This window comes from Saccostrea cucullata, unplaced genomic scaffold (genome assembly GCF_032062105.1).
Source record: "Saccostrea cucullata isolate Sc308-1 unplaced genomic scaffold, CSIRO_AGI_Scuc_v1 ctg5424, whole genome shotgun sequence".
Classification (NCBI taxonomy): Eukaryota; Metazoa; Mollusca; class Bivalvia; order Ostreida; family Ostreidae; genus Saccostrea; species Saccostrea cuccullata.
This window is the reverse complement of record NW_026940860.1, coordinates 22080-94168: the sequence shown is the minus strand read 5'-3', so window position 1 is coordinate 94168 and position 72089 is coordinate 22080. Positions and strand designations below refer to the sequence as shown.

At 32.4% G+C, this 72089-nt stretch overlaps 5 protein-coding genes across 5 annotated transcripts; all 5 read left to right on the top strand.

Moving 5' to 3' along the window:
* Positions 1 to 7635: 7635 nt before the first annotated feature.
* Positions 7636 to 15711, top strand: LOC134256473 (uncharacterized). The gene is made up of 5 exons (XM_062739114.1): positions 7636 to 7878; positions 9275 to 9331; positions 9442 to 9618; positions 10003 to 10150; positions 15599 to 15711. Exons 1-5 carry the CDS (start codon positions 7636 to 7638, stop codon positions 15658 to 15660), a joined length of 687 nt encoding a protein of 228 aa, XP_062595098.1. The 3' UTR covers positions 15661 to 15711.
* Positions 15712 to 22600: 6889 nt separating this feature from the next.
* Positions 22601 to 25113, top strand: LOC134256472 (uncharacterized). The gene is made up of 4 exons (XM_062739113.1): positions 22601 to 22618; positions 23618 to 23842; positions 24142 to 24289; positions 24969 to 25113. The coding sequence occupies exons 1-4, from the start codon at positions 22616 to 22618 to the stop codon at positions 25034 to 25036; spliced, it is 444 nt and encodes a 147-aa protein (XP_062595097.1). The 5' UTR covers positions 22601 to 22615; the 3' UTR covers positions 25037 to 25113.
* An 8051-nt stretch (positions 25114 to 33164) lies between these two features.
* On the top strand, positions 33165 to 35784 carry LOC134256471 (uncharacterized). The gene is made up of 5 exons (XM_062739112.1): positions 33165 to 33286; positions 33861 to 34058; positions 34939 to 35043; positions 35187 to 35334; positions 35647 to 35784. Exons 1-5 carry the CDS (start codon positions 33284 to 33286, stop codon positions 35706 to 35708), a joined length of 516 nt encoding a protein of 171 aa, XP_062595096.1. The 5' UTR covers positions 33165 to 33283; the 3' UTR covers positions 35709 to 35784.
* Positions 35785 to 37753: 1969 nt separating this feature from the next.
* LOC134256474 (carboxylesterase 5A-like) lies at positions 37754 to 39977 on the top strand. Its single transcript, XM_062739115.1, has 2 exons — positions 37754 to 39366; positions 39568 to 39977. The coding sequence occupies exons 1-2, from the start codon at positions 37823 to 37825 to the stop codon at positions 39761 to 39763; spliced, it is 1740 nt and encodes a 579-aa protein (XP_062595099.1). The 5' UTR covers positions 37754 to 37822; the 3' UTR covers positions 39764 to 39977.
* Positions 39978 to 39984: 7 nt separating this feature from the next.
* On the top strand, positions 39985 to 42750 carry LOC134256470 (uncharacterized). Its single transcript, XM_062739110.1, has 5 exons — positions 39985 to 40044; positions 40674 to 40871; positions 41821 to 41925; positions 42085 to 42232; positions 42606 to 42750. Exons 1-5 carry the CDS (start codon positions 39985 to 39987, stop codon positions 42665 to 42667), a joined length of 573 nt encoding a protein of 190 aa, XP_062595094.1. The 3' UTR covers positions 42668 to 42750.
* The last annotated feature ends 29339 nt before the right edge of the window (positions 42751 to 72089 follow it).

Genomic DNA, 72089 nt, shown 5'->3' with positions numbered 1-72089 from the left:
CGACATTGGTCTCAGCTGTTCATTGCCAATCACATGACCTAGACAATTCAAACTGGGATAGGTAAATGAGCACTTACTTGATTTAGCGGTTAGACCTGCACTACGTAGACGCTGAAAAAGTTCGTCAAGTACTTTGATATGATGTTCAAATGTCTCTGTAAAAACAATTATGTCGTCAATAAAATTGTCAACATTTTCCATGTCACTCAAAACTTTCCGCATCAATCGTGAAAAAGTAGCTGGCGCTGTGACTAAGCCAAAGGGCATAACACAAAATTGAAATAACCCTTTACTTGTTCTAAAAGCTGTCTTTGGTTTACATGCTTCTGTCAGTTTTATTTGCCAGTACCCCTTTGATAAGTCAATTTTTGAGAAATATTTGTGTCCTGCAAATTTTGCAAACATTTCATCGGCATCTGGTATTGGTTCAGAGTCAAAAATTGTCTGTCTGTTAAGTAGCGTAAAGTCAATACAAAACCGATTGGTACCATCCTTCTTTGGAACAATAACTATTGGTGAACAAAAAGGAGACTCTGACGGTTCAATCATTTTTAATCTTAACATGTCACTCACCTCTTTGTTGACTGTTTCTTCCAAAGAAAAGGGAACTGAACGTGATTTGACGTGTATTGGCTTATCACTTACCATGCGGATGTCATGTTCTAAAATAGTAGTACTTCCTGGTTGGTCTTGTAGAACGTCATCATACTTGGCTATGATACTCATCAACTTTTTCCTCTCCTCAGTTGATAGCGAACCGTTGATATCTACTGCTGTACCTTGACCAGCATCTAGTGTCGGATAGTCGTCTAACTGTCTCCCACACGATCCACAAATGTAGCATTTACTGTACCAAATACACTTTCATCAGTCACAACAAGAACATTGTTACCTTGTGCTCTTTCAACATATTTCTTCAGAAGATTTATATGAAAGGTCTTTACCTTGCCATTCATTTTTAGCTGGTAATCTACACGGTTTACCTTCTTGACAATGTCAAAAGGGCCTTTCCATTGAAGAAGTCACTTGTTGTGGTCTGTAGGCATTAAAATAAGCGCTTTGTCACCTACCTTTAGAGATCTATTTCTAGCTCTTTAGTCGTAGTACTTCTTGTACCTGGTAGCAGATTTTTCAAGGTTTTCTCTGGCAAGCTGGGCCATGGACTGCAATCTCTCTTTCAGATCTAAAACATACTGATAGGTTGTTTTCACGTTTGGATCTTCTATTTCCTTGGTACAAAGTTCTTTCAAAATAGCCATTGGACCTCGTACTAATCTTCCATAAACTAATTCAAAGGGAGAAAACCCCAAACTTTCCTGTGGTAACTCTCTATAAGCAAAGAGTACTGCATTTAAATACTTATCCCAGTCCTTGGGCTTCTCTACACAAAGTCGTTTCAAGATTTGCTTTAAAGTTCCATTAAAGCGTTCGACTAACCCATTACAGGAAGGGTGATAAGGTGTGGTTGTCCACTGCTTCATAGAAATGAGTCGACTTACCTCCTTCATAAGAGACGACGTGAATTGAGTAATAATAATAATAATAATAATAATGCTTTATTTAAAGAAGGTAACCCGATTAGTACAAAGTACTATTCTTCCCCGGGGCCTTCTACAATTCAAACGATATACATAAAATTGTACAATCAAACATATATACACAGTACATGAACAATGATAAGCTCATTTTATACCTTCATAATCGGATGTAATGTTCAAATTAAACTAATGGAAATATAGGACAATAGATAAGTCAATATACAAAGTTTAAAAGACGTAGTAATAACAAGGACATCTATAATAATGAAAATTACAGACGTTGGCTGATTATAACTTTTTCCAAATTCTTTCTAAAAACAGGCAAAGATGGTGATAATTTAACATGTAATGGTAGATTATTCCATTTATTGAAAAGAGTTTGTAAATAGGATTGTTCGATGCTTTGGTAATCGAAGATTATAATTCAATTCTGAACGCAATGAGTAGGAATCGGAACTGTGAAAAATAAAAAGATCCTGGATATATTCTGGGCTCATACCACAAAAAGTTTTATACAATAAAATACATTTATAAAACGTAACTAACTCAAAAACATTTAACCATCCTAGTTTTTCAAACAAAGGCTTAGATGGATGGTCAGGTGCTGCATCAAGAATAATTCTAGCAGCACGTTTTTGAAGTTTATGAATTCTCTCAATGTTAGATTTGGATGTATTACCCCAGACTGTAAGACAATAGTTTATTGAAGGCAAAATGTATGCATTATAGAAGAGTTTTCTTGTACTTAATGGAAGAAATTTCTTAATTTTACGGAGCGTAAATAACTTGTATCTTAATGATTTACAAACTGTATCAACATGACAATTATACTGAAGAGATTGATCTATCTGAATACCTAGGAGTTTTTCAACTTCAACGTTTTCCAAGTTTTTGCCAGAAATTTTTGCATAAAGTACTGGGTTATTTAATCGTGATCTCTTTTGTTGGGTACACATAAGCATACATTTTGATTTGTCTGTGTTCAGTATCATCTGATTCTGTATACACCAGTTTTCAATTTCACATAAATCAGAATTTAAATGTGTTTCAATAGTATGTACATTGCTGTTAGGTAAATGCAGAGTTGCATCGTCTGCGAACATATCAATATTAGAGTAATTTACACATAAAGGAAGATCATTTATATACAATAAAAATAGGAGTGGACCTAAAATGGATCCCTGTGGTACCCCTGCTGTGATGGGTAAGATATCGGAAGAACATGCGCCAATTTTAACACTTTGGGTCCTTTCGTTTAAATAAGACCGAAACCACTTAATTGCAAGTGAATCAAAATTATAATGGCGTAATTTCTCTATTAAGATATCATGACTGACTAAATCAAACGCCTTACTAAAATCTAGAAAAGCTATGCCATGTCCGTTAACATTTCTCTTGGTATACCTACCCTGGAGAAAATTTCCATCAACGCTTCTGCAACTCTTTCTGTCTCTATACTTGGCAGAGCTATAGCTTCTGGATAACGGCTTGAATAATCTACTAGAGTAAGTATGTACCTGTTACCCTTTTCCGTGATTGGAGATAACGGACCCACTATGTCAACTGCAACTCGCTGGAATGGCACATCAATTAATGGCATACGTTCTAAAGGCACTCTGCTCACCCTACCTTTTTGAAGAGTACGCTGGCATATATCACAGGACTGACAAAACCGTCGGATGTCACTCCTGAGTCCTGGCCAGAAAAACTCTGAGTTAACCCTGGTTATTGTCCGCTGAATACCTAGATGTCCTGCTAATAAAGAATCAAGCGCTAACTTCATGACTAATGAGCGAAATTTCTCTGGAACTACAAGCTGAGAAAATACCTTATTGACGCTGTCATCATTCGCTACAAATTCTCTATAAAGCAATCCATTCTTTTTATACCATTTTACCTTACCGTTTTTCTTCTGGTGAACAGTATTATGTTCTGCAAAACCCCTTATCTTGGAAACTGTTGGATCCTCCTCTTGTGCAGCCTTGATGCAATGTGGTTCTATTACGTCTGTGATTATGTCGGGTACCTTTAGAGGTGGATAAGGCTTCTCTCTGTTCCGCTTCTGCTGTCTAGTCTCTACTGTGTTGACTTGCCAATTCTTGTCTACTTTGTCTGGAAGTCTTGCATCTGGAACACTTCCTATTATCAAATCATACACTGGATTTTCCATACACCATACCTTGTGATAACCACTCAAATAGGGAGTATCAATGAATACTTCCGCAACAGGAACTGTAATTTCAGATCCGTCAGCTAAGACACACACCTGCTGCTTACCATCTATAAGATCTTCCTCACTTACCTTAGATTTCCGGACAACAATTCCACTGCAACCAGTATCCCTCAAAACCGTCACAGGATTCCCGTTAATATAGCCCGTAGAAATAGGCAGGGAAAAGTAGTTTGCAGATTTCGTGCAAGCAGAAGTAAGTGTAGACAGCGACATCTTCACCATCGAATCTACTATAGAATCTGAAGGTAACGTACTTACAAAACAAACTGGTTTTCCATCTTTCTGTGCAGCGGATGATTCTCCTTCGGTTTGTACTTCAGATACACTACCAACAACCGTTTTAGCTTTACATTCTGAAGCAATATGCCCTACTCTGTTACACTTAAAGCATCTTCTATCTGATCTGGGTACGAACTTACCAGTATTTGTTGTTTTACTATGTACATTGTCTCTGTTCTGAGTACTGTTGCATGTTTTCTTGACTGGTTCTAGTTTCTTCTGTAACAAACCCTTACCTTTATCTACTGCCTGGACGGAGCTCAAGTTTCTAGCATCTTTGTATTGGTCTGCAAGATCTGCCATTTTCTTAAGACTCTCTGGAATGCGCTCTTTCAGAAATAAACGTAGACCTTGACTACAAATATGTAAAAACTGGTCACGCAACATGAGATCGTACAAACCCTGAAATGTTTTTGGTGCTTTTGCCATTTCTATCCATCTATCAAAATAGCTACTAAGGCGAACTGCAAATTGAGCAAAAGTTTCTAATTGTTCAGGTCGACAAGATCTAAACTTTTTCTTGAACCCGTCATCCGACAGTTTAAATCGTCTAAGTAGAGCTTTTTTCAAATTCTTATAGTCTAAGGCCTCACTTTTGGGCATTAACGAGTAAACATCTAGAGCTTTACCCCGTAAAAGTGCGCTTAAATTAACAGCCCAATTCTCTTCACCCCATTTTTGTGCTTCTGCATACCTTTCGAACCGGAGAAGGAAACTGTCCATCTCATCGTGAAGTTCATTAAATACAGGAAGCTTTGGAGCTTTAGGTGTAACTCGACCTTGACTGTGATCAGATTGCACATCTTTGCTAGTATTTACTAACTGTGTTTCAAACTCTTTCTCAACTTTCATCTGCTCAATCTCATACCAATATCTCTCCTTCTCTAACTCTAATTACACTAGTACTTTCTCTTTCTCTGCCTCACAATCCAGTCTTTTCTTTTCTAATGCTCTCTCCGCATTTCTCTCGTCTCTCTGAATAGCTTGTTGTTCCCTAATGAAAGTTGTTAACTGCTCATCTTTCAACCCTTATGACTCTCCATACTCTTTTAATTCTTTTAGAAAGTCCATTTTCTTATATTGATTTGAAAATGAGTTATATGACAGAAACCTCACATCACATTGGATACAATAGATAGCTGCTTTTGAACTTACTATACAATACCCATGGCAAACACTTTGGTTGCTTACATGGTCCAACTTACTGCGACATTGACGACTTTTGAAAACACTTCTCAGAGGTCTCAAACATCCAGAACCGGACAATTCTTCTACAAAACACGTAAAATGATCACACAACAGAAACAAAATTACGAAAGCCGGATAGGCTCATTTCTGAAAAGATAAAAAAATATATAACTCGTTATAACGAGTTAATTTTCTCGTTATAACGACTTAGTTATCTCGATATAACGACTTAGTATCTCGTTATAACGAGTTAATTATCTCGTTATAACGAGTTAATTATGTCGTTATAACGACTTAGTTTTATCTCGTTATTACGAGTTAGTATCTCGTTATAACGAATTAATGATCTCGTTATAACGAGTTAATGATCTCGTTATAACAAGTTAGTTATCTCGTTATAACGAGTTAATGATCTCGTTATAACGACTTAGTTATCTCGTTATAACGAATTAATGATCTCGTTATAACGAATTAATGATCTCGTTATAACGACTTAGTTATCTCGTTATAACGACTTAGTTATCTCGTTATAACGAGTTAATTATCTCGTTATAACGAGTTAGTTATGTCGTTATAACGAATTAATTATCTCGTTATAACGAGTTAATGATCTCGTTATAACGAGCTAATTTTCTCGTTATAACGAGTTAGATATATCGTCATAACGAATTAATTATTTCGTTATAACGAGTTAATGATCTCGTTATAACGACTTAGTTATCTCGTTATAACGAGTTAGTTATCTCGTTATAACGAATTAGTTTTCTCGTTATAACGAGTTAATTATCTCGTTATAACGAAATAATAAGTTGCCCTTTTATTTCCAAATTAATAGCAATATAGGAATTAAAAATGGCTGTAGTTTTAATGCTATTGAAGTTTATTTGATAATTATCAGTCGTACTTAACTTTAAAATTGATAAAGAGATGCAAATATAATTTGCAATATGGTTTTAATAATATTAATCCTGTTCGAACTACAAGTATCTTGCCGTCAATAATCACAATTTGATAAAAATAGCAATCTTTTAATCGAACGCATTTTCACATTTATACGTGAACGTCTCTAAGTACACACTATTAAAAATATATGGCCAAATGTGCTTGCTTCAAAGTTTTGCAATTTAAGTATAACAACTTTCTCCGATAAAACACACTATTTTTTTATATATGTTTAACTTTTGGATGACCTTATAGCTTCCATAATCAATGTCTAATTTCTTAATTAATGCATTATAATGGCAAGCTAAGGCAGGCGTTAGTTACGCAACATATCTTATATACACTTACAGTGTGATATATATTATTTTTAGAGTCAGAAATGTTTTGAAGAAGGGGGGTATGGAGACATCAGCAATTAGGTCTTGGGCCCGCGTAAATTTCGGGGGCTACTGTCCACTCATAACACAATATCACGAGGCATTCATAAGGTTCCGTATATACGTACACGTATTTGTCTTTGTTTTGTTTTTTTTTTTTTTTTTGAGTAAAACAATACAAATCAACTGCAACATTTATAATTAAACGAACTACAATTATAGACACAACCCCTCGAAAAAAACAAAACAAAACTAGTTTGCTGTTTTTCAATGAAATATTTATCATACACACTTTAAACAAACTTGATCGACTCGATTTTATATGCGATACTTCCTATTACTTACATATATCAACTTTAGAGTTTTTAACTCGTTATAACGAGAAAATTAACTCGTTATAACGAGAAAAATTAACTCGTTATAACGAGATAATTAACTCGTTATAACGAGTTAATTTTCTCGTTATAACGAGATAATTAACTCGTTATAACGAGATAACTAAGTCGTTATAACGAGATAACTAACTCGTTATAACGAGATAACTAACTCATTATAACGAGATAACTAACTCGTTATAACGAGATAACTAAGTCGTTATAACGAGATAACTAACTCATTATAACGAGATAATTAACTCGTTATAACGAGAAAATTAACTCGTTATAACGAGATAATTAACTCGTTATAACGAGTTAATTTTTTTTATCTTCTCAGAAATGAGCCTATCCGGCTTTCGTACAAAATAACAAATGCAAAAAAAAAAAAAAAACTTGTAGGTAACATAAATGTCCAAAAATTTTTGTAACACTGCTATTGGTAGAAATTGAAAACAAAAATTGATTTCTTTTTACAATGATTAGATGTGAGAATGGATCGACTATCCCTCTGTTATCCCACTTCTGACACCATTTTGTCAAATAATGACCTTGCGTAGAGAATAGTGATCCAAACTCCTCTTTGATAAATAACAGAAAATCTTTTCTACATTTAAACTTTACATTTAATTAACAAAATATTATACAACAAAATAGACTGCTTTGGTGTGTGGTCGTCCGTGTCCCCCGAAAGTCGGTAGTCTATGGTTCCAAACGGTGTTTGGGATACACTACTGTCTCTTGCCGCTAAGGAGGCTCAGACACCCCTCTCCAGTGCGAAGAGATTACACTCCCCCTCTCCAGTGCCGAGGAGGTTACACGTCCGTCTTGCGTTCAAGATTATGAGATGTAACTGGTACGGGCCGCCATCTCTACACAACTTTACAGGAATAATCTATGAGACCTCAGAGAAGCAGGACCATACCATAAATTCTAATAAGGATTTGGTTGAAATATCTTCAGTAGTCTGCCATGTGTATTAGACAAATCAATTCGATGTTAGAAGTTTTTGAAAACGTCCTTCTATATGGACTGCCGTGTCCAAACTGAAGCACAGGCTTACCAATATTTTAAAGGTCCAGTGATTTGAGGTATAAAACGGGGTTAAATAAACCCAGTGAAAAATGGAGGCTCCCCACAGGTGAATACAAATTACTTGCGTGTTCGATTAGAAGATTTTAATGTGACAGTTATTTTATTTAAAAGTATATTTTTCAAAATATTTATTTTTATTTGTTTATATTAGAGTTTTTTTGTAATATTGCTACGCTTCTTGTTCTATAAAATGAGCATGAATTTATTACTTTTGAAACATTGTTATTCGTGTGGGTCAATTGGTCGTAGGAAAGCAAAAATTTTGTTGATTAATGGGAAAGTTATTTCGTTGGAAACGTGTATATACAAAAGATAACAAATATGTTGACGAAAAAAAATTGACCGGGATTTTGTTCGTTGATAAAGGTGACCCAGGGAAACCACGAACACAGGTTTTCTACGAACATTGATGATTCCATAGCAATATAATGTACACTGTTTTTTTTTTTTTGTATATGATTAATTTAATTTCAAAAACATACTATCGGTTTATGAATTACTCTGTGATTAATTTTCACAGGTTAATTCATACATTGACAAGGGTGTTTATTTCACCATAGCACCAGATCCCATGCACTTTTGATGTTTACAGAGGTCTGTGTTTGTTCTTCTCATAATGCTAAATCATTTCACTGGATTTGAGCATGATTGTTTTCTTCATATTTGATTCATTTTTAATCTTCTTTTTTTGCTAATTCCAAGTTGTGGTATATATAACTAATCAAAATGTAAAAATATGACGGTGTCACCTTACTTTATTGGATCAAGGTTAAGGTATGATAAGCTGACTATACATTGGGTTAAAGGTTTTCCATGATAAATTAAGTCTAAAGTTCAAAGTTTTTAATGTGTATTGAAAATGAGAAACGTATTATCGCCGTAATTGCCAATTTTATAGAAAACAGAAAACGAACTCCTTACAGACAAAAAAAAGTATTTAGATGAAACCCATTTTATACCAGAATTTGATTATATATCTCTTGCATATTTTTTTCCCTTTTTTTTAATATTAAGAATTATTCCGGTATACCTAATTAACTAAATGAAAAGGTCTCTGAACCTTTTAAAATTATTTATATAAATATTTATGCCATCTTAAATTTCAAAGAATATGCATCGTGACATTTGCTGATTTTATCCCAAATGTTGCTTTTAACACATTTTATTGAATAAAAGGAGCTAACTAGCTGCATTGTAATCATTAACATGCAGCATCTTCAAGAACATGATAGGTTATTTTAATGTTAGAGTATAAATAAGAAGAACAAACATGTTGTCCTAAGTTTTAGAGAAAAATCAAGTATGGTAAGGATAATGAATACTATTTTCGATATAAGTTCATGTATAAAATTGTTTTATTCCAATTTGTTAACTTTTTACTCATCTAGATAATTTATTGTTCTTTTTTTTTTTAGTTTCGAAACTTCTTAATTTTTTCTTTGGTGATTTTTCTGATATCTGGTGAAGTATGCGCTTGGGGAAGGTTTAGAAAAGCATTTGACAAAGTCAAGAAACGTGCTGAAAAAGCAAGGGAAATTTTTGACTCAATACAACAAATTTTGGATATTATTGGAAAAAGATCGGTAGATAAGGTAAGCTGAGCAACCGTTCTTTATGAAGTGTATAGTAAGAATATCTCTCCAGAATCTAACAAAATCAAAGTTATATCGGAGAGAAAGTTTTACCTTTGTCATTTGTGAAAAAGCGAGACATAAAGAATTTAACGAATACTCTGGTAACAACAATACCTCCTACTGGTGTCAGCGGCTTTAATCTACCAGGTTGTCAATACAAATAATATTTTACTCAATTATTTCTGAGTTTCTTTTCATCGCTAACTTCATTTTTATTCCTTATACCATTATATAGATATTCTGAGTATATAGCTCTTGTAAAAATTTCAGAAGTTGCTGCATCATTTTCAACTGACAGTTAACTTTTTGTTATTTTCATTTTAATCACTTTACGTTTTTCAGGATATGAGCCGGTTTGATATCTGCAATTTTTCTTCTTTGGATCTAAATATTGATGATACTGTAAGTGAGAGTGAAATCTCAACTCTGATAGAAATGACAGGCAAAACTGAATTAGCCTCCTACTTCCAACAACTTGACATTAACAAAGGTAAAGCCAGATAACTCTTGTTGCGTTTTCTCAATATAATTTTACGTCCTCGAATATCAAAATGTATATGAACCAAAGTTATTCTTCGGGAATAACGCTCGCTTCGTGATCGGCAGTTCATACGTTCAGATCACAGCTGCAAGACCCAAGTTGATAAAAAGCTAACAACTGTTATTTCGCCAAGCAAATGGCGCTTTGAAGTGAAAGTCGCGGGTCCTTCGGATGAGAACTTAATAACGAAGAGGGATCTTTATCCTGCCAAAACTACCGTGATGTGCACTTCATTTTGATGTATCTTTTAGAAAACACTTGCTGTAGCCTTCAAATCGACATTTGGATATAGCGAAAAATGTATTAGCAGTTAAAAATAGTTACTTCATGTGTTTTTTCGATATATCTGAATGAATTTGAAATAGACGACATCATAGAGTAGACCGTGTCTACTTCATATTTGAGTGTTACAATGCAGTGGAGTAATTAGGACCAACTAACAACAAACTTAGGTCCTCAACTTTTCCAGCTTTCCTTATTTATGCTATTATCTGCCTTTACTGCTTATTTTTTTCAACTTATCGATTCTCAAAAAGTGTGCCACAATACCGTCAATTGTAAACCGATGTATACTACTGAGAAATGTTATAAGGATTTCAACCTCATGTTTAGTCGGAATTTCGTAAACTTTATGATCGTCATTATGACACTTTAAGCAAATATCATTGGATTGTAATTTTGCTGACCTAGGGCTCCTAACATAAAGCTTGCTAAGTTTTTTACTTAAGTAGGGTCGTTAGTACGATTTAGGCGTAATCTTAGGACCTATCTAAGTTCTGCTTAGGGATGTCTTAAACCGTAACATAAAGCAAACTAAGCTAGATCCTGGCTAAGTCAAACTTATGTTAAAAATATTTCATATGAGTCAACTTATGGTTTTTGATTTTATATAGATTTATTGCTAAAAGTGATTCAGTTAGGGTTTTAATTAATTACTTATTAAAGATGACGTCCTTACCTATCGGTTTAAGTTATGTTAGATTTGATTTCGTATTAAAATTATAATTAGGTCTTTCCACCTTTCTGTGGAAAGACCTATTGATATTCTTCTGTTTATTATTATTTTTATTATTTTTCCGCCGGACGAATTTTTGTTTCAAGATCTTTTGAAAACATTTATAGTTTATAAGAATGTACTTTGTAAGAGATATTTGCAAAAAACCCTGCGTATATGAACTATGAACTCTTTCAAAGTTATTGCCCCTTTCACAAGAAATGCTTGTTATCGCTACTCCTTCGAAACCGTAAACCGTAGAAATATGAAACCTTCACTAAAGTCTTCGACTAATTGAGAGGACTCTGGAATCTATTCATTGCGAAAGTATTCGGTGACCCCTTCAATGAGTTATTGCCCCTGAAACTTTTTTAATTTTAGAAATAATTAAAAATTTTTAAAAAGAGAAGTGATAGAGACATGGGACCAACTGCATAAGATTCATTGACCTTTGATCATGAAATTAATGCAAAGGTCAAAGGTGAAGGTCATTTCAAATTTGAGAAATTAAGCTCTTTTTATATCTTTTTTGTCTTTTAACATAACAAACTGTCTAAGCATCATTAATATGTGCTCTTAAAACTGTTTTAAAGATTTAATTCATATTCCGTAAGATTGACCCTATAAAAAGTTATCGCCCTTTGTGCGAAAAACCTTGTTATCGCTACTCCTTCAAAGCCATAAACTGTAGAAATATGAAACCTTCACTAAAGTCTTCGACTAATTGAGAGGACTCTGGAATCTATTCATTGCGAAAGTATTCAGTGACCCCTTCAATGAGTTATTGCCCCTGAAACTTTTTTAATTTTAGAAATAATTAAACATTTTCAAAACGAGAAGTGATAGAAACATGGGACCAACTGCATAAGATTCATTGACCTTTGATCATGAAATTAATGCAAAGGTCAAAGATCAAGGTCATTCCAAATTTGAGAAATTAAGCCCTTTTATATCTCTTTTGTCTTTAAACATTTACTAACTGTCTTTGCATCAATAATATGTACTCTTAAAACTATTTTAAAAATTTCATTTTTGTTCCTTAAGATTAACCCTCTTAAAAGTTATTGCCCCTTGTGCGAAAAACCTTGTAATCGCTACTCCTCAGAAACTGTAGACTGTAGAGACACTAAACCTTCACTAATGTCTTTAAGATCTTGAGGCATAACTTCACTGTATAAGTGCGAAAGGATCTGATGACCCCTTATACGAGTTATTGCCCTTTAACGTCTTTGTACTTACTATTAAACCTTATAACTTAAAAACTATAAGTCGTAGAAGCACGGGGTTAACTGCATTGTGACCCTTGACCTTTGACCTTGAATATTTTCTCAAGGTCAAAGATCAAGGTCATTCAATTTTTTAAAAAATTCTTATTTTTTCTATGATTTAAGACAATTTTGGTTTCTTTTTCATGGAATTTGATTTTAAGAAGACAGATATAAAACAAATTTGAAATTCAAGAAGGTGGAAAGACCTCTTATTGTTCTGTGAACAATAAGTCTCCTAGTTATGTTATAAATTATTCGGAATGTTTGAAAACAAATACCGCACGGTCAGAAAGTGGCGATTTGTGGTTCATTGTAAATGTTCACGACAATTGTTTTATCACCTGAGATGTTTTCAGTTTACCTTTTGTAACTCTTGTTTTGTCAAATGTTCACTTACCCTGTTATTATCGCAGACAAGAAAAGATAATCGTGGTTTTATAATATACTCATTTGCAATTTAATCAGAGATACAAAAAAAGAATCGGTTATTTTCTCGTAAATGTATGTCTCCACTTAACAGCATTTTCTCTTTCTCTAGAACTGTAGTTAACCCTGTCTAAATCGTTCTACATTTATTCTACAGATACTGTACTTTTTTTTTTATAAATGTTTTAGTCATCATCATCTTTCTTTTCTTTTTTTAACAAATAATTTCAACTCATATTTTCAAATTGAACATACCGATCCATGGTTTATTACTGTGTTCAATTCATTTCTATAACCAAGGTCCCACTAATTTCAGACGTATCCCTAAAATTAAATTTTGTATATGTATTTACATGTATGCTGTGTTGGAAGTGATATTGGAATCAGTGATCACCCCCCCCCCCCCAAACGAAAAAATAAAATAAAATTCTTAAATCAGCGTCCCATAGAGATAATTATTTTCTTTAATGCATAAGATGTATAGAGGAATGTTTTAACATCGAAAATCAACATCAAATAAGTCTAAATATATGTACAAGAAAGTTAAGATATACTTAAGTCACCTCTACCGGCCGCCTAAGTTTTGCTAAAATTACCAAATCTTAGTACGCTTCTAGTTACGGTCTTAAGTTTTAGACTGTACTTAAGTCCTACTTAAGCACGGCCTTAGACTTAAGTAGCCTTTACATGTATGTTACGACCCCCAGATCACAATAATTGATAGGCCTATGTTTTACGAGGACTGTTCAATAAATAATGTCCTGAACTATATGACATACATTACAGATATCATATGACATTAAACTTGACTTTCTCTCATTATTGAATCTTTAATGAATTTATAACAGTTCATGTGACCACTTTTCATCACATAGTTTCATCGTGAGAAGCTTGGAAACAAGGGCTTTTCGAGACACTGCATTATAAATGAATGGTAAAGAATCAGTAAACTAGAGTGAAAATAAAAGCTTCGTTAAAGCTGCCGTAAAACTTGTTAAAAATCCCAAAGAAATATTTACTGAAATATGTTACATTTACAGCAACCAATGCCTGTTTTATAGACAAAAGAGCAAGGTGGATTTCACTGATAAAAAATTATATAATAGGTATCAAAAATGGGTACCCTCCTTGCCAACAGAAATTATAACAACCTATGCACTGTTCGCCAAATTTCAACAAATAATATTTGATGATGTATGATTGACTTTAAGACACATAGCAAATTTAATAGACATCACATCGGGGGTAAACTACACTGTATTTAAGAAACGTTTGACGGTAAAAAAGCTTAGTACTCAAAGGTCACCCTATGTTTTGAAAAATGATTGAAAATGACGGAGTGTTTACGAAAGTATATAAACAATTATTTTGAAATATCAGTAATTGTAGTTATCCACGTTTGTTTTATTTTCAAACAGATATTGAAACATGAATCTATTGCTTAAACCCCTAAAAACAAAATTTACCATTAGATGTACTTGATAAAAACGGCGAATGTCTGACAAGTGCACAGGTATGCAAGAGCACAAAGACAGATTTATATGTAATTTTCTTAAACATTAGTGGTATTGTTGTTCAAAATCGTTTTCGGAGAGACAGTTTAATTTCTGGAGGAGTCTAGAAAGCACTTTTTTGGCCAAAAAATCAAAAGGTTTATTAGAGGAAGGACCCATAATCAGGAATCCACTACATTAAATTTCTTCAAGACAGCGTCCAAACCCGCATGCCCTGAAGAGTAAAGGGGTTTTCGGGATAAACAGAAAGTTAATATTTTTTCACATTAACAATATTCGCCAGATCTTTGACCTTTTGACTTGTTTCTATTTCCAAACTTGGACAAAACACCTTTTAGAAGGAAAAAGCAAGTTCGGGAAATCATTGGATCTGCCATTTTCCAGTATACTAAGGGTCATACCCAAAAACGAGATCTACAAACGATCAGAAATTGGATAAAAAATGTTACGGACATGTACTTTACTTAAAAGAGATTAATTAGTAAAATCATGAAGAATAAATCATTGAAAAACGTATTTTGCTTCTTTCTGAACACCGAGGACATTATTTATTGAACAGCCCTCGTAATACTGAATTTGACTATGGAAATTTCGATTTACGTGATCAATACGAAAGGCTAATGGACGGCAGATGTGACAGGTCAACCCAGGATACTTATTCCATCTAGGTACCTAAGCCCACCTCTGGATTTCCAGGAGCCTTTATTTTATTTCATCTTAACATATTTATATTGTTTTTGAGGGTTTTTTTTTTGGGGGGGGGCGATTACTGGTCTTTTTTTCACCCTTTTCATCCATGTTCTTTGAATGAACAAAAAAAAAAATAAAACTTTTTTTTAAAGAAGATCCAAAAAAAAAGAGAAAAAAGAAAAAAGAAAATTTAACAAGCAAACTATATTTACACTTAATTGTATAGGAAATATTCCGTTACTCCAAACATGTCAAGAAGCACACGGCGGAATGCTTACTACTCCATGACACCTGATTCCTCTTCTGATGTTTTTGGAGGTCCATGTTGACTCTCCTCCATTTTTTTTGTTCCAATGTACAATACCAAGTATAGTTTCATAAAGTAGGAAAGGCAAGAAAGTTCATATCCTATCAAATTATATGGAAGAATATTATTTATGTGAAATCAATATCTACTCAAATATTACTATCTTCTTGTTACCATTTATTTTTATTTAAATTTCAGATAACAAAGTCACAGAGAGGGAATATCAAGACTCTGATATTATAACAAATATTTGTCCTTAACGTTTGTTTTTATTATCATTTTATTGAAATTCCTTTGGATTTTCTAGCCTTTTTTTTATATAATAAATTATTGTATTTATTACTTGTTGTTTTATACATGATATTGTAAATATTTTTTTATGTTTGTGTTTTGTTTTGAATTGTTTTCGTGGTCAAACATGATTTTTTGTCAGATGCCAAGTAAAATTTGATTCATTTAAATAAAGGATTGGAAGCTTTAAGTATAAGGCTGTACAGTATTTGAAAAATAGGGAACAATCCTTCAATTTCAGAAGTATACAAATATCAAGTTCCCTTAAGTATTTAATCAAATTGAATGTTTGGTAGAAAATAAAGTAAGTAACAGTGTTTTAGAACATAATTTTGAAGGAAAAAAAATCCAAAATTAATAAATTTTACATTCGTTCCTCATTTTTTTTTTCTTTTTACAAAATTGCTCCCTTTATTATATCTATTATAGTTAACAGAAACAGTCAATATTATCTTAAAATAATTTTAATTTACATAATTTTAATCCACTCCCTCTGCCTTTTGGATATATTATGTCGCTAGATTTCTTTAATAAATCTTTGGATTATTAAATATTATTTTATAAAACATTTTACATAATAGATTTATATACAAAATTATCATATTTCGCCACGGCTTCATTCGAAGTAGACTAAATAACGACTTCAATAAAGTACACCAAAACTGAAACTGAAACTTTTTCAGACATGCCCTTATTCAAAAGTTGTTAACCTAATATTCTAAATATGATTTAATTTCCATGATTAAAAGCCCTTCAAATTTTCAGAAACATTGTAGAAAACCCAGACAGGGGATTTTCCGGTCCATGAAACTTAAAAAAATAATTAAGGACTTATGAAAGAATTTGAAAAGTTCATATCTTCCCAGCCCACATTTTTAGACATAGAATAATAATAAGCGATTACCTGCAAACAGTAAAATACCTACATTAAATATACAAAATTAACATGCTATCTTCGTGTCTGTATGAAAAGTGCATACTACGCTAAGTAATTATTATTTTTTTCCCCTTTAAAACACGAATTGATGACAGAACGTTTGAGCTACAATTTTTTTTGTACTACTAGTATAAATTTGCTGATTCCCCAATCAGGTTGCCACATCTTACAATGAAATATTGATACTGAATGAGTAAGCAATATGACCTCAAACAAAACATAGCAAAAATACGGAACTCTTATTGACACAACTGCTTACTTGGTTTTGACCTTAACATCATTTTAATTTCATATGCTAATTGTGGTTACAGACCACAGATTAAATAATTTGTAAACATTACCTTACCCTTTACATAGTTACTGTAATGACGTTTCTGTTTGACATATTTTTCAGGAGTTTTTATTGTTATCATTTATTAAGTATCATTATTATTCCTTACTGGAAAGGAAATTTTTCGTATGCTAGTACTTAAAATTGCCATATATATGTTTTTGTGATTGGATATGTAAAAATTACAAAATGGCAGCAATCTTCACATTGCTGAAAAAATATATGCTTTTTTCGGTTGGTCACTTCTATCTATGTATATACTAGTTTCTTCTATATTTGACTAAAGTAATTTCATTATCCCAATTCCTCAATGGGGATATTTCAGACATCAACCTTTTTTTGTCATTTATCTTCAATAGATTAATTATTTTCCTTTTAAAAAGTTGGCAGATCATTTTAAAAAGATAAAAGATAAAGCAATTGAACAGTCTCCTAAAATCCTTCAAATAAAAGAAGTCTTCACATTCACATTCAGGGAAAATATTTGGTTTCCAGTTGGAGAAGTATATAACGACACCATATATCCCGGTGACCTTGAAATATCAGGTACCACAGAGTCTGATTCATCTGTTTCAATCCTTTCATACTTTGATCTTTTATTGGAAAAAGACCTTTATGGTAACCTTAAAACCGAGTTTAATGGTAAACGTGATAAGTTAAATTTTCAATCATCAACTTCCCTTCCGTATGAGGTAATATACCCTTATCATCTGCATATAATGTTTATATGTCTTAGTAGACTCGAAACACAAGAACATGCTCTACGTACCATCAACATTTTCTAAAACGGGGTTACTGACAAACAAGATGATGGCACAAGAAAATTAACAAATATTTTGACGTTTTTCTTACTTATTTTTAGGTTATTATTTACATACTAAATCATGGCCATTGTCGACAGATTTTTCCGTTATTTCCTGATCATGACAAGGCGGTTGTGACTGGTTGGCAGGGGGTGCTCACTTCTCAATGGCACCTGCTTCCACTTCTGATTATTTTTAGAGGTTCGAATTTGCTCTGCTCTTGATTTGTATTGTTTGAATGAACTTTTGAGTTTGAATACTGTTTGTTATCTCAATATATTTCATCTCATTAGGTATTTTTCTTCGCCCAAATATTTAAATATTAAAATACTAAAAGTAATAATATTGAAATTATTTTTATCCAGATCAGTACTGTTATTAAAATACATTTTAAAAAAAATTCTGTTTATAGCTGAAAATGAAACATTTCCTTTCATCAAATGAAACATGGCAATAACGAACAGTACTCATGCTAATACCAATCAGCAGAATAAAAATATACCTTTATCGCACAGTGTATTCCTGTAAGGATTATACACCATTAATAATTTAGAAAGATATGAAGTTAAAAGCCAATTTAAAAACAATTTCATTTTTTTAACACTGTTTGTTTTTTATCATTATTTAGAGCCAGAATTATGAAAGTTAGTTTTGTTTTGCAATAACACTAATATTTCCATTTTCAAGTACTAGTAATAAGATTTCTTTTATAAGCAAATCAGAAATACAAACTGGCCAATTTGTTATTCTATGTTTATTATATGTATAGTAAATTTGCTCATCAAGACATATTAACAGATATTTTTATTCTTTTCAGCCTTTTATAATCAACAATATAAAGTATGGATTGAACTACCCATAGGAAAAAAGAATCATCTACTAGTGGCTACATTTAAATTCCGATTAAATAAAGGAATACTTAAGAACGTTGGATCCTGATATTTTAAGTCTTCAACTTTTTTTGTCAAGTATATTTTTAATTTCTACATACATAGCTTAATTAAAATTCAAATCAAAAAATGGGGGTCAATATGCTTCTTTTGGCGCTATAGTACATTTAATTTTACCTTTTTGCACTGCATTTTGTGTCTTAGTTAAAAATTACATCTTCAACGTTTTCCCTACAATATTTTATCTAACTCAAGCATGAAACAAAACGAATTCTAAGTCTATTTAAAAAAACACTTTAAAGTTGTGACAAAGAAAAAGTTTCAAATTGCTTTGCCTAATCAATTATTTGACCTTTCGGCACTAATAAAATGTGAATTTTCTGGCATTGAAAAATTAATAAGCAAGAAAAGTATTTTAAAGCCTAAAACTTTATCTGAATTTAAGCAAATATGTCAAGGTTATCTTCAATATTTAGAAAAGAACATCAAAAGTGGGGGTATATGATGTAAATTTTCAGATATTACTAAAAAAGGGTCAATTTTACGTGAAAATTGGTTCATCCCCCCACCCCCGGATTTTCAGAATATATTTACTATATTTATTACACTCCGTTGAAATAATTCATAAGAAATAATTAAATAGATATTTCAGAACCAGCATAACACATTTCACTGCAAAAAACAGCTTTGTTTGCAACCAGCATGGGAAAATAGGAATCTAAAATTAACAGTATTGTTATAGTTCAAAAAGGGAAAAAACTGATCATTTTCTTCTAAAAAACCTTCCGCCACAAAATATAGTTCCTAGATTAATTCTACTTGAATGGAATTTAATCGCGGTTTTTTCATTGAATATAGTTTAATTTGCATTGTAGAATCCAGATTAATGTAAGAACTTAAAAGTGATGCAGATTTTTATAAATAAAGGACAGGACCAGAGTCCGCTCAAAAGTTCAAATAAAGGATTAAGGAAACCTGAAGTCAACATTATAAGATCAACTTTATAAAATCTTAGTGGTTATTGTTACAAACTTAGGCCCTGTTGTATCGAAATCCATTTTTTATGAAAATTTTAACCACCTCCCCCAAACATTATCATACGAGTACACTATTTTCAAAATATGTATCTGAAGATGATAATATTCCCTTGGGAGGTTTCGTATGGAATTTTTTTTCTTCATCGTATTTTTATTTGTTTAAATGCTCTTTTAGTTTTACGTATTGGTAGAAAATTGTCATTTTGATAAGATAGAAATTACTTGTACCAGAAGAATTAAAAAAAGATTTTTTTCTACTGCCCGACCCCCTTCAATTTGAAAAAGATATTGGGACGTGGGCACAATTTCAATTGAATTTTTTATACCAATTTTAATGTTTACAATTCCTAACTAAGGCATCAGGTAATGATTAGCAAAAAAATTGAACATCATAGGTTGATAAACAAACGAAATACAGGAGTTAAAGTTCTTCATAATGTAACCAAGGCCCTGTAAACAAGACTTGTGCCGTGTTTTTGTTTATGTATAGAAAATATCATATTTATAACAAAATGAAATTCAGCAAATCAATAAATACTTAGAATTAAATTCTTTATTGGAATTATCTGCTTTGAACGAACATATGTAGTATATAAAACTACGTAAACAAAAACATGACATGGACCCTGTTTACATAACCAAGTTTGGAGCTCTAAATCTGTCTTGTATCTCGACAACTGGAGTTCAAATTTTTGATGATCATTAGAAACTTTAGTTAAATATTTATAAAAATGGAAAAATAAATTTGAAATTTTTAGCTGAAGCTGTGCCCATGTACCTTTAAGATTCTTTTAATACTGAGGATAGGACTGCGTCTATAAAATAAAACAAGAGGCCCAGGGGCCATATCGCTTACCTGAGCAAATCGGCTAGGAAAAAAGCACAAATCAGACCAGAACTGAAAAGTTTACTGAAGGGAGGGGGCTTGAATTTTAATACTTCTTGAGTATGCCTTCATATTAATACAGTATCTTGATAAAAAGATTTTAAAAATATTTTCTTCCTATATATAACTTCATAATAATTTGAATTTGATTCCCCATTGTTTCCCTCCCTACCCCAAAGGGCCATGATTTGAATAAATTTAAATCTTCAATACATGAGGATGTTTACATGTCAATATGACTAAACAAAGCTTTTCTGTTCTTGGAATTTTCCCTTTATTTTTCTATGTAAAACTTTAATCCATCATTGTGGCCCCATCCTACCCTTGGGGGTTATGATTTGAACAAATTTAATTCTACACTACCCGAAAATGCTTCCATATAAATACTAGTATCACAAATCATGGCTTTGCTATTTTGAGAAGAAATTTTTTTAGATATATTTTTAAGTAAAACTTGGATCCCTCATTGTGGCCTTATCCTATCCCTAAGGGTTATGATTTGAACAAACTTGAATCTACACTACCTGAGGATGATTCCATAAAAATATCACTAATCATCGCTTTGAAATACTTAAGAAGACAATTTTAAAAGATTTCCCTATATACTTCTATGTAAAACTTTGATTGGCCATTGTGGCCCCACCCTATCCCCAGGGATGACATAAGTTGAACAAACTTGAATCTACACTACCTGATGATGATTTCACATGAGTTTCATTTTTCCTGGCCCAGTGGTTCTTGAGAAGAAGATTTTTAAAGATTTTTCCTATATAATTCTATGTAAAACTTTGATCGGCCATTGTGGCCCCACCCTACCCCCCAGGGATCATGAGTTGAACAAACTTGAATCTACACTACCTGAGGATGATTCCACATGACTTTCATCTTTCTTGGCCCAGTGGTTCTTGGAAAGAGGATTTTTAAAGATTTTCCCTAGATACTCCTTTGTAAAAGTTCGATTGGCCATTGTGGCCCCACCCTACCCCCGGGGTCATGAGTTGAACAAACTTGAATCTACACTACCTGAGGATGATTCCACAAGAGTTTCATCTTTCTTGGCCCAGTGGTTCTTGAGAAGAAGATTTTAAAAGATTTTCCCTATATACTTCTATGAAAACTTTGATCGGCCATTGTGGCCCCACCCTACCCCCGGGGGTCATGATTTGAACAAACTTGAATCTACACTACCTGAGGATGCTTTCACATGAGTTTCATTTTTCTTGGCCCAGTGGTTTTTGAGAAGAAATTTTTTTTTAAATGCTATTAATTTTTCCCTAATTCATAATTATCTCCCCTTTGAAGAGAGCATGGCCCTTCATTTGAACAAACTTGAATTCCCTTCACCTAAGGATATTTTGTGGCAAGTTTGGTTGAAATTGGCCTAGTGGTTCCTGAGAAGAAGACGAAAATGAGAAAAGTTTACAACGACAGACAACGGACAAATTTTGATCAAAAAAGCTCACTTGAGCCTTCGGCTCAGGTGAGCTAAAAATATATATTTAAAAGAAATAAATAAATGTTTCGAAGACACATCTTTAATTTTCTTTCGCTTAATCCATAAAAGGTAGAAACATTTGGTTTTGTTGTTGTTGTTGTTTCTGTCAACAAGAAAAAAATAAGCACAATAAAATCAAAAATGGTGATGCATTGCTAATATCTTCTACCAAAACTTCTTTGTAGAATGTATATTAAACAGTACTTATTTTAACACATTCATCTACAGGTTGGTGTTTTTAAAGTCTTCTAATTAATTAAACAGTTTAAATAATTTTCAACTAAGTTAAAACGTCTTTAAATATACTTCATAAATCAAGCGCAATGTTGACGTGTTTAGTCTATTAAATTTGAATTCGGTTGTGGTTTTCAGAGGCCTCAAAGAGAGGGAGCAGTCACTTATTACGTAATTATTGACAAGAGCAGTTTCCAGAAATTACTGGGATAAACCTATCTCTACATATAAAAGAGACAGTCGCATCAGTCCCCATTATTCAACAGCTGTAGAGGAGAAAACGTCTATTATTTTAATATATATTTTTTATAATGGTTTGTATATTTATCATACAGCATTCATTCATAATTTTTATATGCTTTTTTACCCTAGACTTAGTGCCGACTATAATTATTTTTCTACAAGTTCAAAACTTTCACTGCAATTTATATTTTTCATTATTCAGTTTCGTTCTTTCACTGTTTTTTTTCTTCATTATTTAATTTTGTCATATCCTCGTTTTCTCAATGGGTTTTTTTTCATTACCGTATAAGTGGAAATTTTAGCGAGATGCAAATTTAGCGATTTGTCCTTAAAAACTGGTAATTTATTTTTAGTGAGATGTTATGTTAGTGATTTTAAAATGCACATTTAAGAAGCTATTGCGATTAATTTTTAGCGATATTCAATCTTAGCGATCTCGACACCCTCGCTAATAATGCCAAAAATAAATCCTCGCTAAAAATTCTACTTATACGGTATTCAGTTTTGACATATCCTCGTTTCTCACTGTTTTTTTCATTATTTAGTTTTGACATATCCTCGTTTTCTCCCTGGTGTTCTTTTTTTCATTATTTAGTTTCGTCATATCCTCGTTTTCTCAATGGTTTTTTTTTTTCATTATTTAATTTTGACATATCCTCGTTTTTTCCCTGGTGTTTTTTTTTTCATTATTTAGTTTTGTCATATCCTCGTTTTCTCCCTGGTGTTTTTTTTTCTTCATTATTTAGTTTTGACATATCCTCGTTTTCTCACTGGTTTTTTTTCATTATTTAGTTTTGACATATCCTTGTTTTCTCCCTGGTGTTTTTTTCATTATTTAGTTTCGACATATCCTCGTTTTCTCCCTGGTGTTTTTTTTTCATTATTTAGTTTTGACATATCCTCGTTTTCTCGCTGTTTTTTTTCCATCATTTAGTTTTGACATATCTTCGTTTTCTCCCTGGTGTTTTTTTTTTTCATTATTTAGTTATATCCTCGTTTTCTCACTGGTGTTTTTTATTATTATTATTATTTATTGTTTTCTCACTATTGTTTTTTTTTTCATTATTTAGTTTCGACATATCCTCATTTTCTCCCTGGTGTTTTTACTACTGACTGATGAGTCGGATGCTTGGAGAAGAAGAGTTTTCAGAAGAATTGGTAGAAGAATTGGTAGAGCAGTTAGAAAAGTCGTAAAAGGCGCTGGAAAAGCAGCAGTGGCTATTGCTAAGGCCAAAGCAGTTATTGGCACAGTAAAGACAGTCGCGGCCGCGGTTGGGAAAAGATCCGTTGATAATGTAAGGATATTATATTGTTTGTTTTTTTAATTTAATTGTTTTTGTATTCTTCGAAGACTTCTTGTCTTGATTATGCCATTAAAAAACCTTGAAATATATTTGAAATATGTACCATATCACAATTAATATAACATAAATTAGAAGCAAAAGTGTTGCATATTTGAGTAAAGTAATATTCATTTTTGTCCATGCATGTGTGTTTTAAACGACACACACAAGTTATTTGTCTAGTAACCTGTATTTTGATTTATTTTTACAGCGTATCATCATTAAATCATTTCATTCTTCATAAATTTCAGAATGTTTTCACCATAAATGTCTGCAATTTTTCGTCTTTTGATCTGAATGATAACAACGTCATCACCGAAGACGAAGTCGACACTCTCATAGAAATGACAGGCGCTGTGGATTTAGACCAGTTCTTCGAATTAATTGATATCAATAAAGGTAATGTATAATTTTTGCAAAATTCAAATTTCAAATATCAAATACGGTTGCATTGTATAAGAACATAACATTTCACCTTCGCATTTATTCAAACTGTAAAAAATCGCAGATGTTCTACTTCCAAACCATAAAACATTTGGTAAAGTTATTTTTTTGTACAGTGTAAAATCATTGTGTTTATTTCAGAAGATTTAAAAAGTTTATCCTTTCTTGAAACGCTTTTTTTTCTAGATAGAAAAATTTCAATAATGTTCAGATTGATTAAAATTCTGCTTGCTAGATTATATTAGTTGGGTATGTTCACAAGCATAAAAATATCGAGGATACGACCTGCGATCAAAAATAACCTTGATCGTCTCTCATATTGGACAGCGTCTTAGTTCTCAGGTCGAATGATGCATTTACTTTAAACATAATTATTGTTTCAAGATTAATTTTTTTTTATAACGCATTATTCCAGGCGATTTGAAACAAATATCAATCCCTTTATATCTTATATGAATTTTTGAAATAAAAAAATTCAGTTTGCGATATTTTTTTTTATCACGTAACCATGATCTTAGTTAATCTGCTTATGAAGTTACCACGGTATATTATAGCATACACTTATTTCAATTATTGAAACAGTTTTAAGATTTGTTGATGTTAAATAATCTTTTCTATATTTCTTTTTATTTAGATGGACAGATCACACTTCAGGAGTATAATGACTCAAACATAATAATGGAAAGTTGCCTGGTGAAATGATAATGACTTCATTTAACTTTCCTTGTATATGTAATGAGAAGAATTTTCAATAGATTTTGTCCCATTGTTTTTTTGATATGCAGTTGTTTATAGTTTTATAAAAATAATTTAAATATAAACTTGTTTTAGTTTTCATATCGCAGCACACTTTCTTCAAAGCTAAATAACAAACGCCATGAGACTTATACAATGTATAAGCTTTATAAATATATTATTGATGCCCATATCTCATGATAAATGAATTCAAATATAAAGATTACGAACAGCATTCAAGCTAAAAAGTTCATTGAAACAATACAATACAAATTCGGAGCATCATAAACAAGGACTTCTAAATTATCGAAAGAGGATCAGGTGCCACGTAGCAGTAAGCATCCCACGTACCTTTGCTCCTTGTTATTACAGGGCAAACGAAAAATGACGTAGACAATTTAGTTTGTAATAATGGCCAAAGAAATACGAAAACTATCAGTGAGCATTTCCCTTAATGATATATTGCATTTGCTGACAAGGAACTGTCCGTAGAGCTTTCTCTTTCGTCACGAAACAACGGGGAAAACCAAACTCCATACGCAAGTGTAAAGGTATGGTGACATATTTATGCCATCCACATAACTTTTTGTTAATATAGCTTAACATGTCAAATCAAGATAACTATCTCGTTAAGTCATGATAACTTTCTTGTTTGTGGACAAACGATGACTTTCTATCTTGTCCAGTCAAGATAAGCAATCGTATTTTTGCGATAGCTATTTTATTCATGATGCAAGATAAGTTATCTCGTCATGTCAAGATAGCTACCGCAACAAATTTGATAGCTTATCTTGGCTGGACAAGATATAAAGGCGTTATCGTGACTTGATGAGATAGTCATCTTGACTTTGCGTGATATGCCATGTTCACAAAAAATATGTGGATGGCATAAATATGCCACCATATAAAGGATATATTGCTGTATGATTTAACACGTCATTTGATTGTATAAAAGATTTATTTTATATTGTATAACATATATTGCCTACGTCACAATGAGTTACGTAAAAAACGCAGGACTCCTCTTGACATTAATTTTAAAATATGCTCAATTTCAAGCCATTTTTTAAGGAAAAATTCTCTTATTGTCTACACTGAAAGTAAATTATAAGGAATGAGGCTTATTTAAACCTATATACAATATAACATAACTTGGGACAGTTTACGTTTTTTAAATCGCGAAGTTGACAATAGAAAAGTGGATGTCATCATGTTTAGATTATAATTTGTTGTTATTTTACCTCTTTTTTCTTTTTTATTATCAAATATAGAAGACACTGTCGTATCTTTTATTTCGAGTTCAGAGGGATATATGGATGAAAATGAATATTATCTATAGATAAAACGTTTTCGGGATATATTAAGGCTGGATTGAAGGCCAAAGCCAAGAAACTTTTTGCATGTAGATTTTTTTCCCAATAAATTATGCTTCATATAAATACAATAAATATGTCTGCTGATAGCGGGGCGCAATTGGAACCGACGGATATTCCGACATTTTGTTGGAATGATTGATTTCTAAAAAATACATAGATATAATCAATCTGAAACTCAGGCATCTTTTTAAAATCATCTTCAAATTAGTTGAGTGTACTATCTGAATAGTTTGAAAAAAGTAACTTTGCAAATGACCAATGAAAAGGTAAGTAAATGCAGGAGTTTCATTTTCATAAAAAAGCAGCTGTCTATGATGTTATGCATTGGAGAACGTGCACTTTCAAAATGCATGATAAATTTTGATATTTTATATATAGAAATATGATATAAAATATTTCATAAGTGCGTTACATGTAAGCACCACAAAACAAGAATGTCAGAGACAATTGAGCTTGCATTCATTAAAGTAAGAAATTTAAAACATCAATAAGGAAAGAAGACGTCCCTTGTGGTAGCCTTTAATCCGACAGTTTGTCAATTAACAGAATTCATCTTCATTCCAACAGTGATATATTTCACAAGTCTGACTCAAATATTTCATATTTGGATACCCTATAAGTGGACATCCTAGCAAAAGGCAAATTTAGCGATTTATTCTTAATTAAAAATTACCATAAAACATTAATGGCACAAACATGTACAAGTCGATATACGTAAATAAACTGACAACCTAAGACCTAAAAATTATGAAAAAAGGTGATGTATTTTACTTTTTCATTGTCCAGTTCTCTTATTTACGTCGCAATACACCATCATCAGCTGCACATGATAAAGTTTATCCCGTTTTATTCAATACGAAAAATCCCAGTAATGCTCAATGTAAGAACATTTTTTAAACAAGGCTAGCTATTGAATAATAAGTGCACGGTACAAGGATGTCAATAGACAATTCAAGATAAACATTATGGAAATTCTAAAGACGATAAGACTACTTTGTCAGCAGAAACAATCTATTGAAGCGTCAAATGTTGACTGACGTTTTTCATACAAATTGTAATAATCTTCATAATACGTATATACCTGTCACGGTAGCATAGTGGTAGAGCGTTCGCTTCGTGATCGGGAGGCCTGGGCTCGATCCTCGTTTGCGGCGCCGCGTCATACCTAAGGTCATACCTAAGACTTAAACATAGGCAGTGATGTTCCTTCGGATCTTTCGGATATGACCTTAAAAACGTAGGTCCCGTGTTACGATAGGCGTTGACACAATAAAGAACCCTCACTTTTCAATGTCCCTGAGTACCGAGTATAGATCTTTTGAGGCCCTTCACAGGTGACGTCTCCATATAAGTGAAAAATTCTCGAGAGACGTTTAACAATATACAATCAATCAATTATAATGCGTATAATGAATTATTTAATCATAAATCATAATTAGAATGCCAAGGCTTTATCTATTATACAATGTATAATGCCAGAGAAGTAGCAAGAGGCATCAGTATTTTATGTTCAAGTATCATAGACCCATCATACGATCAATTTGTATCCGCAGATAAAGACAAAGAATCATCAAATTCATATATACGTAGACAAAGAATCATCACATGGAAACAAAGTATCTGTAACTATGTGAAATAGGTGATGATAACAAAGTTTGATTGCTGAATAAAGAACTGTGGTAATCTTTTGTTACCAACTTCGTTGAAAGAAATGCTGAAAATTTAATGTTCAGATAAACGAAAGTAAGCATATATATAATATGGACCGAATTTTCTCAGCTTATGAAATAATCAACTATTTCTAATTCGAAACTTAGACAAAACTGAATTAATTGTGATGTTTAGTAAAGGTACAGCGTATAATGTAGAATATCATGAATATGTCGATTTTAAAAATACTTTAGTATACTTTCGTCAATAAAAAGCTTACTTCCGGTAAAGGTAAAGGGGGTTGTCATTTAAAAATGAAGAGAGAGATATCTCTTTGCAACAAAAAGATATCTCTTTTTGCTTCAGAGATATCACTTTTAGACACTTTTGAAAGATATCGCTTTCACTTAAAGAGATATCTTTTAAGATAAACTAAGAGGGATATCTCTTTTACTTTAAGAGATATCTCTTTAACTTGGAAAGATATCTCTCTGGATGAAAGAGATATCTCTTTAACGTTTAGAGATATCTCTTTACACGAAAGAGATAGCTCTCAAGGAGAAAGAGATATCTTTTCAAGTGGAAGAGATTTCTCTCTAAGTATAAGAGATATCTCTCTAAGTTTAAGAGATATCTCTTTCTCATAGAGAAATCTCTTAAAAATGAGAGATATCTCTTTAAGTTGAGAGATATTTCTATTTTTAAGAGATATCTCTCTAAAATGAGAGATATCTCTGTAATTTCGAGATAAATTTTATTTTCCGAATAAATAGCAAAAGGGTTTGCCGTAAAAGAGCCAAACAAATTGTCTTGAAATGAAACTAACTGTTTAGTCTAAAACTTTCTTAGATTTAAAATTATATATATTTCCTGGTCATGTTATGATATTATAATTATTATTATATGTTTATATTCATCCTCTAAAAGGATGCTTATTTTAATAATAAAATAATGATAAATTGGAGAAAAACAATATAGATGGCCAAAACGTTATTAAAGAAAAACAAAACATGAAATATTCATAATTTTATAAACTTTATTATGTAATAAAAATAAGGGGCGTCTTGACACACGCAAATACTAAACCACAGATTAAATAAATTATATAATAAGCAATCACGTTCTTTTCACGTTCTTTGTAAAAGTTCATACATATGCCTGGTCAATTTAAATGAGGGAAATTCCGTTTCGTGAGAGAACTGAATCGCAATAAACTACCATGTTTATATTTGCAAACGATTTGTCAATAGTTAACATACATGTGTCACATTAAAGTTTTGCAATTTAAGAAATTCAAAACTTTATATAACAATCTGTTTTGAATTTCTTAAATTGCAAAACTTTAATGTAACACATGTACCAACAAAATAAGACCCAAACAAGTGTATTGTTACTCCCTTTTATGAAAATAAAAATAATTAAGAATTGATTTACTTGTAATAATTAGTATACATGCAATTCGTCTTCGTTCTGATTGTACATTGACATCCTTGCTTTGAGTATTTACTACTGGTACAAAGTTCCGAAGGTGCTCAAAGAATAATGTGTCATCATTAACGACCTTTGATATCAGTCACGTTTTCTCACTACGATTTTTTTCGGTTCTAAAATTTGGACAGAGCAACATTGTTACTTATTCAAAAGTCCTGCGTAATTGTGGTTGATAACAAGTTAAGAATCGTAACTCATCTTCTGTGACCTCCGAACTATTTCTCTCTTTCCTTACTTGGTTTTGCATCACTAGAAAAGGTGTTGCTAATATATGATAAATGTATGATCTATCGATAAGGAAGAGATATTCATCAGAAATGAAGGTGATTCAAAGTCATTTATTATGGATTCTATAAATTTACTTGTACATACTGATATAGGTTTTTTTAAAAGTTAGGCCTTATATGGAAATGACATGTTAGGTATGATAAATACACATATTTGCATTTTCAGTAAAATGTAACTAATTCGTTAATTGTTCAGTTTGTATTACTAGTATTACTAGTATGCATTAATGGTTTGAATGTTTGAATTTTAAATGCCATTTTAAGATTTTTCACTTGCAGTTAAATGATTGCGAATTAAGGCCTTTCTTCTGGGGCACGGGATGTTTGTTTAAACTGTCTCATGTGAAGGATTGGTCTCTCTATGTACCGCACTGATGAAATTCTAACTTGCGACGTTAGAATCAACTCCCATTTCTGCGACTCTAAAGATAACACCCTAATGGTAAAATGACGTACTCGAAAATGTAAATAAGAAAATCAACTTATTATTCCGCAGTTACTTCCACTCATATTTCAACTCAAAATATTAGTGATATTAAAACCAAAATAATACCACAGAGTCTGTGACATCTGTTCATATTAGACTTTGATATTATACTGATGATAATAGACACAACTTACAACTAATATACCTATTTCATAACCGAAATTACTTCTGCTTTTCCATCATCAAATTTTTAATGTAGTAATAGCCCGCTATTACTTGCAAAAGGTGCTTACGTCTTCCATCTAATTAGATGATAAAAATCATGTCCTGACTTCAATCAATTTCGAAACCGAAGCAGACTACTGATGGATACAGGGTTGTAACATGGATTTCAAAACTTCCTTTACAGCCAATATTTCGTAAATGTAATGGTCGTTTACCATATGGTTGTTAAAAATATAACCGATCAATGAAGTTAGGTCCTTTTTATGCTTAGTTTGACTACAGAATGGTTAACGTTCGTCTTTCTGATCAAAACATAGGACTAACGGCGGGTTTGACCAGTTAACAGGGGATGCCTACTCCTCCTGGCCACTTGATCAAACTTCTTGAATTCCCCGGGGTCTGTGGGAAATACCGCGTATATAGAGATAAGGAACAGCAATCAATCTCAAAGGCCAATCAAAGGAGAAAAAACACGGACTTCGAAAAAGTCAGAGGCGGGATTAGGTGTCATGGAGGAGTGAGCATCCCCTGCCGACCGGTCACACCCGCCATTGTTATTGCTCCTTGTTATGATCGGGAAATCTCAGGAAAATCCGTCTCACATTCAGTGTGTATATATGTATTATGGCCAAACAATTAGAATAAAACATCAGTCAGCATTAGACTTAATGATTAATTGTATTTGCTGACAAGGTCATTCTATCGACCATACAACTTACGAAGTGGTTACTTTAAACGAGACTTAATATTCTTGTTTCAACAATTTCTTTGTCAATAATTTAACTCGTTTTAAAAATTGCTTTTTTACGTAGAAGAAATTGTTCATTAAGTCAAATGCTTACAGATGTTTTTCATACTAGTTGTAATACCATTGTTTAAACACAGAATTGTCGACGGATTTTCCGTTACTTCCCGATCAGAGCAAGGAGCACATATCCGGTTTGACCGGTCGGCAGGGGATGCTCAATCCTCCATGGCACCTGATCCCGCCTCCGATAAAATGGGGTTCTGTAATTGCTCTGCTCCAAATTTGTATTGTTTTATCTTTATATTTCATGTCATACAGTTTGAGCATGATATCGCAGACAATGCTAAACTACAATAGGGTCTGGCACAACTGTTTAATTTTTGGATATTTTAATAGAAAAAAGACGGTTAAGATATCTAAAGACGAAATGTTTAGAAAATCGCGATGACTCTATATATTTTATTGTCAACTACCCTTAATTATGCATCAATATACCCCTATTACATCTACATTGTGAGTTTATATCATAATATCTAACAGTTAATTCTTTAAACTAGAAAATGCTATACGTTCGTACAAATTTTAAACAAGTTTTAAAATGGGATATGCCGTTTACAAACAAGTTGATGAAACAAGAATATCAGCAGTTTCGTTTGATATCATCATTACACATGCTTTATACAATTACGTTGTCAGCAAATACAATCTGTCACTACGTAGAATGATGACTGACTTTCATACTTATTGTAGACAATTATTTACATATTATATCAACCTGATAGGTCTGGTTTAGATGAATATTTCAACTGCATGAAGTTTAGTTATATTTGTTTATGTGTTTGTTTTGTTTGTTCTTCAACGTTCCTCTCGAGAAATTTAGCTCATGTGGAGAAAGTTTAGTTATACGTACCCAAACAAGTATTTTGACAGCATTGCACTAGCAATACTAGTCCCCTATCGGCAGAAGTCATCTGGTTCCTATTAGAAATTGATAATGCCGTATTTCAGACAAACATGCAGTCATTGAAACGGAACATAATGCAAACTTTATCTATAACTCAACAAGGTAGACTCACAAACCAAAAATCAGTTCAATATCTCTCTGCAAGCATTTAGAAATTTATAGCGTGGAAAATTGTTAAAAATCAAAAAGGGGAAAAATTCTGGAAATAATCATTGAAGCGGAATACAAACTTGATCTGTACCTCATCAAAAAGTGATATCACCTATTCGAATAGGTGATATAACTTATTCGAATAGGTGATATCACTTATTCATTTTCAATAGGTGAACAGGTGATATCACCTATTCCAATAAGTGATATCACCTATCCGAATAGGTGATATCACCTATTAGATTTGAATTGGTGATATCACCTATTCGAAAAGGTGATATCACTTATTCGAATAGGTGATAGCACCTATTCGAATAAGTGATATCACCTATTCAAATTGAATACGTGATATCACGAAGTGGAAGTGAAAATTATCGTTCAATCTCGCGAGTCACGTGACGAGACTTATACATTGACCCAGCAATATTTTTTTGGTTTCAAAAATATATACATGCCTGGTCCCCTGAATGTTATTTAGTATATGATATTTTCTGCCATCGCATTCGCAGCGAACGCTATATTTACTTAACAAGTTCGTAGATAAGACATAAGGAATACATAAAATGTAAAATTAAATTTTATTTTCTGAAATATATTAAATCAATACACCAATCAATATCTTAAAACAAATGTATTTATCCATACCGGATACACATACTACTTCAGGTCCCTTTCATATGCAGATATTTTTGCAGAAGTTAAACAAAAATGTTTTGTTTGTTTGGGTTTTTGATGTGATTATTTATTTCATTAATGTAAAATAATAGTGCAAATGCAGTGCAGGCTTGTTTTACATTGCAGATTATTGAAATGTGGCATTTGACTTCGCGAATGACGTAAGATTCAGTGTATTATATAAGAGGGAATATATTTCATCAAATGGATAGACAGAAAACATGGTAAGGGCTCTTTTTTTATATTTCCTCGTTTCGTTTTCAGTAAACAGTTTGGACATGTTTACCTATTGATTTACCGTTGTAACTGACTACTAACTATACAGTGTTTACATTACAGTAACATTTCTTTTTCTCTGACATATTCATGTAGTACTTTTTTCTCTCAGTTCTTAAAAAACTGACTGAAAAATATATTTATCCAACTATAGTGTCTGTGTCTGTACAGAAAAATCCAGTTATTAATCAAAGACATATTTAATTTTTTTTTTTATTTCGTTTGTTCAATATATTTTAAATCCAGTATAATTAGTATGTAAGTGATTTATTTATTGTATTCCTTAAGCTACATATTTTAATTTGTTAAAAATGTAAATTTACAGCTATGCATTGACCGATTTTTAGGATACTTTGTAATTATATAATGTTAATTGAAAATAGTTAACAGTGTTTGATGCTTCGTAAAAGTTTTGTACATTTTAATAGAAAAAAACGATGTTTTATATATATATACTAGTATTATAGAACGTCAATTTGCTGTTAAACTTTTTCAGCAGATCGGATTTTTTTTTCATTTCAGTTTAGAAGGTTTCTTGTGATTCTGATCATCACCTGCCTACTTACTGAGGAAGTTGAGGGATGGAGGCGAATTAGAAAATTCTTTAGAAAAGCAGGAAGATTTATAGGGAGAAAAGTCATACCAACAGTTGCAAAAGTAGGGGCGGTAGTCGTTAAGGCAAAAAGCGCCCATGAAAACATCAAAGACACTTTTGAAAAGGTAAAATGGTGAATAATGAAAGTGGAACTTGTATATTTTTTTTAAAAGTTTTTTTTACATGGTTGAATCGTAATGAAAATGGAATTTTTATTTCATGCTTTTTATAAATTTTTAGAATTAAACAAATACAGGACATTATTGTTGTTAGTAACGGAAATTCAAAGCATTTTTTTTTTTTTTGGAAATATGGATTTTATAATTGACATCTTATTAATTAAAGGAAAAATCAAATTTTTTGATATCTGAATATTCTTTTGTTATTGAAAAAGTATTAAAAAGCTCGTTTGATTAATTTCATAAACTGGTGAAAAAGGAAATAAATGGACAAATACGATTTATCCACATGAGCTTGAAATAAAAGATACCACTTGACATGAATGGTAATATAACAACCAAACTTTATGATAAACGTGTTGAACTCTAACTTTTCAATCATCAACTTCGCTTACTTATGCAGCAATATACCTTCATCACCTGCATACGGGGTTTATATCTCTCAGGTGAATCGATACGCGATACATGCTCTACGTATGAAAAATTTCTAATACAAAAGTATCAGCGTTCTTGTTTAAAGCCATTATTTCGTAAGCTCTATGGTCGATGCAATATTTACACATTGAATGGACGACAGATATTTTCGTTATTTCCCATCATGACATGGTGCACATAGCGGGCGTGACCGGTTGGCAGGGGATGCTCACTCCTCACCTCATTCCACCTCTTATGTTTGGAGGTCCGTGGTTCGCCTGCTCTAAATTTGTATTGTTTAATGGATTTTTGAGCTTTGGTACTGTTTGTTATCTTCATATACATGACATATTTCACTTTTTTTTTTCAAAGATCATAATTACGAATTTCCTTGAATTTATTAAATACAAAGGGAAAAGATACAGGGGAGAGGATAGAAAGCGCGGGAAAGGTAGTGAAAGATGCCAAAGACGTCCTAGACATAATAAAATCTTTTAAGAAGCGTTCAACAATTGAGGTTTGTCTTTTTTTCTCAGTTTATATAGTATATTCGATAGTTATTTGCCTGAAATAAGAAAATAAACAGTTAAAAATCAATTATTTCTTGTTGCTTTTTAACGATATTTGCTGATTGATATAATATCTTGAATATATTTACAGGAAACCTCTCAGTTGAATTTGTGCGAATTTTCGACATTTGACTGGAACCAAGACAGGAAAATCACCGAAGCAGAAATTGCAGTCTTGATTGAGGCGACTGGACTGGTAGAATTAGATGAGCTCTTCGACAAAATGGATCTTGATCAAGGTTAGACTTGTTTTTATTGGGTTTTTTTTGTTCTTGTTTGTTTTTATTGGTAAGGGGGGGGGTAGTTTGTTCGTTTGTTTTGAAAAAGAAAAAAACAAACATATGAAGTTAAATAAACAAAGCCAAATATGAAAAGATTCTACAACTTCATTATTAATACATATTGTGAAGGATAATTCGAGTTTCTTTCGCGTGTTCACTTTTTTCAACGATAAATACTAATGAATCAGTTGCAAACTTTAAATATATTCTGTAGTTGTTTGCATTTATCATTGAGACTTTGTAGCATTGAAAATACATTTCCTTTCACAGATGATACAGTCACAATGGAGGAGTTCTTGAACTCGAATTTCATCAATGAACTCTGTCGGTAGATGATGAAAACCAACCTGTAACTATTAAATGATAAAAGATAAAAGCACCTATATATATATATATATATATATATATATATATATATATATATATATATATATATATATATATATATATATATATATATATGCTTGGAGAGAGAGAGAGAGAGAGAGAGAGAGCACGAGAGAGAGATTGTTTGTAATATACCCATTATTTAGAGAATTTTAGAGCCATTTATTTTGTTTTGTTACAGTGCTGTAAATCTTCAAGTTGAAATATATAATAAAACTATGTCAAATGTTGAGCGTGGCTGAGTGTCTTTGATATTTTGAGAATATTTATTCACCCCATTGAAAGATACTCTCTCATCAATAAATGCATTTAGTTGACTGATCCTAGAATAGCAGATATATAGCATAAGAAAATTGATTTCAGTAAATAAGTAGAACTGTTAGCTCCAGTCTGATTAAAACCAACCCCTTTCTCCTGTCACTCGTCTAACCTTGGCTTTCTTCGAGCAGTAGGAGCAGAAGCTTTCATACTTCAAATGTGTATTCACTGTGACTTGGTTATTTCGTAAGACGATTGAAGGGAGAACGGGCCTGGTTTTAATGATACTTGAGATGCAGTAAGAAGCTGCAAGAATTGTTACTGGTTTTAGAGCACGCTCCTCTAGATCTTTTTTATACATTTTTTCTGGGTTAGGGGCCACCGTATCAGAAAAGAAGACATTTTAAAATTATATCTGAAATACCATTTATTCATAAAATCAATAATATAAAAACGTATGACTTTCAAACATTTTATCAACAATGGCCGTTGCTTAATAAATGCACCATAGAGCACTCTCTTTCCAATAAAAGTGAGGGCTTAAAAATTAACTTACCTTGTCATTTGTAATTTTAAAATAAATATTTCGTTAAACACATTCTGATTGTAAACACAAGTACTACAAAAATTTGATATAAAAAAGATGCTCGAGTTTCTGATTGACAACATCGTTGTATTTTTTGGAGATAAAGTCTGTGTACGAATTTCCATGATAACCTATTGCCCCTTGTTATTACCAACAAAGTCTATTTAACACAACTTCTATAACGATGCTGACAAATAAAATCATGAAGCAATGATATCCACAGTTTCTTTAAATTTACAGTCCAGATCTTGTAAATTATTTTATGCAACTTGTTGTGCCAATATTTCCACATCGAAATTTCTAGATTTTTTGATCTAGTATTTTTGTTACCTCGGTAGTGACAAGAAACACATGGCGAGTGTTACCGGTGGACTGGGGATGCTTACTCCTCTGGGACAATTGATCCTTTTTTAGCGCTGTTCCCAAATTGTTATGTAAAAATGGGCGTTTGGTCTTAATCAAAGATCTTTTGTATGGAAATCTTATTTATAGACATTGCCCAATGTCCTATCCATTCAACTCTCAGAATACATACTGTTTAAAAAAGCTTTTATATGCACCATATTTAAAAATTATTTAAAGGAAACTTAATATTTTTCATTTAATTAAATCAAATTATTTCCGCTTTAATTCTTTTACCAATAAAGGGTCATACTTGGATCCTATCTTACCTTATCATTTTAGTCAATAGATCTGACCTTCAATATTTTTTAAACCAGTGCACACCCATACGATTACTGTGTTCTACGAAGTTACCTTTAGATATGTAGAATTTTATGCAAAGTATTTATGGAAAAACGGTCTCATCGCTGGACAGATTAAAACATGCACATTACTGGTAAAAATAACTAAATAAGTTATTGTGTCATTTTAAGCAAAAATCAAAGTTCAAACATGTACGTTCATTGCTAGACACAGATAGTGGTGTATGTGAAACAGTGAAGTGTGTCATGATAGATAAAAGAAGTTCACTATTTAAGACTTGCTGTGCAATCGAAACATTAGATAAAACTCTTCAATCTGATTACAGTGACTTTATTGTTTGTATAGATTTTGTCGATTGAAAGAAAATTTATTAATAAATTATCACTAAAGTGATAAGAGAAATGCAATTCATTGATAACTTGAAGTTAAGTGTCAACAGGTCAAAACAGGCTACACATGTATCCATTTTAAGGAGATAAGGGTAAACAGTTATGATTTGATATTTTAGGGATGGAGGTCACAAAAACCTTTTTCTTTCTGATTGGAATAGGCATTATCATAGCAGATATTCAAGAAGATAACGAAGTAGCAAGAAGCACTCGTAATGGTGACATAAAGGGATTGAGAACACTTGTTCCGGGTACCAATGACAAATATGTGGACCAATTCCGAAAAATTCCATATGCCATCCCACCAGTTGGACACTTAAGATTTCAGAAACCTCAACCTTTTGGAAAGTGGGAGGGTACTCTAGATGCAACAGAATTTGGACGTTCATGCATGCAAGGTGATTCTGCATTTTTCGTTGATGTTCCTAATAAAGCAAAGTCAGAAGATTGTTTATTTTTGAATATTTATATTCCAAGTAACATCAGTTCTGACGAAAGGCTCCCTGTTATGGTGTGGATTCACGGTGGAGCCTTTCTATACGGACAAGGCATGTTTTATAATGCTTCCAATTTGGCGTCAGTTGGCAGAGTTATTATAGTCACTTTAAATTATCGTCTCGGAGTATTTGGATTTCTCACCTTAAACGATCCTATTGCTGGCGGAAACTATGGTATTATGGATCAAATTCTGGCCCTTCAGTGGGTGAAAGAAAACATATTTTCATTTGGTGGTGATCCCGATTCTGTTACTATATTTGGGGAGTCTGCGGGAGGAATGAGTACAAGTTTGTTGTCCTTGATACCTTCTAACCGTGAGTTATTCCACAGAGTCATCTCTCAAAGTGGTACTAGTAACAGTCCTGCTTTAATGGTGGAAAACTCTTACTTTATGTCTGAATTAGTAGGTACCGCTGCAGGATGCACGTCCTCGAGCAAGGATAAAGAATCTTTCTTGAACTGTATGAAAAAACTCCCTGCAGAAACAATACAGGGAACATTTGAAAAGATAATGTCTTCTCATACAGAATTAAGCATGGCCCTCGGATTCGGTCCTGTTGTAGATGGGAATTTATTTCCGGATGAACCGGTTCAACTTTTATCAGATGCCTATCCTAACCACCATTATTTTTTTCGGTCCTTAGACTTAATGACAGGGAGTACTTCTGGAGAGGGATCACTCCTTTTCATTCAAATGAGTAGTCCTCAGCTTCAAAGTCGTTTTAATTACAATGTTTCAGAGGGATTGTCCAGAGACGTCTTGTGTAAAATAGTTGCCCCATCCCTAGTAAAAGCTCATTTTAAAAATAACCCGGATGTTGTAAATTTGATTTGTGATGAATACAGTGTACATCCATCAAAAGGTCTTTCGGCTCAAAGTATACGAACAACAGATGTACACGGTGATTTCTTCCTCACGGCTCCGACTATTGATACTGCAAATATCCATTCCGAAAAGAACGGAATATCACACACCTTAGTGTATATGCTGTCACACATTAATCCAGTACATATAGGCCCCCCTTCACCCACGTGGTTCACGAAAAGTGTACATGCAGATGAATTGATGTATCTCTTTGGTTTACAGAACTATGATGGCATAAGTCAGGAGGACTTAGAACTGTCCAGGACTATGATGACCTACTGGGCAAATTTTGCACGTTATGGGTAAGCATCTACGTCTTTTTCTTTTTCAACGTCAGACTCAGTTTCCACCTTAATATTATTTTTCTTCCTCATCTCATTCATTTGTTTAACAAAAAATCATCACCTCTTCATTGATATTTCCAGAATGTGGTTCATGAAAGCTTACTAGTATTACAATGTACTCCATTATTAACAGCATTCCTTTCATTATTTTCTTTTTAGGAATGTCAATGATGCAGAAGAAAAATCGGTTCCAGTCTGGCCACTGTACAATACAGACCACAAGCTTTACATTGATTTTGATTCAGAAATAACAGTTAAAAATTCTCCTGCTGCACAGGCCCATCAGTTCTGGTACAAGAAAGTGCCGAATTATGTGAAGTCGGAAAACCATTCACATGACCCCAGTGAATTATAAAACAAAATCGATCTCTATGAATACTTAAGTAAAGGATGGTATCTTTTTTAACCCATAAGGCGTCGCTGATATACGTATGTCAGATACTTTTTTCCATAAAGTGAACGCTCTCAACTTCAAGTCCTGTACATAAACATCCAAAGTTAAGAAGAAAATAAGTAGACTTATTATTTAAGATCACTTGTGATAATCAGTATGTTCTGCAAAGACATAATAAAAACATGGATTATATCACATTTCATTGTGATAATTTGAAATATACTTCTACGAGAAAATGGCTAGTAAAACATTTCTATAATGAGTGTTCATGTTCTTTTTAGATTATCATTTTGGGCTTGAATACTGTTTTTTCTCTCCGTATTTGAAAATTGATCTGTGAAGTTAAGATAAAAATTATGTTGTGTAAAACTGCAGTAGAGAGAGATGTGAATTCGTCAACACGAACTGAAGACCGTCATCTTTTTTCAACAGAACTAGAGTAATATTTCCGTTCTTTGCATTGTCGCTTCCTCATATTAAATTTGCTTCATTAAAAATTCAAAGTTTCCATAAATCTGAAGAAAAAAACCATTCAATCAGCACGGTGAATTACAACAAAATATGCGTGTTGCTTGAGTAACCGGGTACTTAACTGGACTTGGTGCGATAATGATCCTGATATAGAGATATTTATTGAATTCCTTAAGCTACATATTTTGATTTGTTAAAATTGTAAATTTACAGCTATGCATTGACCGATTTTTAGGACACTTTGTAATTATATAATGTTAATTGAAAACAGTTAACAGTGTTTAATGCTTCGTAAAAGTTTTGTACATTTTAATAGAAAAAAGACGATGTTTTATCTATATACTAGTATTATTGAACGTCAATCTGCTGTTAAACTTTTTCGGATTTTTTTCCATTTCAGTTCAGAAGGTGTCTTGTTATTCTGATCATCACCTGCCTACTTACTCAGGAAGTTGAGGGATGGAGGCGAATTAGAAAATTCTTTAGAAAAGCAGGAAGATTTATAGGGAGAAAAGTCATACCAACAGTTATAAAAGTAAAGGCGGTAGTCGATACGGCAAAAAGCGCCCATGAAAACATCAAAGACACTTTTGAAAAGGTAAAATGGTTGAAGAATGAAAGTGGAATTTGTATATTTTTTGAAAGTTTTTTTACTTAGTTGAAAGTGGAATTTTTAGTTAATGCTTTTTATATATTTTTAGAATTAAACAAATACAGGGAAAGCATTATGAGATTGTCATTTATTTGTTGTTAATAACGGGAATTCAAAGCATTTTTTTTAAAATATGGATTTCATATTTGACTTCTTATTATATAAAAGATAAATCATATTTTATCATATCTGAATATTTTTTGTTATTAAAAAAGTATTTAAAAGCTCGTTCGATTATATTTGATAACCTGGTGAAAAAGGAAATAAATTTACAAATACGATTTATCCAGATGAGCTTCAAATAAAAGATACTACAATTGACACATCTCTTTCATATTTAGACATTTATTCTTGACTAAGACATGAATGGTAATCTAACAACCAAACTTTATGATAAACGTGATGACTTTAACTTTTCAATCGTCTACTTCCCTTACTTATGCAGCAATATACCTTCATCACCTGCATACGGGGTTTATATCTCTCAGGTGATTCGATACGCGATACATGCTCTAAGTATGTAAAAAATATGAAAGATATTTCTAAAACTATGTAAGTTATTTACAAAAATATCAGCAGTCTCGTTTAAAGCCATCATTTTGTAAGCTCTATGGTCGATACAATATTTATATACTGAATGGACGGCAGATAATTCCTTTACTTACCGATCATGACAAAGAGCACACGGCGTGTGTGACCGGATGACAAGGGATGTTCACTCCTCACTTCATTCCACCTCTGATGTTTGGAGGTCTGTGGTTAATCTGCTTCAAATTTGTATTGTTTAATGGATTTTTGAGCTTTGATACTGTTTGTTATCTCCATAAACATGATATATTTCACTTTTTTTCAAAGATCATAATTACAAATTTCCTTTAAAATATTGAATACAAAGGGAAAAGATCCAGGGGAGAGGATAGAAAGTGCGGGAAAGGCAGTGAAAGATGCTAAAGAAGTCATAGACATAATTAAATCTTTAAAGAAGCGTTCAACTATTGAGGTTTTTTTTTTTCTCAGTTTATATGGTATATTCGATAGTTATTTGCCTAAAATAAGACAATAAACAGCTAAAAAAATTAAATCATTAACACCTATTTCTTATTGCTTTTAACGATATTTGTTGTTTGATATTATATCTAAAATGTACATGTATTTCTAGGGGACGTCTCAGTTGAATTTGTGCGAATTTTCAACATTTGACTGGAACCAAGACAAGCAAATCACCGAAGAGGAGATCGCAGTCTTGATTGAGGCGACTGGACTGGTAGAATTGGATGAGCTCTTCGAAAAAATGGATCTTGATAAAGGTAAGGATTTGGTTTATTAGTTATTTTGCTTGTATAATTGAAAATTTTTACAAGTACTGTATTAAACATTCTCAGTGACTATTGATAATAATTAACCAGCTGCAGTTGAGTGATTGAGACTTATAATGACATAAAAAAGGAAAAAAAAAACATACCAACTTAAAACAAAATCAAGGCCAATATAGAAACCGTCTAAAGTATTTATTGAGATAAATCTGAAAAGAATTATCCAAAGTTTTTAGGACGAGAGCTTATATTGAGTTTTTCCTTTTATTTCTCTGACAAATACCAATTCATCATTTGCAAACTTTACATCATACTTATGTTCTGTTCATCAGTCTATAAAGCACTGAATTTTCATTTCCTTTCACAGATGATACAGTCACAATGCAGGAATTCCTTAACTCGCCTTTTATCAATGAACTCTGCCTGTAGATGATGAATGGATAATCATATGTGACTGTTTTATAAAATATTAAAATTTAAACAATTTTGATGGAGGTACACATAGATACCTCATATTTAAAAAATACAAAAATCAGTTTAATGTCAAAACCTCATTGCAGTATAATTTTCTCTATATCGAAAAAAATTTTGATTTAGAGTAAAGAGGGATCTGGAAAATTTTAAAATGCTTTTTTATTTTTAGTCCAATCTTTTTTATTTGTTCGATTATTTGTTTGTTTGTTTTTATTAGTAACAATGTGTTACAAATAAAAAATTTCTTTTAATTCACATATCTAATCTTGTAAAAAGTAAATCTATTTTCATAATAGTTCGAATATACTTTATCACATCAAATATAGGTCCAGAGATTGACTAATCGGAATCTAACAAATAAAATTCCGGTCAAACAGCGCGTCACTCTGCTTCTTTTCTCACATACAGCCTTGGAGGACGGACGTTTTTTTAAGTTTGTTAATTACCTACTTCTATCCCGCATCCGCCATTTTTATGGTTTTAATATTATGATACAGCGTTTTCGTACCTATATTCATGACTTTTATGTTAAGTCTTAGTTGTAACTACTAGAAAATTTGGATTTTCTACATTTACAAAAACTAGTTAATATTTCATTTTTATATTTTATAACTGTTAAAATTATATGTAATTGTTAAAATACTTTTGATAATGTCAAAGAAATTATTAAACGTCACGAAAGTGGCAACACTCCACAAACTGTTTTACACACTTTTTATTCATTGATGGAGGATAAGTTAAAAGTTCTAGTGTTGAGAGGATAATTGTGTTATTTTCATGACAACAGTCTTTTTTTTTATAAATATCAGGCTGGTTTTTTTTTTTACCTGGTCACTAAACAGTATACTAGTTAAAAGAAACATATGACAATTTTATAAAAGCTATTGATGATGGAAAGTTTATAATTTTTGTGATCTTTCAAAAGCATTTGATCGTGTTTGACATAAAGGTATTTTATTTCAACTTAAAACATATGGGATTACTGGAAGTTTTTGTAAATGAAGCTATTTTTGTATTGAATATTTACATTTGCTTTCCTTATATAACAATGCTGATAAAATTGATATTCAATTTTCAATAACATGCAATTGGTCACATAATCAGACATCTTTGCGTATGGAAAGCAAACTACACGAGCAATTTGAAGAGTTCTGACTGTGACGTCACATGAAATGTATAAAATGTAAATGTATAAAATCTCTTGTATCTTTACTATATCTTCAAATGCATTGATTTGTAAAGTTTCGTTAATATTGACTATGTATACTTCAAAATCTTATGTTTTACTGTGACAATTTAAAATCTGAATTACAATAAAATATGTTCAAAATCAGAGGATTATGGAAAGAAGTAAGCAATGGTGGGTAACGGGGCTATCAAAAAATTGATTGCATTATTATGTTAAAGTGGCAAAGTTAACCGAGAAAAATAAGTAGCTGTACAAAGCATTCTTGGCACCGAAAAAATGCAAATAAATGCTTTTAAATTAAAATTATAATGATAATAATAAAACTAATAAAAACATTATTACAAGCATCAGCAATAATGAACAAACACTTCAGTGTCAATGTTTCAGCATTTTCAAAGACAGCTAAGGTATATATTAGTATTTTGAGAAAGTTTTCATAATAAAAAAATTTTTATACTGATTGTATGTAAATGCTATACGATCAATATTTCTGTAGACATGTATGAAGATTAGAAATCAAGATTGTCAAAATAAAAATTTTGAATTAAGTTTATCAACAGTTTAAAGCCTTGGGATCAGGCAAAAATATTATAATTGGTAGGATTAAATGTAGCACTGGCATGGTTGAAGTATAAGGATAGCAAGTGTTGATAAACAAAATGCTCTTTATGTTCCTTCGTTATTATTACAAACCGAAGCCAAGTCAACTGAACTAGTTTTTGATGAATTAAAAGAAAACAACAGCAGAAATGAATGTGAAAAGATGTTATTTATGACGCTAAGCAGAAATACAAATTAGTTAGGGGGTCGGAAGAGACTAGGAAAAACTTGTAAAAAGCATAAAAAAAATCTTTGGCATCATTTTATGCAAGTTGACCCCCTAAAGTTAAACATTTTATAAAACAGGCACTGATATGCCTACCATAAAAAAGGGTAAAACAAATTGAACGCCACAATCCAATGCAATTGGATCCACCCACGGTATGGTTTAAGTATGAGCGCTGATAATAAAATGCTCTTTATACAGGCAGTAAGCATACTTACGTATCGAGAACATTTGCTTTATAAAAGTCCTTTATAAGACAAAATAAAAACAAAATGTGTTCAAGCACTACTAGGTTTCTAGTATCTAGTCAACTGCTTTGACCTATGACCACTACCATGTTTCATACAAGATGTGCACAATTGATAAGATAACGTTTTCTTGCAATTGTAAGTTAAGAAAACAGGTAAAATTAATTTTCATGTAAAATATGCTTAAATCATAAAATACCAGATATATTCTGTTACTCTTAGATAGTTTATAATTTTGTCTTGATTTTTACGATAAGACCAATTAAATTTTATTTCATTTGTTCATCAGTTTAAAAAAAAACAACTGTTAAAGTTTTTACCTACAGAAATTTGAGTTTGTAATGGTGATAAAGATACTCCTGTTTGCCGTCGTACTTTGTGCAGTCCAAGAATTAGGTATGTATATTCCTGGTTCAAGCACGCAAAGACTCCTTCCATCGAAAAATAACACTTTGCACACGTCAGATATTTCTTATGGAGTATTGGAATTTCTACATATTTGGCCATGGAAGAAATCGAAAATATACAGGTTCTATTTGGGGGTGGGGGGGGGGGGCAAAAACTATTACATTATACAAAAACATAATTTCAGATAACACGTACTTTTTCCTGGCAGCTGTGTCAAACACGGAATAACGTCTCAGAGGGATTCTTAAAAAATAATGTTTTGTTGTTAATGTTATCCAAATAATAATTTTTTTCATCAGGTTTTTGGATTAATAAAACCAATCACATATTACTAACTGTTGTCTCTTTTTTGCACTTCTAGCCTCCAGTACTACAGATCTGGGTGTGACTAATGGTCATACTGCCAACACAAGCAGTAAGTAAAGTTTTGTTTGTTTGTATGTTGTTTAACGTCCCTCTAGAGAATTTTTCACGCATATGGAGACACCACCATTTGCCAACGGAGAGCTGCAAATTTTGACCTATACTCGGTACTCAGGACCGTTGAGCAGTGAACGATCTTTTTCGTGCCAGCGCCCACTGCGACAACGGACCTTCGTTCTTACGTACAGTTTCATCCGAAGGACCGGTCTCCACGTACCACAGAGGAATTCGAACCTGCGACGTAAAGATAAACTCTTTACTCCGCGACTCTAGAGCAGACGTTCTGCTCACGCGGAAGACCAGTAAGTATAAAGTATTTCACTTATAATATAAAAATGCAAACAATCGGTACATGAAGATTTTCCGGTAAATTGTTTTATTTAGTAAATGTTACACGTAACTCTTGTGGAAATTTTATTCACATTGTTGGGGTAACTCTTTTTCTAACTCTGCTCTGTCTTGTGGCTAAGGAGATTTAACTGACTTGCAAAAAGGTGTGAAAAGACATTTTTATACCCCCGCCGGAAAAGCGGGAGGGTATACAGCAATCGGAATGTCCGTTCGTCCGTCTGTTACGCTTTGGGTACCCATTTCTTATCCGCAACTCCTCTCATACCACTCAATAAAATTTGATGAAACTTTCAGAGAATCTTTATTACTAGTACATATTGCCATTGTACGCCTCCTATTTTACTTTTCGATTCAACACGTATTTGGGATTTCCAATAGCAAAACATGGACACTGTCATTATATGCATATGGGAGGCGGGGTAGCATTTAGTGAGCTCATTGCTCACAGTACCTCTAGTAATCATTAAGATCAATGGGATATTTTAGAGTGAAAAATAAGTGACCTGTAAATATTTAAGGTTTCGTCAAAGGTCACATTGTCCAAAAAATTATTTTTACAATAACTTCAAAACTGTGAGGTATAAAGATAAAACTTTTGCAGTTTATTAATATACCGGTATATATTTTTTGAAAACAAATATTTCAACAAGAATATATTTGTTTTTAGAAAAATTGTATCAAAAAATGTGCGTATGTAAAGAAAAACGCACCTTCTTTATTCTGTCCTTCTTTGTGAAAGCCATCATTGCAGAAATAATACATGTTTATCAATCAAGGGAAAGTTGGACGTGAATGGTCACTGAAAGGCTGTTATTGAAAGCATGATATGTATAAAGACAAGACCCCTATAAAATCCGCCATTTGCATTGTACTTTCGGTTTCAAGTCTTAACATTTGGACAAAATAAACAGGGAAAAAACTTACCAGAGGCTATCGAAGTCCAATTTACCCTTCATTGATAAACATTTGTTTCTGCAATGATGGCTTTCACTAATACCTCGAAAATACCAGAGGTGGACTCATGTACTATGGAGGAGTGAGCATCCATTGCCGACCGGTCACATCCGCCGTATGCTCCTAGTCATGATCGGGAAATAGCGTCGTCAAATCTGTGTATAAGTAACGGACTAACAATAAGTATGAAAAACGTCAGTCAGCATTTGACTCAATGATAAATTGCATTTGCTGACAAGGTCATTGTATCGACCATAAAACTTACGAAATGAGACTTTAAAAGAGTCTGCTGATATTCTTGTTTCATCAACTTGTCAATTTACCTCAGTTTAGAAATTGTCCATACGTAGAGCATGCTCTTAAGTATCAAATCAACTGAGATATATAAACTCCGTATGCAGGTGATGAAGGTTTATTGCTGTAAGGGAAGTTGTCGATAGAAAAATTAGTAATCACGCTTATCATAGCTTATATATTACCATAAACGTCTTTTTCAAATAAAATATCCAAACATGAAACAGATGTGTCAGACTCTGTGGTATCTTTTATCTCAAGCTCACCAGGAAACATCCTATCGACATAATAATGAAAATTACCATTACTTATTGACAATACGTCGTTAATTTATCTAAATGTCGAGTTGAAGGCCACGGGAAATGTTTTCTTCTTTTCATGCATGAGATTTTACACAAATTTTGCTTCATATGAATGCAAAAGTAGGTCTGCTAATAACGGGGCGCAATTGGTATCCATGACAATAGGTTGTTGTAAGACCTGGTCTCTAAAAACAACATAGATATTGTCAATCAGAAACTCGAGCATCTTTTTGATGTCATCTTCAGAGTACTTGTGTGTACAATCAGAATGTTTTTAGCAATATAATTTCGCAAATGATCAGTGACAAGGTAAGTAAATTTACGAGTTCCATTTTTATTGAAAAAGTAGCTGTCAATGATATCGACAAGCCTGGACTTTAATTTAACATGGGGAATATTTGTGTATAAAGTTTAAAAGTGGTTCATTTTTAAGGCGTTAATTTTGGTAAAATCTCGTGATTTCAAATTGTTCAAAAGTTTCTTGGAATGTTAAAGAATCTACATTTGATTTACACCTCTTCTTGAATATATTATATCTTTCTTACTTGATGATTTCTTTAATATTAATTGCAGGGTGTGAGGACAATCCAGACATTCAGTGTCTCCTGTATAACCTTACTCTTGTTTGTGATAGAAAAGGTATATATGCACAATGGGCACAACAGAACTGCCGAGCCTATTGTGGGTACTGTCAAGGTAGGGACAATAAAACAGAAACACTCTTTAATATATTGTAATTGCATTATGTTCCTTCCAAATCAAACGCAAAATGTTCAAGCCTAACCGTTACTTAGAGTACTCGTAAATTACTTTTAAATGTTTAAAAATTGTGAAATTTTTGAACTTACCTTTTCAGCTTTAACAACAATACCATGTGTCGATGAAGTACCTAATTGTGACGAATATCAAACCGATATGTGTACAAACAACCTGTACCTATTATTCAGAGCCAAAAACTGCAGGAAATTCTGCGGAATCTGCTCCGGAGGTATTTATCAAATATTGTGAAGAAGCTATCAGAAAATTATAATCTTACTCAAAAAGATATTCATCTTTTTAATATGTCTGAGCATTTATATTTAACACGTTTGTTCTCAATGCATTTCTCATTGATATACTGATTTGACTTAAGTTTAATTATCCATGTTTCTTATTGTTTATTTATGTCCTATCTAAATTTGCACAGTGTGACCTTTTCTAACCCTATATTTAATTTTTTTTTCTCTATTTTAACAGATTTTGATCATTTAACTGTTATCCCCATTCTTTACTTAATGTCTGTGTTACACATTTAAAAATATGCTGTATATAGCTATAAATCAAAAATACTATAATCAAGGTGTGCAACTTTGTTCTTCAATATTGATAAAAGAATTTAAGTAATGAGAGTATATTAACGAATAAAAGAGGGACTACTACGTCTACGTCTATACTTCTTTTCATGTTAAAAACATAGTAAACTCAAAACTAACACGTTAGGAATGAAACTTATTTTAAACTATATTGTACGATATAACATAACTTCGGCAGTTTACGCATTATAAAACGCGAAACCGTTCATAAAAAGCGTAAAACTGTCCTAGTTATGTTATATCATATAATATGGTTCTTATTGGTTTCATTCCTCATAATTTAGTTTCAGTGTAGACATGAAGACAATTTAACCTCCAAAAATGGCGTTCAATTGAGCATTTTTTAAACGTAACGTCGATCGGAGTACAGGGATAGGGTCGATTACTTTCAAAAGTAATCGATTAAATTACAATTACTTTGGATTTTAAAAGTAATCGATTACAAGCTGATTACAGACATTTTTTTAAAGTAATCAATTACATCCGATTTCTTTTCCATTATGTAATCATGATTACTTGTGATTACTTTAGATTACATTAAGTTTTATTTTTTCGTTTTTATACAAAATGTTCAAGGACAAAGGCATGTTTTTATTCTCCTTTCTTTAAATATCATTGATATTTTTAAGGTAAAATTCAAAGTTTGGTGGTACATGTCTTCAAATAGTTGCATGAGATTTATCTTATATCATCTGATTTCTATCTTTCATACAAGTGAATATCTTTTGTGTTTGTTGTCTGTCGAGAGAAATAAAAAAAAAAATTATTATTATTTATAAATTAAACTAAACATAATCATAGTTAAGGATAATAGGATTCGAGAGAGAATTGTTACACAAGTAATCGATCGCCTTGATTAGTGATGGACTGCCACTTATTAGATGTTTTTACTAGAATTTACACATTGACTGGACAAGCATGGATTGTTAAATAATTGTTATTGCTTATAAATAGATTTGTACACTGAAAAAAAATCACTGAATATCATCAAAAATCGTGATTTAATGAACTTTTTTTAAATAATTGTAATCATAAAGTAATCAAAAAGTAATCATGATTACAGGACTTTTTTCAGAGTAATCGATTAAATTACGATTACTTGTAATCGGAAAAATGGATGATTACTGATTACTTATGATTATTTGGCAAACTGTTATCGATTACAGCAGATTACGATTACTGGTTACGATTACCCCATCTCTGTCGTAGTAATGCGGAATTCACATAACTCATTGTGACGTAGGCAACTTATGTTATACGATATAAACGAAATCTTTTATTAAAAGAATGACGTGGAGCAAATACAATTAAATTATTTAAGGAATAAATTTAATTGCTACCCAATTTATACTGTATAAAGTGAGTTGGGGCGCTCTACTCTTAATAAGCCGCGATGCGGTTTATAAAAAAAGTGTAAACTGTTCTAATCCAGTTAATACCGTATAAATTGGGTAGCTATTAAATTCATTCCTTACAATTTAATTTTCATTCATTTAGTGTAAGTAGAAAGTTAATTTCCCTTCAAACTGACTTCAAATTGTACAAAATTTAAATTTTACGTCAGGCGGAGCGATACGTTTTTTGACGCAAGTCATTGTGATTTTGGCTACCCAATTTATACAATAAAAAGTACACTCTTTATCCAATTAAATACTGCGTTATATAACCAGAATTAAATAAATAAAATTTACATTTTAAATGAGTTTATTGAAGAATGTTTTTCTCTGGAATTATTGTGGTTCATTTAATTTGAAATGAAAGTCTATCTTTAGTAGTTAATGTCATCCAAATCATGATTTTTTTTCAACAGATTCTTGGAATAATAGAAACAGTCACAAATTACAAACTGCTGTTTCTTTTTTGCACTTCTAGCCTCCACTACTACAGATCTGAGTGTAACTTATGGTCATACCGCCGAAACAAGCAGTAAGTAAAAGTTTTGTTTGTTTGTTGTTTAACGTCCCTCTCGGGAATTACCCCTGGTATTCACTCAGATAGAGACGCAACCATTTGCCGGTGGAGAGCTGCAAATTTTGTCCTAATCTTGGCACTTAGGACCATTAAGCTGTGAAGGATCTTTTTTGTGCCAGCACCTACTGCGACAAGGGGTCTTGGTTCTTACCTACGGTCTCCTCCGAAGGACCGGTTTCCACGTCCCACAGTGGAATTTCGAACCAGCGACTTAACGACAAACTCTTTACTCCGCGACTCTAGAGCAGACGCTCTAATCAATGAGCCACGCGGGCGACAAGTAAGTAAAGTATTGCACCCATAAAAATGCAAACAATCGGGTCCTGAAGTTTTCCCCCAAAATTGTTTTTCTAGTAAATTTTACACATAACTCTTGTGGAAATTTTTTTCACACTGTAAGGGGTAACTTTTTTATGCCCCCACAATTGAAGTTTCGGGGTACACAATTTTTGTTGTTTCCGTCCGTCTATCTGTCTGTTTGTCCGCAAAAACTTAAACCCTGTCCATAACTTTTAATTTAGTGGAGCTAAGACTTTCATATTCCACATATCTATTCCTTGTGACAAGATCTTTCTTTGGGTACCACCAAATTTGACGTTTTGATCTTGACCTTGGTGTTTGACCCACTTTTACATAAAAAATTCAAACTTTTACTTTGGCCATATCTTTTGAACAGTAGATACCAGGGCATTTATACTTCACATATGTATTCTTTGTGGAAAGACCTTTCCTTGGATACCAACAATCTTGACCTTTTGAACTTGACTTTGTAGATTTCCGTACTTATGAAAAAACTTTAACCTTGGCCATAACATTCATCACGCTTATCATAGAGCGTGGTTGTTATATTACCATTAACGTCTTTTTCAAGTAAATATTTTCAATCCAAATATGAAACTGTGCCAGACTCTGTGGTATCTTTTATCTCAAGCTCCCCAGGAAACATCGTAGCGATGTAAGAATGGAAATTACCATTATTAATTGACAATACGTCGTCGATATATCTAAATGTCGAGTTGAAGGCCATGGGAAATGTTTTCTTCTTTTCACGCATGGGATTTTGCACAAATTTCGCTTCATATGAATACAAAAATACGTCTGTTAATAACGGGGCGCAATTGGTACCCATGGCAATTCCAATAGATTGTTGTAAGACCTGGTCTCCGAAATCAACATAGATATCGTCAATTAGAAACTCGAGCATCTTTTTGATGTCATCTTCAAAGTACTTGTGTGTACAATCACAATGTTTTTAGCAAAATAATTTTGCAAATGACAAGGTAAGTAAATTAACGAGTTTCATTTTTATTGAAAAAGTAGCTGTCAATGATATCGACAAGCCTGGACTTTAATGTATCCTGGAGAATAGTTGTGTATAAAGTTTAAAAGTCGTACATTTTTAAAGTGTTAATTTTGGTAAAATCTCGTGATTTCAAATTGTCCAAAAGTTCCTTGGGATTTTAAAGTATCTACATCTGATTTACTGTGCAACAATATATTCAAGAAGTGGTGTGAATCGGATGTGGATACTCAAAAATTACAACAATCTATGGGAATTGTCATGAGTACCAATTGCGCTCCGTTATTAGCAGATCTATTTTTATATTCATATGAAGCATAATTTGTGCAAAATCTTATGCGTTAAAAGAAGAAAACACTTGCTGTGGCTTTCAACTCGACATTTAGATATATCAACGACGTATTGTCAATTAAAAATTGTTTTTCCCATTCTTATGTCGATACGATATATCCTGGTGAGCTTGAGATAAAAGATACCACAGAGTCTGACACATCTGTTTCATACTTGGATATTTTACTTAAAAAAGACTTTAATGGTAATCTAACAACCAAGCTATATGATAAACGTGATGACTTTAACTTTTCTTCGTCAACTTCCGTTATTTATGCAGCAATATACCTTCATCACCTGCATATGGAGTATATATATCTCAGTTGATTCGATACACAAGAGCATACTCTACGTATGAACAATTTTTACAACGAGGTAAATTTTTGACAAGCAAGTTAATGAAATAAGAATATCAGTAGTCTCGTTTAAAGTCATCATTTCGTAAGTTTTATGGTCGATACAATGACCTTGTCAGCAAATACAATTTATCATTGAGTCAAATGCTGTCTGACGTTTTTCATACAATTCTTAGTCCATTATTTATACACTGAATTGACAACTGATTTTTCCGTTATTTCCCGAACATAACAAGGAGCACACTGCGGTTGTGACCGGTCAGCAGGGGATGCTCACTCCTCCATGGCACCTGATCCCACCTCTGATGTTTCGGAGGTCCGTTTTTGCTCTGCTCCTATTTTGTATTGTTTAATGGACTTTGATATTGAATACTGTTGAATCTCCATATCCTTCTTTCTTACACCACTTCTTGAATATATCATATATTTCTTACTTGATTATTATTTCTTTAATATTAATTGCAGGGTGTGAGGACAATCCAGACATTCAGTGTCTCCTGTATAACCTTACTCTTGTTTGTGATAGAAACGGTATATATGCACAATGGGCACAACAGAACTGCCGAGCCTATTGTGGGTACTGTCAAGGTAGGGACAATAAAACAGAAACACTCTTTAATATATTGTAATTGCATTATGTTCCTTCCAAATCAAACGCAAAATGTTCAAACCTAACCGTTACTTAGAGTATAAATTACTTTTAAATGTTTAAAAATTGTGAAATTTTTGAACTTACCTTTTCAGCTTTAACAACAATACCATGTGTCGATGAAGTACCTAATTGTGACGAATATCAAACCGATATGTGTACAAACAACCTGTACCGATTATTCAGAGCCAAAAACTGCAGGAAATTCTGCGGAATCTGCTCCGGAGGTATTTATCAAATATTGTGAAGAAGCTCAGAAAATTAATCTTACTCAAAAAAAATATTCTTCGTCTTTTTAATTTGTGTGAGCATTTATGTTGAAAACTGTTTGTTCAAAATGCATTTCTCTTTAGTATACTAATTTGACTAAGGTTTTATTAGCCATGTTTCTTTCCGATTATAGAAGTCCTGAATTTGCACTTTTTATAACCCAATATTTCATTTTTTTTCTATATTTGAACACATTTTGATCATTTAACTGTTATCTCAGAGATTGCAAATGAATAAAGAAAATATTTGTTATGTTGTTTATTGGCGATTAAGGGCACGGCTGATACTGAATACAAACAACATTCACAACACAAATCACAATTGTCAAATGTGGTCTGCATATAACTAACAAGCCTTAAAAAACATGAACAACATATCATGTAAAATAGGTGACCTTGATCCTGGGAGTGGCAAGATTCATGGTCAAAGTTCAACAAATGCATAGGTGACATTGATCCTGGGAAGTGCAGGATTCAAGGTCAAAGTTCAACAAATCAAAGCAATATGATCTTGCCACGGGGAGGTGCAGAGGTCGAGGTTAGTTTCAAATGTCATGTTTCACAAATTATATTGCAAAAGCCACTCGTTACGCTTCTGATGTGTCAGCCATGGCAGGTGTGAAGATCGTTGATGGTTTTTATCCTGAAATATACATAGAACAAACAGTATCCATGTTTCGACTAACAAAAATTGCATACAAATTTAAAATTTGTTGGGGTTGGTTTGGGATTGAAAATTATCGTAGATTTTCAATTCAATTTGACATGAATAAATTGCACCATCCTTACTGCAGTGCTTGAAGAGAAAAGGAGATTAATTTTCTTTCACATCGTTTATATATATCTAAGGGGAATAACTTGCTACAAGCTAGGAAAGACAATTTTATTTGAACTCCTTCGATAACAGCATCATATTCCTACATTCATAGGAAATAGATACAACATTATCCAAATTCTTCACAAAGTGTTTGTGCTATATATACAAAAATGTGCTATTGCTATAAATTAAATAATTTAAGGAATGAGAGTGCATTTACGAATATAAGAGGGACTGATACGTCTACATTTATACTTCTTTCCATGTTAAAAACATGGCAAACTCAAAACTAACACGTTAGGAATGAAGCTTATTTTAACCTATGTTATACGATATAACATAACTTGGACAGTTTACGTTTTATTACCCGCGAAACAGTTTATAAAAAAAAGTGTAAACTGTCCCAGTTATGTTATATTGTATAATATAATATACTTAGAATAAGCATTATTCCTCATAATTTAATTTCAGTGTACATAAAAAGACATTTTTTCCTCCAAAAAAGGTTTTAAATTGCGCATTTTTTAAAAGTAACGTCGATCGGAGTAATACGGTTTTGACGTAACTCATTGTGACGTAGGCAACTTATGTTATACGATATAAACGATCTTTTATCCAATCAAATGACGTGTTACAAATAAAATTAAATTATTTAAGGAATGAATTTAATAGCTACCCAATTTATACTGTATAAAGTGAGTTGGGGCGGTCTACTCTTAATAAACCGCAATGCGGTTTATAAAAAAGAGTAAACTGTTCGAACCCAGTTAATACCGTATAAATTGGGCAGCTATTAAATTCATTCCTCATTCATTTAGTGTAAGAAAACGTTAATTTCCCTTCAAAATTACTTCAAATTGTACAAAAATTAAATGTAACGTCAGGCGGAGCAGTACGTTTTTTGACGCAAGTCATTATGATTTTGGCTACCCAAATTTATACAATAAAAAGTAAAATCTTTATCCAATCAAATACCGCGTTATAACCAGAATTAAATAAATAAAATTTACATTTAAAATAAATTTAATGAAGAATCTTTTTCTCTGGAATTATGGTAGTTCATTTGATTTGAAATTAAAGTCCATCTTTACTTAATGTTATCCAAATCATGATTTTTTTTTCAACAGATTCTTGGATTAGTAAAACCAATCACAAATTACAAACTGCTGTCTCTTTTTTGCTCTTCTAGCCTACAATACTACAGATCTGGGTGTGACTAATGGTCATACTGCCGACACAAGCAGTAAGTAGTTTTGTTTGTTTGTATGTTGTTTAACGTCCCTCTCGGGAATTTTTTCACGCATGTGGAGACGCCACCATTTGCCGGTGGAGAGCTAAAAATTTTGTCCTATAGTCGGAACTTAGGGCCATTGAGCAGTGAAGGATCTTTTTTGTGCCAGCACCTACTGCGACAAGGGGTCTTGGTTCTTACCTACGGTCTCATCCGAAGGTCCGGTTTCCACCTCCCACGGTGGAATTCGAACCAGCGACTTAACGATAAACTCTTTACTCCGCGACTCTAGAGCAGACGCTCTAGATAATCACTGAGCCACGCAGATAACAAGTAAGTAAGGTATTTCACCCATAATATAAAAATGTAAACAATCGGTACATGAAGATTTTCCCTAAAATTGTTTTTTTTTAGAATATTTTACACATGACACTTGTGGAAATTTTTTTCACAATGTTGGGGGTAACTCTTTTGTAGCTCTACTCTGTCGTATGGTGAAGGATATTTAACTGAATTGCAAAAAGGTGTGGAAATACATTGTAGCGGAAGATATACGACATCGTATAGGACATTTTAGAGGGAAAAATTAGTGACCGCCAAATACACCCCTACTAATGTGTTCGGAACCTTTTATTTTTCGGTGTTCTGCAAATTATGAAACCCGATGAGTTCAGAGTAGCTCTGATAGTGGCTCTGGCGAGAGTTAGCGAGACTTCAGCAAGATAGGGTAAATTATTCACGGAAATGTGGCTAGGAAGTGACTAGCACGTGGAGACATGGTAAACAGAAAAGTTATGTTGCGTTTTAGTTTTCACCACCCTATAATATCATTCTGTAGAAATGTACTTCAATCGATCTTTCTTGAATTCATTCAAGTTTTAATTATTTTAAAGTATTCTCTATGATACAATTTTCTGCTGTCATGAATTAAAATTTCTTTTTGGACAAATATTTTGCACGGGAACCGGGGCTATATTTTTTGGCGAATGAGGCACCAATGTGACTTTAACTGACAAATCAGATGAATGAGAATTGCTATACTCACCCCTACTAATGTTATTGTGATTTAAATTCAAGACACGTGGTTTAGGTTCATCTATTCAAAGGTTATAGGGTAGAACCGGTTTTATAAATAAAATTGGCAGTAAACATGATATTGCTATAGCCTGTTTCTTTTGAAAACACGTCCTGTAATAAATGTTTCCAGACCTTTCTGAAAGACTTTCATGATTTTCAACTGGCAAAGGGTGGCTAAAGGAGGGGGTGTTAAAATAACAATATATCTTATACTTTTCGGCGAAAATTAAAGCTCACTAGTGACCGATTCGCTGGTAAAAAATGTGAATTATCATCTACACTGACAAACCTTTGTTTGCCTTATATGGCTATTGTTATAAATGCGCACAGAGGATCTTACCACGAGCAACTGACCAATCGTTGAATGAATAGCAACGTTTACGCCAAATACATGTACATGTTTACATTTTACTTCGAACACGTAGTTCAGGTCAATCTACGATCATGTTAATGGACTGCAAAATAAAAAAAAATGTTCTTACGAAGAAAATACAAAGATAAGAAACTTTGAAATATGTTACGGGCGTTTTTAATTTGTTGTTAAATAGAAAAAAAATGTTTAATAAAATGTAGTTTGTGTCTAGTTTAGAACACCAGCGCTTCAAGGGTAAGGAAAACGAGCAGCATCTCATGCATTTAAATGGACAAAACTTTGTTTACGTTCGTGATCACGTGTTCGGCCAGTGAATTCACCTGGCAATTGTATTCACCGATAGTACAACAAAGGAATTAATACAGACGCAAATCGCTTTTGCAGTGTGACTTTCAGAAGCCTAGACTTCCGCGGTTTATTTAACAAATGAATTGTTTGTCATTATAAGCATGACAATATTTTTAAACATGCTTTTCATTTACATGTACCATAAGATTTTTCTTTTGATTTCAAGCGTAAAATTCCTGTAGTATTCGTAGTAACCCACAATGCAATACTCATTCAGCTGATTGGTCAGTTAAAATCATGCTGGTGCCTTATTTGCTAAATTGACGCCAAAAAATATAGTCCGGGTTCCCATGCAAAAAATATTTGTCCAAAAATAAATTTTAATTCAGGACTGCAGAAAATTGTACTACAGAGAATACTTAATAAATGTAAGTTTGGATGAATGTAAAAGAGATCGATTGATTGAAGTACATTTCTACATACTAGTATATTATCAGCTGATTTTAGGGTCGTGAAAACTGAAACGCAACATAACTTTTCTGTTTACCATGCCTCCACGTGTTAGTCACTTCCTAACCACATTTCCGTGAATAATTTACCCTATCTCGCTGAAGTCTCGCTAACTCTCGCCATAGCCACTGCCAGAACTACTCTGAACTCATCGGGTTTTATAATTTGCAGAACACCGAAAAATAAAAGGTTCCGAACACATTAGTAGGGGTGATACTAATACTACAGGAATTTTACGCTTGATAAATTCCTTTATTGTACTATCGGTGAATACAATTGACAGGTGGATTCCCTGGCCAACACACGTGATCACGAGCATAGTTATGTAAAAATGTTTTGTCTATTTAAATGCATACGAGAAGCTGCTCGTTTTCCTTACCCTTGAGGTTCTGGTGTTCTGAACTGAACTTGACACTAACTACGTATACATTTTTTAAAACTTATTTTTCTCTAGTTAACAACAAATTAAAAACGCCCGTGATATTTTTCATAGTTTTTAATGTTGCATTTTGTTCATAAGAACATTTTTATTTTATTTTGCACTCCACTGACATGATCACAGATTGGCATGAACCACGTGTTCTAAGTAACGTGTAAACATGTATTTGGAGTAAACGTATTCAATCAACAATTGGTCAGTTGCTCGTGGTAAGATCCTCTGTGCGCATTAATAACAATAGCCATATGAGGCAAACAAAGGTTTGTAGTAATTACCCCATATCATCCTGTTGATTATGTGTAGATACCCAATGGGCGTGGTCATAATGACATGAGGGAGCGTAGCTCCCGAGTTGTCATTATGACCACGTCCATCGGGTATCTACACATAATCAACAGTGTGATATGGGGTAAATGACTTGTACCATAGTTTTCAAAAATCATTCATATGTAAGTCAGCTTAGGAATCGGTCGGACTGGTTCGCGTGAGTGAAACATTCAAATTAAAGTGTTTGGTTTCAAAGATGTATTTTATTTGGATTTCATATGATTTTATGTTCCTTCGTGTCCTTCTGACCACGTCAATGGAATATAGGGTAAGTGATTTGTATACAATACTTTTCAAATTTTGCTACAAATTTTGCCCTATACATGTACTCGGCACTCAGGGTCATTGAGCAGTGAGGGATCTTCCTGTCAACACATTCTGCGACAAGGGATCTCTGTTTATACGGTCTCCACGTCCCACAGTGGGATTCAACTCCTTACTTCGTGACTCTAGGGCAGGAGCTTTAACCACTGGGCCATGCAAGCGACATAAAAATTAAACATATCTAGGCCCGTTTAAAAAGTTTGATTTATGTAATTGAAAAAATAATTAACGAGTTTGGTTTCAATGATATATGTTAATTTGATATGTTTTTTTCTCGTAAATTTCAATCGTCAAAGTTACATACTAGTAATTTAAATTTATTATAAACTTGGTTAACTTAAATTTTTGCAAACCTGATACAAACTTTGCCGTGGTGCACAGTGATACGTTGATTGAAATGTTTGATAGGGGTTGTGTATATTTCAATTTAATAAAAATTAGATCTTTGATCGTCTAGATCCGCAATCGAAAAGGTTATTTAATGTACACTTGCTTTTACGTCAAGTATGTACCGTGTTTCCTTTGCTGGTTATGAAAAAAACGATATATTGAAATCTACTAAGCTAACATCACCCTGGTCATTAAACTATTTTAAAAATGTTTTTAAAAAATCAAGCGATTTCTGAAGTTTTTTTTTTCTTCACTTTAACTAAAGTTAAACTATTAATGGCCGTTTTTAACTGTTATTTATTACAAAATGCTGTATACAATTGAAAATTTTTATTCCTTTTTTCTCTCCTAAATTTGGTATAATTGTTTCATTTCAAAACCGTGCATGATCGTTTTATAAACAGTTCTTTTGTCCCGACTTGATGGGCGGAGTTATAGAAAAGTGTGGGTTATGTACAGAAAACCCACACTTTTTACAAAAGAAATCACACCTAACTATGGTACAAGTCAGTGTAGATGATATTACACATTTTTTACCAGCGTATCGGTCGCTAGTGAGCTATAATTTTTGCAGTTAACTATAAGATGTATTAATTGGTATTTACCCCCCCCCCCCTTTAAGCAACCCATTTCTGTTGAAAATCATAAAAGTCTTTTAGAAAGGTGTGGAAACACATTTTTCACAGGACGTGTTTTCAGAAGAGACAGACTATAGCAATTTCACCGTATACAACTGGTAACGCGGGGGAGTCGCTAAAAAGTATGAGGGAGTCGTTTTCAGCGTATGGAGGAGTCGATTTTCACCTCTTCGGAGTCAGAAGAGATGTGGATCACATCTTTTTTCGGTATATGTTAGATGTATTTACAAAAAAACAAATAGCCCACGGAAGGTAGCAATAGTTAAGCTTTCTGTTGGTCATTTGTCCGGCTAGCATATACGTCTAGTTTTCTCAAACACTTCGAAACTATTCGACAGATTTCATATTTACGTTGATCGAGTGGTTAAAACTTGCATGATCTGCACAATCTACGACTTGTGTGGGGATTATGACAGTTAAAACAGCAAAAGCAAATGTTAATCTTTCAAATGCAACACTTCAAACTTGGCAAGACTTTATAAAAATTAATAATTAAGACATTTTCTCTTCAGACAGTAATGGTTACGTTGGGGGGAGTCGTGTCTGGAAAAACACAACGCATAGGGGAGTCGCACAATTGAATTGTACTATCATTTTAAATTTCGACTTTTGCTAAATGCTTCCTTACATAGTTATTTTGATAATTTTATAATTTTAGTAAAACGTAACATGAATAAAGATCAATATAACCAATATGTACATGTAAAAATAAAATCATGTATTTATCGTATCCTATTGTGAAGTGCATGAGTATATGCCAGTACTTCATAAACATTACTACATGTACATTTGATATGATTTCTGCACGGACGAGCAGTGGCATATTCCAAAATTTTCAGCATTTTTAATTAAATACCGTTAGGCAGTTAATGCCGAAGAAAAAAATAACTACAGATATAGAGGGGTGAAGGAAAGGGGACTTCGGCTTTACCAATTTCCTTCACAAATACGGGATGAGGGCATGATATTTTAATATTTTTCTTTGTGAATTTTTATAGCTCGATCTTATTATAATTAGAACTCCAGACAATGTCATTAAAATTTTCAGATAAGTTGTTTATAATTCTTTTTTTTCATACTTACGAAAAATTGTTGTAAAAAAACTTTAACTAATTAAAATAGCAGAACCTCTCTACTGTTTTCCTGAGCGGTCAAATAAATCACTGCTTGACAGTGGAGTGAGACGTTGGACCTGTCGATGAGATATTGCATCGCTTACTTCACAGTGTGGGCGGGATCACTGTCAGAACTTTACGGAATTGACCAAGTTTAAACTGCAGTGCGGGTGAACAAAATTTCATCTTGAAAATATCATAAAACAATATAACAAATCATTTATCGATTGTATTTTCGGACAAAAATGCTTTTTGTCGACCCCTCAAACAAAAACGTTTTGCCTTCGGCCTAACAACCTCGGGCAAATAGTTTGATTCTTCGGTCCGACAAAACGCATGTTGCCCTCGAACGCTGTCTGTGAATGTATAGTACTGACTGCCCCCTTTCAAAAACTTAGTGCCTGTAAAAGAACATTTCATGTGGCTGTGTTCATTACAAGCAAATCAACTTTCAATTTAAACGTCGCATGGATAATCAGGGAGCACTAAACAAATACAATTGGAGACATCTATTTGAATACACAATAATACTTTCTTTATTTCAAACAATGTGCCTTTAATTTGATAAATGGTTGTGTATTTGAAATACTAGTAAAAAATTTACAAGTTTTAAAGCGACAATACGGCTGCAAATCGTGTGCTTTTTCATTCAAATTTACCCAGTATACCATTCGGGAATAAGGTAAAAAGTAGAAGTAAGCATTTGAGAAAAATAAATATTCTCCCCTCATACAAAATCAACGTAATTAGAATCTGCCGGAAAATCAAGGGTCGTACAACTTAGATCTGTTGACTTGTACCACGTGAATTCTAAGATGGCACGTGCACACAATGTACACAGGCAACTTAGCCACATATGATTCTCATATGAGTATCATATGATTCTCATATGATTGGTTTCATATGAGAATCATAGAAAAAGGGCATCATATGTGAATCATATGAAGCAAATCATATGATTTACATATGATCCACATATGTGAATCATATGAATATAACTACATATGATTTTCATATGAATGATTTAAGTGTGTTTCAAACCATTTACATATGAGAATCATATGAAAGGGGTGTCATATGTAAATCATATGAAACACTTATGTGTGTTTCAAGCCATTTACATATGAGAATCATATGAAATGGACATCATATGTAAATCATATGAAACACTTGTGTGTTCTTTTCCAATATTTTTCACATTCTTGTACACATTTAAAAATCAGATATTTCTGCTTTAGATGAAAATTCATTACATTACAATGATTTATCTTCATTGGTTAAATATTTTAAAATATCTTAAAATGCTTACACAACTTTTTTGATAAAATTATTTTCATCAAGAGAAATAACTTATTTTTCACAGTGTACATTCTAAACAAGAAAATATACAAACAAGTCAGTAGCATTTGTCGATACATGTATTTAACATATTCTAACATGAGTACAAATTATAAGATTTCAGCAAAATGATTTAGTAGTTAAACATGTATACTGTACATGTACAAATGAATAACATATTTAGTTCATGTAACAGTATAAAAATACCATATGACATGAAAGTGTCCAAAGCAAAATTGAAATATCAGCTATAACATTTGCCATGTATTCTCTATTGTAAATTTATAAAAAAAAATCAAGTTATTGATTATTCCAGCATACAATAAGAATATGGGAAATTTTCACAGCTCAAATTCAGACAAGATTGTGTGCATCCTCCCCATTTCATTATTATTCCATATATTTCCTTGTTCTTTTTCCTTCTGAATCTTTCAATTTTTTCAGTTGTCCTCCCTTTGATCTTCCATGACCATTTTGGAAATCTCTTTGAATTGTACCGTACAAAAAATGAATATCCACCACTTCTCCTCTTCCTGAACAATTTCTTTGTGGCACAGAATGGTCTCTACAAAAATTTCAAAAGTAAAAATAAAATAATTCTTAAATTCTATGAGTTATAAAAGTTACTTAGGTATAATCAGCAAACAAATGTATGCCCAATTCACTGACACAGATATGATACGGGATAAAACTAACGTTATATATGTTATACTAGGTGTTTTGAGGAATCCTATGATATAATCTGCAAAACAATCACACTATTGAAAGATATGCTTCATAATAAAATCATAAAAAGCAATTTTCTGTTATTATGACAATTAAATTTGGAATGTTCAAACAGTATATATTAATTCAGATTGTCAAAAAATTAAGAAGATTCTGATACAAATACTTGTATATTATTTTTGGACAAAAAATACTACAGACAAGTAGACAGGCAGAAAAACAGACATTGTGATTCCAAGATATCCCAAACTTTTGGGAAGACTATAACAAAGTTTATTTAACAATGTGTAGTTACCTTAACTTTGAAGCAAGCCTTGGATCTTGGGATTTGTTCTTTATCTTATGAGAGGCTGACTGTATATTGAACCTGTAAGACAAATACTCACAGTCTCACACAGTAGATATTTTCTAAGAATACATTTAATTAAAACTTAAACTATTAAAAAGAGAGAGTACAAGTTTGTAGGTTCTCTATAGTCTTAAATATATCTAACATTTAACCCGAAACTATAGGCACGCGCACCATTCACTAGTGTTTGGGGGAAAAAATAATTGTCAGTCAATGAATACAAAGATGTAAATATTCAATGGATTAGCTAGCTGATGTTCTTTCAACACACATGCACATGTATTTATAACGTCACTGTTATAAATTTTTAGTTGAAATTCAAAAATCCAATTTATCCCCCCTCTCCCCAAAAAGTTATTGTATACTAGGGGAGGAACAGCGAAAGTCGGACGCTTTTTCGGACACTCTAGTATGCACCTTCGGTACGCGCTCCAAACTCGTAACACATAACCGGAAAGCTTCACGTCACATAAAATGATGTTTTTACCCTCTGTCTATTCTTAATTTTCATTGGTTAAAAGCTTTGTAGTGCTATAATTCAAAACCAAACACGGAAAGGCAAAGGCTGATAAAGTCGGACAGCGACAGTGAAAGTCAGACATGTAGAATTTAAAGTCGGACACATACTAGTTTTGGCATTTAAAGTCCTATATTTACTTCATTTTTTAGGTGTTAAATCGTAGTGGAGCATGCACAAAGTATTCAGGAGGTTGGGGTGGGGGGGGGGGGCTGACCCCTCACTTGCCCCCCCCCCCCCCCCCGCAAACATTTACTTTACACTATTGAAAATTCAAGTTCATTGAAAGGCTGTTTGTCCCACCGCTACCTTTTTATTACCCTCAAATCAGGGTAATCTGGTAATATGTATGAATAAAATTCGGTTTTGAAAGATGTAATCAAATGGAACATATCCTCCCATCAACCTCCAAAATAGAATTTTCTTTGAGTTTGGACCATTACCCACTCCTTCTTTTTTGTCGTTTTCTTTCTTCACTCAGGTAAGTTGATTTTTTTAATTTAATTTTCTAGCCCCTCCCCAGCTTACAAAAATAATACCAAGGGCCCGGGAAAAAATTCGTGAACATTTAAAGTTATTTTTACGTATAATATACTTAGTAATCGTGTGGATTATTTCAATTTTTCCATTTATATACCAAGAAATTTAAATTGGCATATAGTACATGTATTTTGCGATCTATAATCTATAAACTCATGGGTTATCGTGTGAATAATTTTTTGGGTTTAAATTGTCCCCAAAATTAATCCCATTTTATATAAATGGTTATTGACATAAAACTATATACCCCATTTTCTTTACATTAGAATTACATGTAGTAATCTGTAACTTATTTAATTTTCAAGAAAGAAACCTTTCTTTTTCCTGAATGACAGAATGAGTGATGAGTTATAAACATGAAACTCAAATAAAGCCACGAAAAAAAAAATTGTTGATTTTTTAAATAGATTTTCTCTTCTTCTCTTTTTATCCCCTTCCTTCTTTTATTTTCCTCGGTTTATGTATACAGTATAAAAAATTTCATTTCTCTGCAATATTATATCAGTCTGTTGCTGTTAAAATTTAATGAGATCGATTTTGCTTTACGTGTTTTTCATTGTTTTTTTTTCTGAAATGAAACAATTTCTATGAGGTAAGTGATAACACTTTTTTTTTTTATTTCTTCCTTCCAAAAATTTGCAGCGAATCGGCAGAATTTGATTTACAAAAGCTTAAATACTCTTAAATTGCCGGCAAGTTTAATAACATTATAATAAATTGTTCTAGTTTTTTAAAATATGACAATTAAAATACAATTTATTCAATATAATGTGCTGTCCGACTTTAAATTCTCCTTTGTCCGACTTTAAATGACCGAGTATGTAAAGTCGGACAGTTTAATTTTCATGGTTTTATAAATAAATATCCACCATAAAGTTATTATTATGGGAATAATTAATATTAATCATGTAAAAGTATGATTTAATTACAAAATATACTAACAATCACGGAGTACCGGCGGCAAACTGAAGATTTCGCCAAGGATGAACTAGGTCAATGTCGACAGGTGTGCGCTCGGTGCGCATGCGAATTTTATCCGGATCCGTGAGATGCGTATGTATCCTCCAGATTTTATAATTATTTCAAACGTTTTCACGACTATATATGTACGAAACAACCAAAAACATCCTGTAGACGGAGATACTGAAAGAAAAATACACATTACACTAAATTTAGAAACGATTTTATTCTGAAAGAGAAAACTGTCCGACATTCGATGCTGTCCGACTTTAGCTGTTCCTCCCCTATATAGTTTCATAGCCTTTACAGCCAGCAAAATCTAGCCTAATCATACTTTGCATATTTTAAGTGCACTGGATTAAAATTATAATGTAGAATAAAATTTCTAGAGTATTAAATTGAGTTGAGTTGAATTTATTTTTGATGAAGCCATGCAAACAATGAAGAATTATAAAAGAAAAAAAAAATAATAAAGAAATATTTTGTCATAAAGAGACATTACAGATACTTTGATTTTTTTATTGCAAGTATTTATTTTTTACCTTCAATATTGTGATGATGCAATTCAGGATCAATCGCCAGTCTTATCAGCTTCGGGCTCTTTGGACTGAAAAAACAGCACTGTGACACTGAACTCAAGTTGCCGCACAGGGGCATCTTATCCACTCTGTTCTCTACTTCACATATAAAAATACATGTGAAGTAGAGAACAGAGTGGATAAGATGCCCCTGTGGTTGCCGAATGCATCTATAGGCCATAAAAACAAACATTTGTCATTAAGTTGAAGAAGGAATCTGGACTTGATAACGATCTCAAAATACATAACACCAACTGACATACAAGGTTGCTACTTTCACTTTCATATCAGTACGTAACAAAGCGAAAACAAATGAGTTGCGTCAAGCGAAAAGGGACCTTCGTGACAAAATTTTCGAAAATTGTTTTTTCATAGATTCTGAAAGAGCTAGTTTTTCTGAATATTTTGATACCAAATTTTTTATTGTATACCTTCTCAATTCTAATTAAAACTCAAAATGAAAGCAAAGCTATTTTAAAAAGATAACGCTATCAAACATTGAATAACGTCACATAACGTTATTGATATTTGGAACGGAATTGTTACTAAAAAACATTTGTAATAGTTATACATTATTTTTTCTACATGTATTTTTAAGTTTTTTAATGCCACCACCACCCCCCACCCCCCACCCCCCACCCAAAAAAAAATTAGCAGCTATATGATCGTATTCCTTGTAAAATAGCGATAAGGCTGTTGGGGAAAAAAAATCGAAATTTTTTTTCTATGTATATGTTAGCCAAAATTGAAATAATGAAGTAAGTTATACATTTTCAAAGAATATTTTCAACGACATCATTTCACCTTTTTTCTACAACACGAATAGAAGCATGCTTAATCTCTGAAAAATTGGTATTTGAAAGAATCCTTCATAAGGGGATAGGCCGCTGACCATGTTTACAAAACTTAACCAAACAAGTTCTTACTCTGAAGTTACCTCGCAAGGCATTCGTAACAACACGGATATTTCCCAAGGGAGAATATAACTTATGTTCACAGAAATGACCGAGTATTTACGATTGCTTGCAAGGGAGTAAAATGAAAAATTATGTTCATGTAGTAAAGTCGTAAGGATAAATACCGGTCAAAGTATTGTTTTTTCCCTTTCGCCATAATCAGCAAACTTACCTCCACAAAAACAAACCCTTACCTAGTACCTACATGTACATGTATTTTTTGGAAATGACATAGTTGTACTTCCCGGAACAATTGTTTTTTAGGGCGGTGGGGTGCAGCCTTTAGACATTGTTATGTTTTTTCACTTATCAATTATATCACACTTCTTTCAAAATCGATGTCCTTTTATTTCATTTCAATTGAAAATTATATTAAAATGTGGAAAATTCCCCAATTCAAATTAGATTAAAAACTTTTTTGTTTAACCCCCCCCCCCCCCCCCCCCCTCTAACGATGTTACTTGCCTATATGACAGGGATTTAAGATGCTAAAATCAAATAAAATATACCGGTACACATTGTATCAATAATTATGACTTAACTATATGGGGAAAGGGGGGCGGGGGGTAGGCCTTCTTCAAATATGAGCCCGGCACGTTGTACAATGTACTTACCATGGAACAAAGACACGTTACTGTTTAAATTTTGTTAAAGATAAATATCGTATGTTGTACAATTTTGTAAAGAGAAAATCTTGTATTTTGTTCTCATGTTAAAAATATTAAGGAATTGAATTTGTTCAGCACAAAAATATACCGATAAAAATATCTAAGTTATGTAGATATCTAGGCTTGATGAAAACATCTTGATATCAAAAAAAAAAAAACAAAACAAAACAAAACAAAAAAAGGAAAAGAAAAGAAAAAGAAAAGAAAAGAAATAAAAAAATTAGAGTCACGAATAAATGATGATTATAGGATATTATTTACTTTCTCTCATACATAATCGAAAAAAATATATATACAGAATTCAATATTTTTAAAATCATATGCAGTAAACAAACACATAGAAAGAATCTTCATTTGTTATAAAGTACGTTATTTTACAGTCTGGGATTAAAAAAAGGAGTCATCAGAGTCAGACAATATTATTAAGAGGTCACATCATGCACGAGCGTAAATAATCATTGATTTCACAATCGCAGTGTAAATTGAGATAGGTCTACGGCAACATCAACAAAGGGGTCGCACAACTTCCAAATATGAATTTTTTTATAATCTTCTGCAAATACATCTACAGTGTATAAGATAGAAAACGGAACTATTGAGATACTGTTTGAAAAACAGAATAATTTACCACCACTTGACTGATGATGTGAATTACAAGACAATGAATGACCTGGCACTTAATTAATAGATCGAATATAGGAGCGATCTTTTTAGAGAAGGGGGGGTGTATGTGCCACTGTATTTTCAAAGTGTCTATGGTCAAAATAAAAAAAAAGAAATAAATAGTAAATTAATACGTAAAAACGAAAACGATCAAGCAAAATCGAAACAACAAAAAAAAATTAATTAAAAAGAAAAAATAAAGGAAATCAAGAGAGAGAATAACGAAAAAAAAAATCGGAATTAATCCTTGAAAAGATTCCCTTTCCGTACTAATATAAAAGGAACATAAGCACATCCAAAAAAAAAAGTGCGCACACGCGAGGGTAAGTGTGTGTGTGTGTGGGGGGGGGGTTAATCAAACCACTGAATTATATATTATGCAAGATTATAAGTTCAACTCAATATGTCTGGAACTACTGTGTTTGCCTTAAATAAACTAGTAAACTTCAAATCAGAAAATAAAACTAATGTACATTACTCTGATTTTAAATCATCGCCCTTAATTTTCGAATTGAAGTTAACAACACCAGTTTAACCCCAAGTTAGCATGTTTAGCTTTAATTTATTTCAATAAATTTAGGCAATTAATACAAGACCTCCAAATAGTTTTGAAAATGACCAATGTTGATTATATTCTCTCTGACATTTTATCACATCAGTTTTCAAACGTCAGTGTTGCGCCAAAGATGACGGTGTTGATGAGGAGATACAGAAGTCCGTATGATTTTGGCCGCTTCATCCTTTATGTCATTGATACAGTTTCCTAGCAGTGCATTCATGTTTTTCCTACTATATATTGACAAAATGCTATTGAAACTATGCTAGTATCAGTAACTTGATTCAATTACTTAATCTCTGATAACAAACTTTGGGCATTGAGTCGCCATTCTCGGGCCTTTCTGACTACCGGAGAAACAACCTGGAATGTGTAATATGTAACCCAACCCCCACACCCAAAAAATATATTAAAAAAAAATGATTTTAAAAAAACATTGAAATAAATGCAGGAAACCACTTATCTGTACAAAGAGACTGGAGCTCAGCCGGAAGGGTCAAAGCTGCGAAATCTTGTCTTCACAGATTGCTGAGGGAAAAACGTACATGGATTTGTTCATAAAAATTTTTCACTTCTCATGAATAAGGACATTCACGAACTATCAAAAATTAAATTAGTTAAAAAAAATTTTGGAAAAATTACCAGTAATTCTATAAATTGACGACATTAAACAATTTTTTTTTCGTACAGTTATAGGCGTGTCTTTTTTTTTAAACATAAGTATTATGCAAATAATTTTTTGTTTTGCTTTATCGTAGGATTTTTTTTATCAACAAACGCACCGGCGCGACGTCACGTCTTTGAAGCGCTATTGTGACGTAATTACGTTTATGTCACGAAGGTCCCTTTTCGCTTGACGCAACTCAAATTCAAGTTTTAAAAAAGTAGTAATGCCTTTAGCCTAACATGTAATGTTTACATTCATTCAGAAACAAATTTTATCCAAACTTACTTACAGATCACGAACGTTAGGTTTACGAAATGCATGCAAGTATTGAAGTAATAAGAATATTATATAGAAAGTTCATACGCACCATAATGAAATTATATTGAAACAATATGAATCAAAAGTCTTTAAAATGATATTGTTAGGAGATCACTTGCCTTTTCCAAACACCCAACACGTCTGCTGCAGCAGTGACGTCAAAAATGACATATATTTTCATCCGATAAAAGACAAAACCGACCGCAGTAAAATACGGAATTATTTTAATTGTACTTAGCCAAACCCAAAAGATTTAAAATGAAAAGCAAATTAATTTATTCTTTATCTATTTTGTCTGGGAAATGCATTATAACAGAAAAAAATTGTGAAAGGTTTTTTTTAGAAGGAAAGGGGGGGGGGGGTAGGCTAAACAGAGTAGAACTTTACATAAAATTAATTACTAACAAATTCTTTTGAATAAATGTACATTTAAATTTATCTTTTGATATATATTATTGAAATTGCAATTTTACTTCAGTATGACAAGGACAGATAAGTGAACACTGTTTCATATGATTCTCATATGATCACTGTTTCATATGATTCTCATATGATCACAGTCAAAACATTCGTATGAATTTTACCTGAGTATAACAAGGACAAATTAGTGAACATTGTTTCATATGATTCTCATATGACCAGTTTCATATGATTCTCATATGATTATTGTCAGAATATTCATATGATTCTCATATGCAGGATCTTTCATATGAGATTCATATGTATATTACTTCATATGATTTACATATGCGTAATCATATGATTCTCATATGATTTGCCACATATGATTCTCATCTGATTTTATTTACATATGATTCTCATATGATCCACATATGATCCTCATATGAAAGGCAATGCATATGTGGATCATATGTGGCTAAATTGCCTATGTAGGGTTTACAATTATAATGGGATATTAGGTAAAAGCAATTCTGAGAATCAAAATATCTTAACTCTCCGGTAAATTAATGATAATTAACATTTCAGTCTGCATTCAGACGAATTTAACATGATTAAGTACAAATGTTGATGTTTTGTGTATTGGGGTGCAGGAAAGGAAAATCAAACGTCATCGCGGCAAAATGACAAACAAAATATCTTTCTGCAGTTCTAATACAATTTGCACTTCAAATGGCAATAATTTTTATATGTCATAAGTGCATTTTTATGTTGAGTTTACACTGATTTTTTTTCTTTGAAAGCTGGAGATACGAGAAATGATAGCATGTATCAACATGGACCTATATACTATAAGTATATAGATCCCTGCTACCGGGCTTCCCTTTCTTGCCATGCTGTTTTGTTTATGAAAACTATACGCATGCGTCATGTGCGTGTTTAGCATGGAATGTGGAACCTCGAACATGTTGCGATGTATATATTTATGTACCATAAATAATTATTAATTTTAATGAAATAATCAGAATTATTTACTTATAAGATTTGTAATTTTCTGAAAGTGTATACATTTATGAGTATGAAAAAAATTGCAAATACTATAGGAAAATTTTAACAAGTCTGTTTTTGAAGAGATGCGTGATATTGCCACTTTAAATGTGTAAAATTATTACTTTATTGAAATGTTTTTAAAGAACATACTGTTTATGTAACAACCCGTCCTTATTTGCGTTCACGAAAGTGCGAAAAGGGGGGGAAGGGGGGAGAGTATCATATTCTGAGAAACTGTGTATAAGAAAGGGTATCATAGAGTTAAATGTATGTAAACAGTGAAGAAATATGTTGGTATTTGTTCTGTTCAAAGTTCTGAGTTAGTTATTTTTTACACTTCT

Bases quoted from the DNA above. Each gene is read 5' to 3' on its own strand.
- LOC134256473 (XM_062739114.1), top strand. From the start codon at position 7,636: ATGGTTCCAAACGGTGTTTGGGATACACTACTGTCTCTTGCCGCTAAG. The intron at 7,879-9,274 runs GTTGAAATATCT...TTTTAATGTTAG, and splicing joins TAAATTCTAATAAGGATTTG to AGTATAAATAAGAAGAACAA. The intron at 10,151-15,598 runs GTAAAGCCAGAT...TTTAAATTTCAG, and splicing joins ACAACTTGACATTAACAAAG to ATAACAAAGTCACAGAGAGG.
- LOC134256472 (XM_062739113.1), top strand. The intron at 23,843-24,141 runs GTAAGGATATTA...CATAAATTTCAG, and splicing joins GGAAAAGATCCGTTGATAAT to AATGTTTTCACCATAAATGT. The intron at 24,290-24,968 runs GTAATGTATAAT...CTTTTTATTTAG, and splicing joins ATTAATTGATATCAATAAAG to ATGGACAGATCACACTTCAG.
- LOC134256471 (XM_062739112.1), top strand. The intron at 35,044-35,186 runs GTTTGTCTTTTT...ATATATTTACAG, and splicing joins AGAAGCGTTCAACAATTGAG to GAAACCTCTCAGTTGAATTT. The intron at 35,335-35,646 runs GTTAGACTTGTT...TTCCTTTCACAG, and splicing joins CAAAATGGATCTTGATCAAG to ATGATACAGTCACAATGGAG.
- LOC134256474 (XM_062739115.1), top strand. From the start codon at position 37,823: ATGGAGGTCACAAAAACCTTTTTCTTTCTGATTGGAATAGGCATTATC. The intron at 39,367-39,567 runs GTAAGCATCTAC...TTTTCTTTTTAG, and splicing joins GCAAATTTTGCACGTTATGG to GAATGTCAATGATGCAGAAG.
- LOC134256470 (XM_062739110.1), top strand. From the start codon at position 39,985: ATGGATTATATCACATTTCATTGTGATAATTTGAAATATACTTCTACG. The intron at 40,872-41,820 runs GTAAAATGGTTG...TTGAATACAAAG, and splicing joins TCAAAGACACTTTTGAAAAG to GGAAAAGATCCAGGGGAGAG. The intron at 42,233-42,605 runs GTAAGGATTTGG...TTCCTTTCACAG, and splicing joins AAAAATGGATCTTGATAAAG to ATGATACAGTCACAATGCAG.